Genomic DNA, 72,089 nt, shown 5'->3' with positions numbered 1-72,089 from the left:
TGAAGGGGCTCACTTGAAACAGGTACACATAAATCCATCAATATGGGCCAGAACTTTGAAACAGATTTACATGAGCACATAATCAATATAACACAGGCTAGTAGTAATGTAACAAATAACATGAATCAACATGAAAATTTAAGTACTGCAATAGTCTCATCAACAATTTTTCATTTCATGAAATGCAATGATTCTTGCAATTACATAAAATACATAAGCACATAGCAATATAACACAGGCTAGTAGTAATGTAACAGATAACATGAATCAACCTGAAAATTTATACATGTCCACAAGTCCTAGAAATAGTCCAAAAGGATTCCATTGTCCATTAGTTCATGTGCCAGGAATCCAATAGTTCCTGTAAGCTCTGATGTACTGCAAAAGTCTCATCAACAATTTTTCATCTCAGGGAATCCAATGATTCTTGCTGGTTTTTCAAGAACCAAAACAGTTTCATCTTGTGTTAGGAAATCCAATGATTCCTGAAGATTTTAAAAGTCTTTTTAACAGTCTCATTGTCAGCCATGCTCTTTCAATGGTGAGCACAATCAGCAACAGAACCACCCAATATTTCTTGGGTCTTCTCCTTTGTTTCAAGGGTCTGCTCCATCTCTCTGTGATGGACAAGGCAAATACGGCTTGTTGGCACCCATCTGATTCCTTCTCCACCTGTAGAGATGCAAGCAAACCCTCTCTCCCAAGCAGTTAGCCTATCTGGTCTCTTCCATTCACCACTTTCTGGATTTCTCCACATCACCTGGTGATTATCTAAAGATAGTGGAGCTGCTCGCACTGGACACTGCTCTTCTGATGGGTTATAAAACCTGTCTGCCGGAGCCAGTGCATCTTTATCAAAGATTAAAAAATTAATGGTATAGAGAACTAAATTTAGAAATTCTCTAGGGTTACCTGTGGCTCCCCCTTTCTTTTGTTTTTGGAGGAGTGTCTTAATGTCCCTGTTTCTTCTTTCTACAATTGCCTGACCTTGAGGATTAAAGGGTATGCCAGTGGGGTATAAAATCTTATACTACGCACAAAAGTGTTCAAAATGTTTGGAGGTATATGTAAATTATATGTAATACCTCCCATATTGATGGATTTATGTATACCATGTATATCTGTTTCAAGTTCTGACCCAAAACATCTTCTTGTAAGAGCAGATCAATAATCTATCAACTCTAATGAGTAAGCAGTTTGTAAAGATTCCAACAGTGCACAATATTTTCCTGATTCTGCTCACTTCACTCAGTTCATGTAAGTCTTTCTAGGCTTTTCTGAAATCAGTCTGCTCATTTCTTTTGACTGTGATATTTAGTATTTTTATATTCCCAGTTACATTTAAAACTTTGAGTACTGGGGCAGCTAGATGGCAGTGGATAGAACACCAGCCCTGAAGTCAGGAGGACCTGAATTCAAATATCATCTCAGACACTTAACACTTCCTAGCCGTGTGACCCTGAGCAAGTCACTTAACCCCACTTGCCTCAGCAAAAGACCAAACCAAAACAAAAAATAACAATCAGTTCTTTCTGTGGGTATAGATAGTATTTTTTAAATCATAAATCCTTTAGAGTAGTCTTGAATCATTTTATTGCTGAGAATAACAAAGTCATCCGGAGCTGATCCATCCCATAACATTGATATCACTTGCAAACTGTACATTTCACTTTGCTTAAGTTTATGGAGGACTTTCCAGGTTTTTCTGAAACCATTCTGTTCATCATTTCCCATAGAACAATAATATTCCATTATTTTCATATGTCATAACTTATTTAACCATTTTCCAATTGATGAACAACAACTCAATTTCCAATTCTTTGCTTCTACAAAAAGTTGCTACCAACATTTTTGCATATGTAGCTCTTTTTCCCTCTTTTAAGATTTGTAGAGTCAAATCTTTAGTTTGTTTAAATATGTATGTATATATATTTATATTCCATTTTTATTATAGCTTTTTATATACAAACCATATACATGGGTAATTTTTCAACACTGACCCTTGCAAATGTATGTATATTTAATATATAAAAATTTACCTTCCTCTCCTCTCTCTCCCTCCAATGAGAATGAAAGAATGTAATCCTGATTACAAATATGTATAATGAAGCAAATACATTCTAAAAAATATATATGTTTCACTCTGCATTCTGAATTCTTTATCAATCAGCAGATGTTTCTGAATTCTTAATCCAACAGCAGCATGTTTCATGATGGCATAATAGATAGAGTGTTGGGACTAAAGTCATCTTGAATTCAAATCTGGCCTCAGATACTTAGTAGATGTGTGATCCTGGATAATTTACTTCCCTGTTTGCCTCAGTTTCCTCATCTATAAAATGAGCTGGAGAAGAAAATGACAAACTACTCCAGTGTCTTTGAAAAGAAAACCTCAAGTGGGCTCACGAAGAGTTTAATATGACTGAAATAAGTGAACAACAAAATCTCATATGAACCTTCACTGCTACTCTGGGTGGCAGTAAAGTAGTGTCCCTGAATAGCAACAATGCATGTTTCACTAATTATCCTCTGGAATTGTGATGGATGATTATATTGATCAGAGTTCCTAATTCTTTGAAAGTTTGTCTTTACCCTATTATTGTTAGTGTACAAATTGTTTCCCTAATTCTGTTTATTTTACTCTTTAGAATCAAATTCTAATTTGATTAAAATGCTGACAGACTGGGATTTGGGGGACTCTGGTTAATTTAACATTCTGGCTACCTAGGAAGCATTTGAACCCTCATTTAGTCTCTCTCCTTCTTTGTGAAAATCTTCCCACAATTCCTGAGATCACTTCCCTGATTTTATAAGTATGCTCTGATGACCAGGACTGATTTTTTTGGTCTGGCAATGGAAATGGAAACCATAGCAGCCTGGTACTGGTGGATGAAACTAGAAAAGCTTTGGAGAAAAGAAGACTGAAAGAAGAACTATGAACATTATTTACATTTGAAAATCTGTCAGAGGAAAGAGAGGCTGGATGTGTTTTTTTGACTAAGATGCAACCCCCCCAAAAAAAAAACTACTGGGAGGCAGATTTTAACCCAATATAATCATATAATATTTAGGTTTCGAGTGCTAAAATAGATCTGTCCAACAATGATATGAGTTTCCTTAGGAAGTAGCAAATTTCCTGTAGAGAACTCCCAGGAAGCTAGAAACTTTGGTAACTGGCATGTTTCTCTCCTCCTAACATTAATCAAGAGTGCATTTAAGCTTGAAATCATGGGAAAACATAAGATCCTGGCACAATTACCAGAGTATTGTGAATTTTACATAAGATTGAGTTCCTAGAAACATGCTTCACAGTTAGATCACAGAAAACAGAAACCAGAGTTGGTTACAGAACAATGCCTTTCATAATATATGATTTCAAGATATATAAGTAACATGATTTCTCTCAGTAAACGGCTCTGTTGAATTATCAGCAACCCCATCTCCTTATTTTCAACTGCCACTAGCTCATTTGTGTTGTGCTGGTCACAACAATTTCCCAATATTGGAGATTTTTTTTTTGAGATTTTTAATTAGAGGTTGGATGAAAACTTTAAGTAGGTGTGGGACAGGATCAGGTTATGCATTGATCTAGATGCCTTCAGAGGTCACTTTCCATGAAGAGATGATCCTTCAGGAACCTTCAAGATGACTTGCCTAGTGTGGGAAATAGAGATGGAGAAAATTACAGGAGTTTGGTTGGCTAGGGACTGAGTTTAGGAGGTTCCCTTGAATTTGGAATTTTGAACAGGATGTAAGTGAGGGAGGGCTTGCAAAGTCCCCAGCTTCACTTTCTCCTCCAGATCTATCTGGGTCTAGTGGCCAGGTATGACATCATTTTCCTGATACCATGTTATTCTTTGTGAATAAAAGACAATCAACAATACCAATTTTAAATAAACAAATGACATGAATAAGTTCCCCCCAATCTCTGCTATAAATCTTTTCCATCCCTTCCTTTCCATTCCTCTCCTCTCATTTCTTTCCCTTCACCCTCCTTTTCTCCTCCTTTTCTCTCTTCTCTCTTTTATCCTTCCTTCTTTCTATCTTTCCTTCTTCTTTCATTATTTCTTTTTCATAATTTGTCTCCTCTTCATATTCCTCAAAGAAATAGAGCTGAGATAAAAACTCTTTAAATTAGTTACAAGTTTGGACTGACTTTAAATAGAAGACCAACATGCCTCAGAATAGTATTGGTGACCCATTATATGTATAAGTTGGGGCCATCTCCAATCGTCCTGCCTTGTAGTTTAGGACTGGATCCAGATGCCTCAGAGAAGAAAATAAGAACCAAGGACAAATTACAACAACGTGTCTTCACTTTACAGTGTACAAAGCACTCAATAGCCACTACCTTATATATATATATACACACACACATATATACGGATATATATGTGTATATATATATATACATATATACATACATATACACACACACATATATGTCTTATATCTGATACTCCATGGGACAAGGGTAATGTAGATTACTGTCACCATTATGCCCATGAGGAACTGACATTTAGAGGCTTGCCCAAAGTCTTATCTTTGTAAGAGAAAAAGCTCAAATTCAAACCTAAATTTCCTGACACCTCATTCAATACTCTTGATTACTCCATGCTGCCGCATGGGATGCTAGAGTATGAAGGGACCTTAGATCCTATTCAGTCTGACTCTTTACAAATGGAGACTCTGAAGACTAGAGAGGGAAAGTGTTTGGAGAAGGAATGAGCTATGAAATAGAGGTATCCTCATCAAAGTACGTGTTCAAACACAGGCTAAATGACTTCTTTTCAGAGATGTTGTAAAGGAGAGCATTATGTTAGTTTGGATGAGATTGACAGTTGTTGGGGGTCCCTCCCAGTTCCAAGATTCTGCCATTCCATTACCTAATGATAAGTCCCTTGGGACTTTCTCAAGGTTATGCAACAAGTTAGTGGCAAAGTTTGGACCCTGATTCTGCTGATTTATGACCTAGGACCCCTTCTATTATTCTATTGCCTCTCACCATCATTATTATTAGTCTCAGATCTATGTAGTTTAAATGCATTAGAGAATATAAGCATTTGCCAAGAGTATTATAATCACCTATTGTTGAGATTAAAATCTCCTGACAAGTGTCCAGAAGTGGTTGCTGAATTGATGCCAGCCCATAATGAATCCTCATTTCCTTAAGACATTAGGCCTCAGGGAGGGGAAGGCAGACAGAGGTGGAGGAAAAGAATTTGCTGTGTCTGACCAGGGGACAGTAACAACCGGGAAGTGGTGTATCAAGGGGTTCAGGCAGAGGGCCTGGCAATGTGGGACGTGGAACATCATATGTGGATCCTGCTTTAAGAAAACCTGACACAGGGAAATTCAGATGAATAAAATAAATATATTATAGAGGGAGATTACATATTAAAGAGATAGGGCCTGGACCTGAAATTTAATCACATAACATTTCCTGGGCAAGGAAATCTCTTTTAACAATGTAAATTAGCACTTGGAGCTCTTAGAGCTTAATAACTTGCCCAGGATTACACAGCCAGTATGTGTTAGAAATAGCACTTGAATCAAGGTGTTCTTAAGTTCAAAGCCACCCTTTCTAACCATTATACCATACTGAGATTTCATAATTTAACATTACAGTAGAACCAGTTAGCACAGCTCTGTGACTTCCTCTTGGAGTGGTTAGAGTGGGAAAAACACATTGGGGGGGGGGTAACCCAGGAAGGTTTTTGACAAGACATGAACAGCAGTAGGAAAAAAGAGAAGGGATTCAAAGGAAGGGAACAGTGTGTAGTAGACTCAGGTTGAGTGCAAAGGGAAGAAATTAAGAACAGAACAGGGTATTGTTGTTTGTCCTTCGTTCTGGAAGAGGACCAATGACATCATGAGGGTGACGTCTTGGGTTTCTTATGAATAGGACTGAAGTGAGGAAGAGCCACGCAAAGTCTCAATCTCACTCTCTTCTTCAGAGTCATCAGAGTCTAAGGAAAAATAGAAGTCCAGACCCTTGGTGATGACCCAGAAACAAAGTAGAAGTGATAGCCTGAGAGATCAGGGACTTTGTGGGGAATTGGATAGAACCCAGAACTTGGAGGTGAAAGGATCTGTGTTCAAAATCTGTCTTAGCCACTGACTTAGTCTGACTTAAACTCTCTGTGCCTCTGTTTCCCCATCTGTAAAATGAGGTGGTTAGACTCAATAGCTTCTAAGGTTCCTTCCAGTTCTAAATCTATGAATCTATGATACTTGGTAAACTCAGAGAATGGGTGTAGAGGGAGAGATGCAGGGAGCAGAGATTGTGTTGAGAGGGGAAATTCTGTGTCATGGAAAGAGAACATATCTGGTTGATCACTCCTGTGTGTAGCTGAAGGACAGTGTAGGTCATAAGAGTTAAGGAAGTTAATGAATTGAATGACTTGGGTTTTTGAGGGAACATCACTGTATATCAGAATCCCCAAGTATGAGGGTCAGGCTGAGGAGATGAGGAAGGCTATGAACCAGGAACTACATTTCTTGAAAAGGGAAGAAAAGTGTCCTAGAGGTTGGATGATAATGACATGGAAATAAAACAATGCTAGAGATTTAAAATGATTTTGGAATGTGCATGGGGCCTTAGAACGTACAATGTCCAAGCTGGTAGAAATCTTAGAATGTGGATCATAGAGTATCATCTACAGGGCAAGTGGGGGACAATTAAGTCCAAAGTTCCCCTTTTAAAGTGAAAAATGCTATCAGGTCTCATTTTACTATGGGGAAACTGAGGCGCAGAGCCATTAAATGATTTTTTGTAGCCTTTTTATCCTCAGCAATTAGTACAATGTCAAGCACATAGTAGACCCTTAATAAATGAAAGTTAACTGACTAACTGATTTGCTTAGGACCACACAGCTAATTTGAACACAGATCTTCCAACGATACTTTGGATCTATCCATTCCTATGGAGATACTAAATTTGCAGCCCCAGATCTGTTAACTATTAGAATTTGAAACCACTGCATTGAACTATGATATATCTTAAACTCTAGTCACAACATACTACTTTTGTCCTCCCAATCATATCTGCTCCGTTCTTATTTTTACAGATGAGGAAACTGAAATAGAAAAGCTATGTGCTTCCTCACACATCCAGTGAGTGTCCGAGGCAGGATTTTGAACCCATGTCATCCTAAATCCAAATCCTAATTAAGCCAAAGGGTTCTCCTTGCTCAGTTGCTTTTACTCACTTCAGTGCTAAGTGCAAATTAATGAGAGAGTGGAAATTTGAATGATCATTCCCTAATATTGGATCAAATGCTCCTGCTACTACATTCCACTAGTTATATTTATTCAGCTGCCTGCTTAGTCCTTCCATGTGTCATTTTCATTGATTTTTGGGTCATCTATAATTGTCATTCTTTTCAGACTTTGCTTTTTCATGATTCACAGTCAGAAAGCATCACCAGAAAAATGTAGGTGTAAAAGAGATGGGCTTTTGCAACGGCAAAAGCTTGGGATCATTTTGTATGAGAAATAACATGGTTTGATAGACTGGCGTCTATCCTTGTCCTGGATTCAGGAAATCAAATGCTACCTTGGAGACTTTGTAACTGGTGCAGTCATGTCACTTCTCTGTGGTTTGATCTGTTCATCTTTAAGATGAAGGAGCTAGATATGTGATCTCCAGTTCCAAATCTATGATCCCATATGCACTAAATATTAAAAATAACCAGGAACAGCCTCTGACAACTTCATTGTATTCCTTATGGAAGCATCTGAACAAGGATTGCACAATACAAGAAGTGTGTGGGTTGGGATAGAGGGCGTCCACATGGATAAAGTCCCATCATTCTCCATATTGCTCTGAATTTAGGCCACAGCACTAAAGTAAGATATCTTGGGGGAAAAAATTGTATATATTGAAAATGACTGTTTATCATAGATTATACCCTGCCTTTACATATTCTGGGGCTAATTGAGACCTATATTGGAATAATTTGGAACTTAAAAAAAATCCAGACTGGTGACTTCATTAGTGTAGAGAAATATTGGAAAAGAAACTACATTTACCATTATAATTGCCATTCAATTTGTCATCTTAGATTGCGATTTTTTAAAATAACTTTTAAAATAACTGTTTATTGACAGAACCCATGCCAGGGCAATTTTTTTATCACATTATCCCTTGCACTCACTTTTGTTCTGATTTTTTTCCCCTCCCTCCCTCCACCTCCTCCCCCAGATGGCAAGCAGTCTTTTACATGTTGAATAGGTTACAGTATATCCTAGATACAATATATGTGTACAGAATCGAACAGTTCTCTTGTTGCACAGGGAGAATTGAATTCAGAAGATAAAAATAACCCGGGAAGAAAAACAAAAATGCAAGCAGTTTATATTCATTTCCCAGTGTTCTTTCTCTGGGTGTAGCTGCTTCTGTCCATTCTTGATCCTTGATCAATTGAAACTGAGTTAAATCTCTTTGTAGAAGAAATCCACTTCCATCAGAATACATCCTCAAACAGTTAGATTGCGATTGTTAAGAGTTAAGTGACTTATCCAAGATCACAGGCCAATGATGAGACTTGAACTCAGGGCTTTCTGAACCTGAGGTCAGATCTCTATCCACTGGACCTCACTGCTTTTTGATATGAAATTATATTATTAGCATTTCCTTCATGAAATCCTACTTGGATACCTTATTTTGGTGTACAGCTGAATCTGGGTTCTTCCAGGGTTCTTAAATGTTGAGCACAAATTCTGACTGGTTCTATCAGGCTTCACATATGGGGTTGGCCACAACCTGCGTGCACTTTCCAAAGACTAGCCCAGCTAAATGCAGGAAGGCTCATTTAACACCATGAGATAATAGATTGACCACTTGGTGATAACATTATCTTTTTTTTTAAAAGTAATTTATTTACTTATTTATTTTAATAATAGCTTTTTATTTTTAAAATACACGCAAAGATAGTTTTCAACATTCATCCTTGCAAACTGATGATAACTTCTTGGAACATGGCAACCCATGAAGAGAGGAAAACTAATAAGGGGCCTCACACTAACTGTGTGATGCTGGGCAAGTCATTTAATCTTAATTACCTCTGAAAAAAGTGATTAGTTAATTATTATGCAGATAGTAGAAATGCTGAGATGAACATCCCTTTCTTTCGTTTTCAAAGAGGACATGACATCAGTGGGGGGGGGTGATAACATGGCATGCAGATGAATTGGATTTCAGTGAGGGAGGATTGTACACTTTCATCTGCCTCAGTTTCTCCTCCAGAGTCACCTAGGTTCAGTGGCCAAATATAGATCAGGACGATTAGAAATGGCCATGGATGAAATTGGGCTTTCTAGGCTAAAGTCTTCAACAGGTCTGGTGTAAATCCAGACTGGTCATAGTGTATGATCTTTGTGATCTATTGCGATAATCTCCTTGTTTTTGTAGTGATATTTGTTAGGGAAATTGGGCTACAATTTTCTTTCTCTTGTGTAGACTCTCTCTGATTTAAGTATCAAAATTCTTAGAAAAAATTTAGTACAATCTTTTCTTTGTCTAATTTTTTCCCCCCAAACAGTTTACAAAGTATGGGAATTAATTTTTCTTTAAATGTTTAATAGAATTCAACCAGAAAAACATCTAGTCCTGAGTTTTTTTTCCTTTTGGCAGTTTATTTATGATTTGTACAAAAAGAAGATTGTATCCATGCTCTTCCTAAGGCTCTGAGCTTTAGAGATGGAAAAGGACTTAGTGACCATCTAGTGTGATTCCTTCAGTTTACAGATAAAGAAACAGAGTCCCAGTGAAATAAAATGACATGGGAAAAATCAGAGAGGCAAATTTGAACCCTTAGCTTTTCTGACTCCAAATCTATCCTTTCCACTGTCTACTTCCAAGATACTGACTACTCCACTCCACTCAAATATTTGGGATTTTGGCTATACTATAAAGCTAATATATCTTCTGGGTCAAAATTTCCATGGGGAAGCTGTACCATAAAGTAAATATTATATCTGCTGGATCAAAATTTCCAAGGGGAAGTAGCAGGGAGTGGTGATTTCCTCAGAAAAAGAGGAAAGAGAGAGAGGAATGCATATGTGTGGGTAGGTGAGCATGGTTGGGATTTTAATAGATTCAGATTCCGCCACTAACTTGCTATGTGTGTCTTTGGGCAAATTATTTATTTTTGGTGGGTTTCAGTTTTCTATTCTGTAATATTAGTTGGTTGTTCAACTTAATTTGTCATCTCAGAAGGTGAATTAAATAAATTCCTAATTTGAGACTTTTAACAATTTGGATCACTTAGACAATGAACTCTTGTTAAAGTAAATGAAATACCTGTGCCCTTACCAAAGATTTTTGTTGCTCAAAATCATAATCCTAAGTATGGTGCTTTGTACAAGGTGGTTTGTTGGTTTGGCTTCCCAAAATGATGACTTCATATGAGCTTTTTTAATTCTTGGAGTCTTCTGTCATAGTATTTACTATTGGAGTAAATGGAGCCTTCATTTCTCATGCTAATTATTTATTAATGTTTGAACACTGAAACAATAATGGAGCCAAGAACTGTATTAACTGCTGTAGCAGCATTCATTTAAGTCATAACATGTCCATGTATTAGTTTTTGTTTTATTTGTTGCTGCATGTAAGTTGAGTGTATTTTGTTGCTACTGTATGCTTAATTATAACCAATGTTTTTGAGATAAGATAAATTGAACTAAACATTAAAAAAAAATTAGGTGGTTGGCCTAAATGGTCTTTAAGGTTCATTCCAGCCCCTAAAGTCCATATTTTGTTGTTTCTACATGTATGCTTTCTTGTATATGTCTTGGTATCTTGGTTTTTTTTTTTTGTTTTTTTTTAATTTTATTTAATAATTACTTTATATTGACAGAATCCATGCCAGGGTAATTTTAGGTATCTTGTTCATAATCTATATTCAAAGCAGAAAGTGATTAATCTGCTGATATTCTCTCCTTCCACTCCCACACCTACACACCCATTCCATCCAAATTTCTTTTTTTAAAAAATTCAATTTTTTATTTATTTAATATTCATTTTGTAAAATTTTGAGTTCCAAATTCTTTCCCTCTTTCTAGCTAATCTCATACCCACTGAGAAGGCAAGCAATATATTAATTTTACATGTTAAATCATATAAAATGTATTTCTAAAGCCTGGAAAGATTTACATGAACTGATGCTAAGTGAAGCCAACAGAACCAGGAAAACATTGTACACAGCAAACAACAAGATGTAATGATCAACTGTTTTAGACTTGGCTCTTCTCAGCAATTCAGTGATCCAAGGCAATTCCAATAAAACGTTGGATGGAAAATGCCATTCACATCCAGAGAGAAAGAACTATGGAGAGTGAATGAGGAGCAAAGCACACTATTTTCACCTTTTTTTCCCCCCCCTCTTCTGTTTTTTTTCTTTCACAGTTTTTCCTTTTTTGTTCTAATTTTTCTCTCCAAACACGACTCATATGGAAATATGTAAAAAAATGAATGTACATATATAACCTAAAAAAAGAAAAAAAATCAAAAATTTCTATATTAGTAATGTTGCAAAAAAACCCCCAAGAAAAATAAAGTGAAAAAAGTATGCTTCAATCTGCATTCAGATATCTTGTCTCCTTTTTCTTTCTCTCTTTCCCTTCTCTCTGTACACAGATACACAGACACATTCTATCTATCTATATAAATATAGATAAATACATATATCTATATCTATAAATACGTTAACATAACTTGTAAGTACCTATTTATATTATGTGGTCTTTCCCATTAAAATGTAAGCTTTTTATGGGCAGAGATTTTTTTTCCCTTTCTTTGTATTTTGTTGCATTGCAGTATATGGTACATAGTAAGTGTTTAATAAATGCATGTTGAATAACAATACTGGGGTCTTTAGATAATCTGTTCTCTTGATTCTTCAAGAGGCAATGTGGCATTTTGGATTTGGCATCAACCAGACCTAGATTAAAATCCTGCCTCATATACTTATTATTATTAACCATAGGAAAGTCAGTTAAATTCTTTGAGTTTTTTGATTTTTTTATCTTTAAAATGGGGATGACATTAACTATCGTGCCTATCTCACAGGATTGTTAGGAAGCTCGAATGAGTTGTTTGTGTGTGTATATATATATGTCATTTATTATTATCACTTTACCACATCAGATTATAAAGGTTTTCACAAATTTGTCTGAAGTTTTCATGTCAATTATTTCTTTTTTTTAATCAAGGAATTTCAAAAATAATATTATATATTACATGTAAAGACAATTTTTTAAAATCATTTTTTGAATTCCAAATTTTCTCCATCCTTCTTTTTGTTCCTTCCTTCCTAAGATGGTAAACAGTTTGATATAGGATATATGTCCACAATCATGTAAGATTCATTTCCATATTAGTGATGTTGTGAAAGAAAAAAGTGTGCAAAAAAATTCACATACATTCCTTTTAGAGGGCAATAATTCCCATTTCCTATTCAAAGATAACAATTTGTTTAGATACACCCCAAATGATAAGTACACATTTCATTTCTAGCTTTTCACTAAGTCTAATTTATTCTCACTATAAATGTTTTTGTACACATAAGACTTTCCCTCTGTATATGATCTCCTTGTAATATATGCTCAGGAGTGATTTTGCTGGGTTAAAGCATATGCATAATTTTATGAGTTTTCCAATGCAAAAAAACTCTAGACTTAATTTGCCTCATCCACTGATAATTAAATGTGAATGTGTCTATCATAAAACAATTGTTTCATGGTAGCATAGATAAATAGCTATCTTATCTGAGATTTGGCCCATCTCATCTCCAAAGGAGACTGTGATTTCCATCTTTATGGAGAGTAGGATGAGGAGGCACCTCTAGTAGACTGGAGGAAGGATAGACACAATCCCAGACTCCCATGGCTAGTGATCTCTCCTTCACTCTCCTCTCTCTAAGAAGGGTCCTGGGCTAGAATTATAACCATCAAATATCTGTAGTCTAAGAATAGAATTCTTCTGGGGTTCAGGACAAAAGCTTCTTTCTCTGGTTGCTTTTAAGAGGAAGGTGACACTCAAGAGATTCTATTAGAATGGGTGAAAAGATATATGCAATCTTTTGGGCTAATGATTTTATTTTTGAAAAAATACTAGAACCCTTTTATGAAAGATACAGCTTGTAATCACTGAGAAAGGAAAGTAGAGATCTCTAAGAGTTGACAGATTTTTATAAAAATGATTCATACCAGACTAACTAATGAGCTCTTTGACGGAGCAAGATAAAATCTTAATGAAGGAGAAAAATGATTTCGTCAGGAAGTTTCCTCTTAACAGTCTCTAGGGTTGTAGGTACTAGTAGTGTGGGGAAATGCTACGGGCTGGCTTCTCCACATTTCTTCAGTTCAAGGAAGATATACTATCTACTATTCAAAAATTCATTTTCTCTCCTGTCCTTATCTATGTCAAACTCCCTCTCTATTTCTCTTACCAAATGTTTAAAATCTGAAGCCTCTTTTCCACTTACAAAGTATTAGTATCAAAGATTCAGCGATTTCTCAGCCAATTAGAAATCATATCACTCCTTCTTTCTCTCATTTCACACTGTACACAGCACATAGAATCACATATAGTTAGAGGCTGTCTAGGTTAGGAAGCTGACCTAGAGAGGATGATGTTATATTTTTATAGTTCCAAATTGTTTTTCTGGACCCGATTCTGATCAGCAGGGAGGAAATGACATGAATGTAAAGAAGTGACTTTCATTTCAGAATTTCTAATAGAAGAAAGGAAGAATACGTCTCTATTAAAAAAAAAAGGAAAAGAAAAGATAATTGGAAGTTTTTAGACCAATGACTATGACTTTGATTCCTAAAAAAAATTCTAGGCTATATTATAAAAGAATTAACTTGTGAACCTTTAGGGAAAAAAAGTGTAAATTTAAGAACCAAACTATCATCATAAAGAATGGCTCATACAAAACTATCCCCAGTTACTGAATTGAAGAATCTGAATCATAAAGGACATAAAATGCCACCATCCCCAATGCATCTTTAAACACATATAGTTGAAATTCTGGATGGTTTGACTTCTGGAATATCATATTTCAAGTTCTCCATTTCCTTATAGTGATGGCTGCTAAATCTTGTGTGATTCTGATGATGTCTCTGAAGTATTTAAATTCTGTCTTTCTAATGGCTTGCAGTATTTTTTTCTTGAACTAGGAGTTTTTACTGTTGGAGTTTTTTTCAGAAAGGCACCAGAGGATTCTTTCAGTTTATACTTTGCCTTCCGATTTTAAGGTATTTATCTGTACAGTTTTCTTGTATCATTTCTTGAAACATGATGTTTCGTCTTTCTTCTCCTTCCCAGCTTTCAGGTTGTCTAATGATTTTTAAGTAAACTTTTAAATCAATTTTCTAGATCAGTTGTTTTTCATATATTTCACATATTCTTCTATTTTAAAAAATCTTTTGACTTTGTTTTATTATTTCTTAAATGAACTGAGCTGAGTTCAGTCAGGAGAAATCAGTTGGAAAAGATTAAAAGCCAGAAGTCAGTCAGTTCGGAAGATTGCCAGGAGTCAGAGTTGAGCTAGAGGCAAAAGACTAGCAACGAGAGCTTTCAGAACCAAAGAAAGCTAACTGGGCTATTTTGGAAGAGACAATAAAAGATTGAATTTTAACTCCTGGCTGTATTTGAGATGATTATTGATCTGAACTGAAACTAAGACTGCCTCCAGAAACCTCCTCGAGAAACCTGCTCCACAGAGAACCATCATATATTATACAAAAGAAGAGAACACTACAGGTTATTAGCTTTTTTTGGGGTTTAATTTTAATTTTTAAAGCAATTGTCTTCTTCAATAAGGTTTTGAGTCTTTTACCAGAGAATTCTCTTTTCATTTTTTTCTTATATAACTCATTTCTTTTCCCATTTTCCCCTCTACCACACTAGTTTAATTTTTATATTCATTTTTTGCTCATCTTAAACTCCTTTTAAAAACTCTTTCAGGAATTTTTGTGGGCTTATTACAATCTGTGTTTTTCTTTGAGGCTTTGCTTATAGATGTTTTCAAGTAATTGTCTTCTGTATTTATGTCATGCGTTTCCCTATCACAATAATAGCTCTCTTTTTGTGTTTTCTCCTTCTTCCAGTCTATTTCTTGACTTTGGGCTTTATGCTAATGTTGGATTATGCATTTTTGGGGGAGATGTCTGATCTGAGCTTCTATCATTTTAAAACTTTCTGTCCCTTTTAGAATTCAGTCTATATCTTTGGGATCCTCCAAATTTTCAGTTTTCCCAAATTGGTGTGATCTGGGGAAAAGTTTGTTCACTTCCATCTTTGTCTGACATCTTCACATTCCTGATCCAGGTTTGCCTCTGTTGCCTTGTATGTAGTTGAGTTTCAGTATACTGCTACTGGACTCAGTCACTGTTAGCCCACTGGGAGGTCAGAACAACTGTACTGCTAGCTCCTCTTTGGTCTATGATACTCTTGCCCTGATTATTTCACTGCAGGCTTATTTGCTGGACTCAAGTTAGAATTGAATTATAGTTCTGTTCCTGAGATCAGAGCCACTACATTTCCAGAACTTGCTCCTTGTTCAGTTCTCAGCTAAGACCCATTTATCTTATCTTAGATCTGAGACACTTGACACAGCTTCTAGATGGCACTTGTTCCTACACCCAATGCTAGGATGGGTATTCCCTGGTATCTCTTTTTACCCTGGTGTTTTCTTCCCAGATAATCTATTTCATCTATTTTTTTGTCTCTTTGTGCTAGAATGCCCCTTATTACTCTCTGTGTACCTACTTCTGGCTAGCCCCCAATATTCAAAGACCTTTTATCTCTCTCCCTAAGCTGCCCTGGATTGGAAAAATGATGCAACTTGAGCTTTTCTTGGCTTTCCTGCCCAAAATTTAGTCTGGCATGTTTTTTTTTAAAGCTTGTTTTGAAGAGAGCATGCTGCATGATCTAGGCAAAAAATTACTCTTCTCTGGTCCTGAAGGTCAGTGAGAAAGTGAGAGGGAGTGGTGTCTGTCAGTAAATCAATCAATAAACATTTATTAAAAGCCTACTGTGTTCCAGGCACTGTGTTAAATGCTCTTTTTTTACATTTAATTTTTATTTTATTTTTTTCTTAAGTACACATAAATAAAAAATTTTAGCATTTATTTCTTAAAATTTTGAGTTCTACATCCTCTCCTTCCTTCCTTCCCTGTCCCCTCCTTGAGAGATTATACATGTATAGTCATACAAAACATTTCCATATTGACCATGTTGCCAAGAAAACACAGACCAAAAGACCCCCTTCAATCCACATTCAGACTTCTTCAGTTCTTTCTCTGGAGGTGGATAGCATTTTTTATCATGAGTCCTTTGGACTTGTCTTGGATCGTTGTATTGTTGAGAATAGCTAAGTCATTTCACAGTTGATCATTGCACTATGTTACCGTTACTGTGTATGCTGTTCTAGTGCCAAGTGCTCTTAAGGCAGTCCCTTCCACTTTTAAATAGCTTGTTTTGAGGGCATTCCTTTACATAAAACCTAAAATTTCCTCTTTCATCATTTACCTATAACACATGATTCTGCCCTCTAGGCCAAGGAGAATAATTCTTCAAATTCTTGGAAAACAGTTATTACTCCCCCTCTTAAATTAAATAAATATTCCTAATTCTTTCAAACAGTCCTCATATGGTATGTTCTCCAGGCTTGTCGTCATCCTGTTTGCCCTTCTATGGTTATTCTTCAATTTATCAGCTTCTTTTTTAAAGTATAGCAGCCAGAACTGAACAGAGCGTTCCAGTTATAGTCTGGCTAGAGCAAGGTACTGAGGGATCCAAGGGGAAGGGAAAGAGAATATGAATTTATTAAGTGTCTACCATGTGCCAGACATTGTGCTTAAGTGCTTTACAAATAATATCTCATTTAATTTTCACAACAACTTTACAAGATAGGTGCTGTTACTATCTCCATTTTATAGTTCAAGAAACGAGGCAAATAGAAGTTAATAACTTGCCCAGAGTCACACAAGTTGTAATTATCTAAATTAGATTTGAACTCAGATTCCAGGTTCTGTGCTTTATCCACTATGCCAGTTAGCTGCCTCAAAGTTGTAACTAGGCTATGGCAACTCAATTTTTGACTAAGGAAGCAACATTTAGAGGACACTGACAGAACTTGCAGTACTTCAGCAGTATAGAAACAACAGAGCTTAGCACCTTAGTACTGGGTCACTAGACCTGGGAACAATTATAGATATAACATATCTAATTTCAGCAAAGTATGAGATAAAACCTTTCATATTATCTTTGTGAATAAGATAGAGAGAGGTAAACCAGTTGAATGTTAGAATTCCTAGACCCAAAGAATAGTTATTGAAATGTCACATTGAATAGCCGGTATAGTAAGATGCCAAAGTGATTGATCCTTGCTTCTGTGCTATTGAACATTTGTATTTCTGACTTAGTTTAAGGCATAGAGGGCATGCCGAGATAATTTGCCATTGACATAAAGCTGAGAAGGAGAACTAATCCATTGACTGAAAGAGTCAAGATACAAACTTATTTTAATGGGTGAGAATGATAGATAAAATCTAATAAGATTAAATCTAGTATAACAAATGTAAAGTCCTACACTTTGGTCTAAACAATCAACTGCAGAAATTGAATATGCAGAAGTGTAACTAGAGAATAGCTTGTGTGAAATAGATCTGGAGGCTTTACTGGACTATAAACTCAATATGAGTAAATATAGCAAATATAAACATAAGTAGCAGAGAGAGTGGACTTTTGAGTCTGGGATCTTAGATACAAGGCCCATCTCTGACACATACTATTGCGTAATTCTGAGCAAAACACTTCACCCCTCAGTGCTCTAGAGGCAACTAACATGACTTGAATAGGAAGTTCTCATTTTAAAGGAAGTTAAGGATGCTAAGCTGAAGAGAGAAGGAAGCAGTGCATTACAGGGCATCCCAGAGATGAAGGGAGCCTCTGAAAATGCAAGGAGGCAGGAGAGGAATGGTGAATTTGGGGTTCAACAAGCAAATCAGTTAGGATGGAACCCAGTGGTGAGGTGCCTAAGGGAGATGTGTCTTGGACTGCTGGAAAATGAGTTAGAACAGAATAAGAGCTCACTGTTATTCGAACTCTGAGTTGTATAATAATTTTGGCTTAAGAAATCTAGTGAAACAAGCAATCCAAGAATTACCTCCTTTACAGAGGTGACTAGGATGTTAAATGGCTGGTCTACAGTCACACAGCTCTTCATTTTTCACCAGGCTGCAATCTAACTTTTCCATAAGCTTCTTCTTCTTCTTTTTTTTTTTAAATTTTCAAAACACATACATAGGTAGTTTTCAACATCCACCCTTGCAAAACCTTATATTCCAAATTTTTTCCCTCCCTTCTCCCCATCCCCTCTCCTAGACAGCAAGTAATACAATATATGTTAAAGTGTGCAATCTTTCTATATATATTTCCACAATCTTTATGCTACACAAGAAAAATCAGATCAAAAAAGAAAAAAACGAGTAAAAAAAGAAAAAAATGAGGAAGGAAACAAAAAAGCAAGCAAACACCAAAAAAGGTGAAAATGCTATGTTGTGACGCACACTGAGTTCCCAGAGAACTCAGATTTTACTACACCCACTCTCCGGGTGTAGATGGCTTTTTCCATCACAAGACCACTGGAATTGGCCTGAATCACCTGGCTGTTGAAAACAGCCATATCCATCAGAATTGATCATCATACTATAAGCTTCTTTTTTATATATTGTCTTTCAGCATTAGAATGTAAGCTCCTTGAGGACAGGAACTGTCTGTCTTTTTGCTTATATTTGTATTCCCAGGGCTTAACACAGTACCTGGCACACAAGGAGCAATTAAAAATATTTGTAGACCGACTATCTAACCCACTTAGTAAGTTTTGATGCAAACACTATCTCTCGATCTTAATCTATTACTTCTTCCAGTTTTGTGCTGACGACAACGGGTGGGTGTAGGAGGGGGCAGTTAAAAGCTCATATAACTATAATAAATGCACTTTTTTGGGGGCGGGGAGGGAGAGCAGCTGGATCCTAACTTCTACTCGGGAATGGAAGACCATCACAGAACAGGAAATTACTGCGACTCGGGTGGGAGTGGAGCTGTTTTAAAGCGCAAAGGGGTTTCTTGGGTCTAAGGAAATGAGAATGGAAGTCTCCTAAAAGTCCCACCCCCAGATCCTACCCTTTTCTCCGAGGACCCTCTCAAAAATCTATTTTGAAAATGAGGAAATCGAGGCAGAAGTCACTTCACCGTTATTAGTAAGTGCTTTGAAGACAGGGACTGTGGTATGTCTTGGAGTGGTATCAGCGCCGAACCGGCACACCGCAGGTGCTTAATTAATGCTTGCGGAATCGAGCCGGACGGTCCAGCCCCGCCTAGTGGGCTAGGGGCTGAGAGGCCGCGTTCAGGCAGGAAACCCTGAGTGCCGGGCCCCTCGAATGCACGCACCTCCTCGGGGCGGGGAGGGGGCGGGTACGTGGCGCGGGGCCGACCTGCTCTGCTTCGGGCTAGAGGGGAGGGTCCGGGAGAAGCGGGCATAAGAGGCTCGGGGCTGCAGTAGCCCAACTTCTCACCTGCAGCCAGGCGCTCGGTCTTCGTCCCGTCCCAGTCATGCCCTGGTTCTTTCTGGCGGCGTTGCTGGCCGCGCTGCTGCTGCTCCTGTTCCTGTCCCGCCGGCGAATGCGGTGAGTGGGGCGCCCCAAAGACGTGTAGAACCCCGTTCCCTGAACCCCAACCCAATCGCTTCCTCCCCCTCCTCCTCTCATCCCTACTTCCTCCACTAGGTTCCTGCTCCGCACCACGGAGCCCGGGACCCCGGGAAACCAAGTCTGAATTCCAAGTGGAATTCCCAGGTACTAAAGCCAAAATTGTCCCCTAGAGGAAGATGCGAATGCGATATTCAGCATTTTTAGTCCTGGGAGGGGGATACTGACTAGGATTGTGACCCTGGGGACCCCTGTGTCCTTAGAAAAGGGGACCTATGTGCCCTAGGAAAAGAGAGCAAGGCTGAAGACCCCCCATTTTTATGCCAGAAGCCTTTAGGGAGACTTCTGGTCTTAAGTTTGCGAGAAGCCTAGTAGCTGGGATGGGGTGCCTCAAATTCTATTTTCTTACTTATTGTCTGTGTGACTTTGGTTAGGGAGAGAACTTTGTAGGAAGGACTCAAGTTTCCACCTCTGTAATATGAAGATGGGAAGGGGGTACGGTGCGGGTGCGGGGGAGGGGGGAGGGGAAGAAGGGGAGAGGGCATGAGCTAAATTGTCTCCTAGCTTCCCTGCTGTTCTGTCAGTCAAAGATTTCTTAGGAGTTACAAGTGCTGCTTGGAGAGCTCCAAGTAGAAAAAAAAATCAATTTCTTGGTATATCAGGTAGATCAAAACGCCTTCAGATAAGTCAGAAATGAGAAGGCCGAGCAGGCATTTGCTGGGGTTGTAGAACCAGGCCTCTGAAAATCATAACGCTGAGAACAACTGACCAGGAGTCAGGACAGATTCTAGACCTGGCTCTGTTACTTAGATTGGTCTGAGCAGGTCCCTTACCTTCTCTAGAGCTCAATTTCTTCATTTATAGAACGAGAGGGTTGACCTAAATGCTCTCAAAGGCTCTCAAATGGCTCCTCCATATCTGACCATTTGTGTCCCTTGCAGCTTTCACCTCCTCTGTGTTCCACTTTCTTCTGGTTCCTCCAACTATGACAATCTATATTCCCATCTATTTAAAAAAAAAAAAAAGAGGTTGGACTAAATGACTTCTACAGTTCCTTCCAGCTCTAAATGTACTTTCTTATGATCCCTGAAAGAGATTAAGTTGAACCTGTAACTTTCCTACATATTCTTTTATCCTACTTGGGTCCAGCAATTCCACAAACTTTTTAATTCAAATTTTCAAAAGTGTTCGCTGGGTTGGCCAAAATCTGTCCAGGGACGTCTTCAAGACTCAGATCTCTTTTAAATGATGCAACAGGGAACACCTTCTTTACTCTCCTGAGTGCTGTCGTTCCCTGTGAGCCAGTCACACCCTGTTGTTGAGAATATTCCCATTAACAAATCAGTTAATCCTTGTTATTTGTTGATGGATTGTCCAATAGTAAACACTTGCAACCCAACTCATTCCCAGGGAGCTATTTCCATTGTTTGGGAGAACATAATAAATGCATCGACATTAGCCTATGGGAAATTGTGAAGGGATACTAGTGACAAATTTTACTTCCATTTGGTTTGAAACTTATTTTTGCATATTTTCCTATTTTGAGTTATGTACATTTCTAGTGCCCTTAGTATGGGAAATTGAGAGCTAATTGTGTATGTCCTTGTCTTTTCCCCTAAAATTCCTGTTCTGATAACAATTACTCACATTTCAATGATATGGTAAATATATGGTCACAAAGCTCTCTTCTCCTAGTAAGATACACATCCTTTTGCAGATGAGGAATCTGAGGCCCAAGTTATTTGTTCCAGGTAGGGTGGCAGGGCTGAGGTCTTCAGACTCCAAGTCCACTATGTTTTAGCTGAAGTGATTCAGATTATCAATGAGTCTTAACACCGAACAGTTCATCAGGTTTTGGTAGTTTTGTTGTTGTTGTTGTTTCTTTGTTTCCTACCCTACAATACAGGAGGCAAGGTGTCATAGTGGATAGAACATGGATGTAAACTCTGGGTTTAAATCACACACAGGCATTTACTAGCTGTATGACTCAAGTCACTGAACTTTGCTGATCCTCAGTTTTTGTCTTTTAAAAGTAATATTAGGGCTATTCATAAGGTTGCTTCTCTGGGTTCCAGTAAGATTATGTACATAAAGTACTCTTCAAACTTTAGTTGTAAATGTGAGTTATTGCTCTAATTCACAGAGCCTTTATTCCATCCAACTTTATATTCTCTCTTGGAAAGATGGGAGATATGCAAAGAAGAATGTGACAGAAAAATCTGTCTTTACTTAGTTCATAGTCAAGGAGGGCATTCAAGCATTCAAGATAAAAAGACATGATATTCTAGATCAAATTGTATGACACTGATATTAAGTGAAGCAATCAGAGCTGGCAATAATCCTAATGTTGAAGGGAATCTGAGAAGGCTTCCTAATGGTGGTGGGACTGAACTGGGCCTTGTGTCAAGATGAATAGGCAAAGATTTTTAAAAATGGGCTACTCTAAGTCGGAGAGTGCAACAAATAGTGTTACTGGAATCACAAGAATGATACATTGAGAGAACTATATCTTAAAAGCCACTAAAAGTAGGGGGTTCACATCAGGGAATCTTGTGGAAAGCAATTTTTAAAAAATAGTTCAAAGGCTGTATTCTAATAGCTTTAATTACAAAGCACTTGTTTGTTGATATGAAAACTGAAAACAAGTATACAAAACAGTCAATTACTGACTTTATTGAAAGCAGTAAGAGTTTCCACAACACCAAACCACTTCTAAGTTTTTCCCACTGCAGTTTCTTCAGTGTTTATCAAAATATAAATTTTAAAAAGTAAAGATCTTTTCCCTTTCAGATGGCAAATTTGTCCCTTGTAATAATGAGGAGCAGTAAAGAACATTTTATATGTACTCAGATGGGGAATTGTTCCAAAAACAGGAATGAGTATTTCTAGAATGGGAAGTTCTCATGCTCAATTAATTTTTTTTTCAAAACTTAGACACCATAGAGAAATGTATGTGTTTTTGAAATAATCTCCAGCCAAGCTTTGGGACTAATGTAGGCTGTGTTTACTTCGGAAAACTTTCAAGCAGAAACACCACACAATTGATCAAAATTAAGTCTGATTTTTGTTGTCCAAATATATGTGAAAGCTCTTCTCAATGTTTGTGATCGGCCACCATTGTTACCATTCTAAGAATTATTCAGGTGTGATGGAGAACTAATGAACTCTGGGCTGGGGGGAAGGGGGGAGGGCGGGGAATATTTGGTGAGGGGAGAGTCTAGTTATAAATGGTTTATGATGGAAGATCTAATGCTTTCAATGTGCAACCTACTCTGAACCATAATCTTGAAGCGTTTTTCCCCCCAATAAGTGTCCCCCAATAAGCACAAATACAAGCATAACTTCTTTTGCCAACTACACAAATGAGTCCTTATTTGTTCTGGAAATAATGGTGCCATAGGGGTTTGGTTCTTGTCCTGGCCATCTACATTCCATACCGTAATGTTAATATTTTTGTATTCTACTATTTCTACATTGAAACCTATAGGGTGAATAATAATGACTATTTCACTTTCAGCTTCAGTTTGTACAAAAGGTTATCTTTCTTTCCTCATACAAACCAACCATTAAAATCCATTTTTTTTTTTTTTGCCAAAGAGTCCCTTGAACAAGTTAACAAATATATTCCCCATGTTCCAAGTGTAATGTGTTGAATGTTGGTAAAAGAAATTTCCCTTCTCCTGAACCTGGAGTTTCCTATCTCCTCACAGACCAGAGTTGGGAGACCTGATTTTGAATCCTGATTCTGCCTCACAATTTGTAAATTGAGAGAAGACCCTTTTAAGTCTAATAGATGGGAGAGGGAGATAAATGAGGCCAAATTAGGGACAATTCTCTTTTTTTTTTTTTTTTTTTTTTTTTTTTTTACTTTCTTTCCCCCCTGCTCGGGAGTAGAGATTTTCTTCCTTGGTCTGGGGATTTGTTTCTTAAACTTCAATACAAGTAAGGGAAAGTGACTGGCTAGCCAAAGACCACAAGCCCTAAAATAGATTTGGCTTTCACCACTGACCACACCCAAGCCTGGAAACTGAGTTTACTGCCCAGATGTGTCAGAGGCTTGGGCTGGGATTCTCAAGATGGCAAGGGGTGGAGGCCCCTTCCTCCTATTTAGGCTGAAGCTTGGATTGACCCACTGTTGGCAATACTTCCTGCTTTTGTCAATAAGTTAGCCCTGCTGTTTGGGTTGCATTTTTCCACTTTAAAAAAAAAAAAGAAATAGGAAATAGTCTCAGTCAGAAATAATACCTTGTCTCCACTGGAGGCCTCCGGCTTTCCTAAGGGCCAATTTATGCCAAGGAAGAAGTTAACTCTTTAAGTACCAACCAGATGAGATGATGTTTCTCCCCTTTCTGGAGCTTTAGTGAGTACACTTTCACCTTCTATTGGATCAGTTCTCAGGTAAATATTAAGGGAGCTATTGTCTTCCAGTCCTGGCTCTGCCTCTAGCTTATTGAGTAGAAAATTATTTTCCTTCCCTGTGCCTCAGTTTCCTCATTTATAAAATTAAGAATTTGGACTTTTTGTTGTATTGTTCATTTGTTATATCTAACTCTCTGGACCCTATTTGGGGTTTTCTTGGCAAAGATACTGGAGTGGTTTGCCATTTCTTTCTCTAACTAATTTTGTAGAAGAAGAAACTCAAGCAGAGTTAAGTGACTTGCCCAGTTCACACAGCTAATAAGTGTCTGGGGCCAGATTTTAACTTGTGTAGATGAGTCTTCTTGACTCCAGGCCCATTGTTCTATCCACTGTGCCATTTAGCAGCTGGTTTGGATAGGTGGTCTCTAAGGCATCTTCTCTGTTCTAAGATCAATGACATTTTATGTTTTAAGTTTCCTTTCAGCACAGATATATTATCCTAAAGTACCCCCAGTTTATAGTTCAATGAAAACATGGTTTTCAGAAGCCAGATAGAACTGAACATCCCAGCAGTTCAGAGTAGCGTGCCCTTTTTCTCTCTGGGCCTCAATTTTCCCATTTTTAAACAGGACTGGGGATCTTTCAGTTCTGTTTTAGCCCTAATATTATGTATTCTAATTTTCTAAGCTCCTTTCCTGTTTAGATATTCTGTGTTCCACGTTCTTAAGACATTTCTAGGTCTAATATTTAAGGTATTTTTCCTCCTGTCTTTAAAGATGTTTCATTGATTTTTTTTTTTTTTTGGTACCAAAGAGAAGCCTCTTTTATAAGAAGTAAACAATAAAGTAAAACCAACAGACCCAATTGTATCTACACAACATCCTGCACTCATTGCCTATCACATCTCTACAAAGAAGAGAGAAAAGTAGTTCATCTTTAGGCCTCTGGATGCAACATTAGTCATAGGATCATTGCAGCTAATAGATTTCTGATGTATTTAATTCTACATCTTCATCTATATTATTGTAGTCATTATGTATATTACTCTATTATTTCCCTCTCTTTGCTTTGTATTTATTAATTCCTACTAATACATCTGTATCCCTTATTCTCATCCTTTCTTTTGGATGTGATCACTTCAGTAACACAGATCACCATGTGTCCATCCTGTGTAATTCTCATCTGTATCTTCCTGTAAATCCTCCCTCCACAAGAGGTCTACTTTATTTAGTAGGAGCTTTCTTTCATTCTTTTGACATTGTGTAGATCCCAGGAGAATACATGGAATATCCATTGAGTTATTCTTTATTCTTGCCAATTGTCTAGCCCATCTCTTTTTCCAGGCACATACCTCTTTAATGACATTCTTTACGATTGTCTCTTTGTTCACTTTTCTCCTATGCAATCCTTCATTGGTTATATGTTGCAGTCAGCTTACTTACACCCACCATACATTTCTCCATTGCCCTTTGGTTGATCTTCAGCTTAAATTCTTCACAGACTGTGGTATTTCATGACTAGCATCAATATAACAAATTGGCAGAATTTATTTTTTAAAGTATGGGCCTTTGTTTCAGGGAAAAGCTTGGAAGGGAAAGATGATCATTAAAAGCATTACTTAATTTCTCAAATGTGCTCCAACAGGGGACAAAGGAAAAAGATCTGACTGTGATATCATAGGGCCTGAGTTGAAATTCTACCTCTGATACTTATTAATTGGGCAACCTAGATTACATTGAGCGATTCAATTCATATCCTTGGGTCTCAATTCCAATGGATAATGGGAGGGTTGGGATTGATGGCTTTTGAGGTTTCTTCTAATTCTCAGATCTTAAGATCAAATCCACTCTTCTCTTTCTGTTCAACCCCAGGACCTGCAATGGCTGCCTGTGGATGTCCTAGCACATTTAATACCATTTTGATCTGGACCACAGATATTTTCTGTCCACTTGAGTTTTTTCCCATGTAGAAGACACATAGACGGACATGTTTCCATTTATTCCTACACCACAATTTGTTCCACCATTACACAATTGATGTACATTATTTTGTTTCCATTTTTAACATTTATTATATTTAATGTTTTAAAATCCCTTCCAACTCTGTTTTAGACTTTATGGGCCTCCTCAGGGGTAATAGTTCTCTATTTTTAGATCTTTCTCAGCCTTAACATTTTGTGTTCTATGTTTTAAAGTGTCTGCTTGTGTCATTCCATTTCACTAATGTTCTATGATTCCCAGAGATAAATGGAGTTGACTGTTCACATTCTGGTCTTGGCTAAATCAGTCATAGTCTGTTAGTCTTGCCCCAAAGCATTTTTATAATTTCCTATTGAAACATCATGGAGAAGCTGTATCCATCTTAAACAACTGGAAGCTTGCAGATGAAGGCAGAACTCGCTTCATTCTCTTCCTGCTTGGAGCCTGCCAATATCCATACCAACTCCTGGCACAGCCGTCCATGGAGACTCAAACTTGGGCTTTAATCCTGTCTTTGTAGTTTTGGGCTGGGCCAGGCTGTGAGAAACAGGGAGTGGAAGGATGATTGCTGCTTCACCATGTCCACACCTCCCCCGCTGGCACAGCACTACTTTGGGGTTCATTCTGCTGTGATGTATATTGTTCATGGTATCTACCTTCTCCTCTCTCCTCATTAATGGAATTTATTGAAGTTCTATCCATCCTTCAAGGCTAATATGTGTGTGTGTGTGTGTGTGTGTGTGTGTGTGTGTGTGTGTATTTTTTTTTTTTCTACTTGGATCTCTTGGAGCTCTTAGTAGTAAGGATGACAACTGGAATAATGATTTCATTGGTATCCTAGGTGATAAAACTCCCTCAACCAATGCAAGCTGTGACATCTCTGTAGAAATATCTTACATAAGTGCCTAAAGAATGGACAGGTTAAATGATTTGTGTTACACAATCATAATTGTTAGAAGTGGGACTTCAATCTAGCTCTTGTTGGCTTTGAGGCTAGCTCTCCATCCACTACTCCATGCTGCCTCTATCACATGGATCTTAAAGTCATAGAGTCATAGATTCATAGAAAGGTGAATTGAAAGTAGGTATACGTTAGGGTCAGCTTGCACAGGTTTTCAAGAGCTGATGGTTAAATTTTCGGAGTGAGCACTTTTGGGAATTGGCAAATGCTATCAATCAAAGATTGATTTATTTTATTGTTGATTATCTAGACTTTAAAAAGTGATGGAGAAAATATTAATTATGTAGATTAAAGTTAAAAATGTGTGTTGTTGTTTTTTTTCCTGAAGAGCTGGTTGTTAAATATTTATTAGTGCCCTCTAACTCTATCAGCTGATTTCATGATCTTGGAGATATATAATATAGTATATAGTATAGTAAGTTTTTCTTGCTTCCAGTTCACTCTCTTCAATCCATCTTTCACATTGATATCTAAACAAATTTTCTAGTGCATACCCATGACTATGCTACTCCTATCTCAAAAATCTTCATTGATTCCCGTCACTAATGAATATAGTATAAACTGATTTTGGAATTCAAAGCCCTTCACGATCTGCTTCTAATCTACTTATCCAATATTATTTTGGACTTCACTCACTCTGTGTCTCTTGTTTATGTCTGGTTGGTGTCTGACCTATTGCAAACACCATCTTCCATGCTTGGAATACATTCCCCTCCTTTCATTTCTGTCTGTTGAAGCTCCTTCTTTTTATTCCAAAACAGTTAGTATGCCATGTCCTTTATGAAGCCCTCTCTGCTCCCTACTCCCTTCCAGTTGAAAATCATTTTTTTCTTTCATTTCTCCTGGTATTTTGTCTCATTTGCCTTCCTCACATTCAACTTCATATCATACTTATTTGTGTGTATGTCATACAGAGCCATAACTAAGATAGAATGACTTATGACTTTGTCCTAGGGCATACCAAATTCAGGGGACACTGAAAGCATTTCTAAGCTTTCATCATTGTAAAAACAGTAGAGATTAACCTCTGATTCACAAGAAGAATTAATTAAAATAGGAAACTACTAAATGGTCCATTTCCTTGCCCCATCAATCATATACTAGATAAACTTCACCTGTCTGCCTACACAGCAAACCCTGTCTCCACAATTACCCATTGAAAGTGATTTCTTTATTGGTGTCTCAGGATCCTTTCTCTCTGCTAAATTTAGGGCATTGTTTTGATTGACTTGTTCTGTTTGCATTATGGCTGTAATGTCTTGTTCCCTTCCCCTTCTCAGGATTCTATTAGGCTCATGGGATTCAGACCTTAAAATCCCTACTGTAATCTTGTGATTTTACAGTTGAGGAAACTAAGACTGGGACAGATAAAGTGACTTGTTTTAGATCTTACAGGTAGCAAGTTGTGTAGTTGGGATTTGAAAATACTATCATACCATGGAGCCTCTTTTAGGTTGTAAGCAAGAACTATATCATTTATCACTTTTTATGTCTATAGGGCCTTGTTCTAGTAGACCCTTTAATGTTTGTGGAGCTGTTTCACTGTCAGTCCCCTCTCACTGGATGCTTATTACTTTCTGGGTTTTCTAGGAAACCTGGTGAACCCCCTCTTGATCAAGGCCTCATTCCCTGGCTGGGTCATGCCTCAGAGTTTGGCAAAGATGCAGCTGGATTCCTCTCCAGAATGGAAAAGAAGCATGGGGACATCTTTACTGTGAGTGGGCCTTTGGGAAAGGAGGGAAGGTCTCAGACTGGGTTTTTTCTTCCTCTATGCTTCTGGGCCCTCCTGCCTCAGTCTTCAGGTCTCTTCATACATTAGTGTTTCTTTTCAAGCATGGTGAATCCAAAGATGTGGTGTTATCAACTTTTGCCATAGACTTAGAGTGACAGGGGAATAAATCTCTTATTTGGTTCTCAGTTTACTCATTTGTTAGATGGAAATAGTCATGGTCCTGTCCCTGTTGTGAAGGCTGGGTGCTTCACAAATCAAGGGCAGTATTAGTATAATTAACCAAGGGCCCAGCAGGTACAAACCAATTTAGTTTAGAAGGACCTTTTCATGTGGCCACTATGAACGTTAATTATTCTGTAACTGGAGAGTCCTTAATCACGGCCTTTCCATCAGTATTTTCAAGTGGATATCTTATTTCTACCATAGGGTTTTTATCTGTTCCTTTTTGCAACCCCTCTTTGCCACAAAACAAACCTGCCCAAGAAGAAGTTGCAGATTTTTTTTTCTTCTTAGCATCATGAAAGCCAAGAAGGGAAGAGAACAAGAAATCTAGGAGGCTAAAATTGGATTGGACTGTGGAGGAGAATGAGATTTTTTGTTATAGGAGTTATTCAGGTGAAGACTGGATTCTGTAAAGAGGATTCTTGCCCCAGGTGGCAGTTTGAACTAAATGAGTTTTCCAAATCTATTTTCTGTGAGATGTGGAAGAGGTCATTTCATCCCACTCATGCTGCCAGCAGCTTGCTATCATCAACACCAAACAGCTGTTCTGAACACTGCTGTTTTGCTCTGTTGGCTCACAAGATCATGGCTTTAATTATTTACTTATTTTTCTTTTTAAAAGCTTTTTATTTTTAAAACATATGCATAGATGGTTTTCAACATTCTAAAACCTTGTATTTCAAATTGTTTTTCTTCTTCCCTTCCTCTATCTCTTCCCCTAGAGAGCAAGTAATCTAATATATGGTAAACATTTGCAATACTTCTATACATATTTCCACAATTATGTACACAAGAAAAAAAATCAGATCAAAAAGGAAAAAAATGAGAAAACAAAAAGTAAGCAAATAACAACCAAAAAGGTTTTGTGAACCACACTCAGTTCCCACAGTCCTCTGTCTGGGTGCAGATGGCTCTCTCCATCACAAGACCATCGGAACTGGCCTGAATCATCTCATTGTTGAAGAGAGTCATGTCTGTCAGAATTGATGATCGTGGTTCTAGAGCTGGAAGAGACCTTTGAGGTCAAGTCCAACATCTCCAATTTTACAGATGAGGAAAATGAGACTCAAAGCTATTAGATAACCAAACTAGCCTTCTTCTCAATGCTTGTGATATCCCCTTTCCAGGAATTCCTCAGTGACTTTCACTCAACTTCCAGAGGTCATAGTTTAAGCCTTTCCTTCATAGAATCACAGAATGTCAAAGCTGGAAGGGACCTCAGGAGCTCACATTGTTTCCTCTCTGTTTTATAATGAGGAAACTGAAGCTAGAGAGGAAGAATGGGTTAGCTAAGATATCACTAGGAGAGAAAGCAATTAACAAGCATTTATTAAATGTTTCCCATAGTACCAGCCATTGTGTTACATGCTGGTTACAAAGACCAAAATGAAACAAGACAATGCTCTCATGGAGCTTGCATTCTATCAGGAAAAGTAACGTGTCAAAATAAGCATATACAAAATAAGTACAATGTAATGTTTTGGAGGAAACTAGTAGCTACAGGAACCAAGAAAAATCTCATGTAGAATGGGGAGGCTGAACTGAATTTCGGTGAAAATTAGGTTTCTAAGACATGGGCATGAGGAAGGCGTGCATTCGAGGCATGGGGGACAGCTGGTGCGAAGGCACTGAGGTGGGAGACACAGAATACATGACCAAAATAATGTGGAATAAGGCTATAAAAGTAGGTTAGGGCCGCTAGGTGGTGCCATAGTGTACAGTGCTGGGACTCATCTTCCTGAGTTCAAATCCAGCCTCAGACACTGACCCTGAGGCAAGGCACTTAACTTTTTGCTTCAATTTCCTCACCTGTAAAATGAGCTGATGAAGGAAATGACAAACCACTTCAGTATATTTGCCAAGAAAACCCCAAGTGGGGTTATGAAAAGTAGGACATGAATAAAAACTACAACAACTCACCAACAAAAAGTAGGTGAGTATCAGGTTATAAAAATGTTTAAATGCTAAACAGACAAGTTTTGTGTTTCATCCTAGAATTAATAGGTAGTCACTGGCATTTAGGGGAATAACATCACCAGATCTGTGCTTTAGGAAAATCAACATGGAGGTTGTATGGAAAATGGATGGGAGAGAGGAAGAAACTTGAGTCAGGAAGACTAAGAGGCTTTTGAAATAATCCAGAAGTGATGATAATGACCTGAATCAAGGTGGTTGTGAGGTGTGAGTAGAGATAAGGTGACAAATATGAGAAATGTTGTAGAGGTAAAAATAGCAAGATTTGGCAACTGATCTGGAGAGATGGATGTGGGTGAGGGAGAAGGAGAGGTCAAGAATGACTGGAAGGACATCACTCTCCCATCTTTGACAGAAATAGAAACATTGGGAATTGGAGTGTGTTCGGAGAGAAAGATAATGAGATCTATTTGGGATATATTGAGTTTGAGATGCCTATCAGACATCTATTTCAAAATATGAGGCAGGCCTGAATATGTGGTAAATGGATTCTCATTTGAGAGTGATCTGCATTGAAGTAGTAAAATTAAATCCATGGGAGCTGAAGAAGTTACCAAGATGCTAGAGAAAAAAGAAAAGAACCTAGTAGAGAGTCTTGGAGAATACCTATAGTAAAGGGCTGTGATATGAATGGTGAGTCAGAAAAGGTGTCAAGACAGGATGCAATCCAGAGAGAACAGTGTCACAGAAACCCAGAAAGGAGATTTGTCTAGGAGCAGTGAACAGGTAGTCAGCAGTGTTAAAAGGATGCAAAGGAGGGATTAAGAAAGATGAGGACTCAGATGTTGGAGCTGGCAATTAAAAGATCATTGGTCACTTTGAAGAGAATTTCAATTGAGTGCTGAGGTCAAAATTTAAATTGCAAAGGGTTGGAAAGTGAGAGAAAAGAAAGAGGTCACAAGAGGGAACATTCTGCTCCTTCCATTGGCACCCCGTGCAATCATAGGCAGGTCATTCCCCATCTCTAAATCTTGGCTTCCTCATCTGTAAGATGAATAGGTTGGGCTAGATGGTCTCCAACTATAACTAACTATAAGTCTCTCACTGCACTGACTTCCCAGGTGCTTGTGGCAGGGAGGTTTATCACAGTACTCCTGGACCCTCACTCATATGACACAGTTGTCTGGGAATCGAGCTCCAAACTGGACTTTCACAAATACGCCATCTTCCTCATGGAGAAGATTTTCGATATCCAGCTGACCAACTATGATCCTGGTTTGGAGAAAGCCAAGGTGAAACCGTGAGTGTCTGAGGAATGATCATTTAGGTTTAGGAAAGGGAGAGAATCCTTTTTTCAGCTACTCCCCATTCATTATCCTTTGTGTGTTTTTGTATTCTTGGCAACAAGCACATTAGATAGTAGCTGAATGATTGATTACTGTCCCCTCCTCCCAAAAGAGCATTGGACTTCGGGCCAGGTGATCTGGGTGTGAATCCCAATCTGTCACTTACTGTCAGGAAGTCATTTCCCTTTTTTGAACTACAATTTCTTCATCTGTAAAATGGGGAGAATAATCTCTATTCAGCTTCCTTCTCAGGACTATTATAGTTTATAAATGAGATAATGGATATAAAAGTTCTTTTAAATTAGAAAGCAGCACAAACTAGGCCATGACATTTTAAAGACTATCATTAGGGGACTCCTGGAGCCAAGTTCAGCCCTCTGATTTCTCTCTCTTCCCCACTTCCCCAGGACCCTGCTTCACAAGAACCTGCAAGCTCTCACTGATGCCATGTTTAACAACCTTTGCAATATCCTGAAGGATTCAGGGGACATGAGCACAGATTGGCAGGAAACGGGGCTGTTCCAGTTCTCTTACAATGTGATGCTCAGGTGAGTGTCTTCATGATGTATCTCCATCCTTCTTATGGTAGACAAGAGTAACCTGACAGCCTGGACAGATGAAAATGAGGTTTCTGTTCAAATAAGAGGGTAGATGTAGAAATTTTTTGAAAAGTTGAAGTCCTTCATCTATGTAAGGGATGTGCTACCATTTCATGGAATCTTAGAGCTAAAAGAGGCTTTAATATATCACTTCCTTACCCTCAACTTCAGTTTTTTATAAAATGAGAGAGCTGAGCTAAAGAGATCTTCACAACCCCTTTCAGCTATAAATTCTGTGATTCTCTGTAAAATGTTAGTGCTAGAAGGAACCTTAGAACATAGAATTCCAGAGTTGGAAATAGACCTTAAGACATAGAATACAGAATATTAGAACTGAAAAGGACCTTAAAAACAAAAATATAGAATGTCAGGTTTGCAATGGACCCTAGAAAAAAAAGAAGATAATGTGTTAAACCTAGAAAAGAATCTAGCACAGAAAACATAGACTTTTAGAGGTAGAAGGGATGTTAGAACATTTAAAGTAGAATATCAGAACTGGAAAGGATCTGAGAACATAGTGAAATGTTTGATTCTGATTTGCCAAAAGACTTTAGAGGTGAATGTTGACCCAGAGTAAGGCCGAAGTTTAGTTCATACTTTTATGTTGTCTTGCCAACCAGAGCCGGCTACCTGACACTGTTTGGCACTGAAGGTGATGATCCAGTTAGCCAAGCTCGAGATCGGGCCCACTCTGCAAAAGTTTTCCAGAGTTTCTATCAGCTAGACCAGCTTCTGATGAAACTTGCCCGTAACTCTCTGTCAGGAGGTGAGTACTGGAATACCTACGGTAGGAGAGAGAACTGAACCCCAAGATGATGAGGAAACAGAGGGGAAAATATTCTTGTACCCAACTGCTGTTCCCTGAGCAGCCTGGGAAAATCTAGAACTCTGACTACAATTGCCTCTTCCCCTGAGGCTCCAGCCCTCAGGGCAGAATCCCCTTAACTTTCTCTTCATCCATCCCCATGACTGTGTCAGTCTGTTTTTCACTGTCCATGAAAACTTTACATGAGATTCCATGTAGATGGAAGTGAAAGGCACTTGATGAGGCATTGTATCATGGCGTTGTTGAGCTGTGAATTTGGAAGGGGACTTCCCTCTTTCCCTCCCTCCTTCTCTGAAGACTTTGCCTCTCTGGCAGTGCTCCCCACTATTGGGTATTCCTCTCAGACATATTCCTTGCTCTCTGCTACCTCTTCCAGACCCTTCTTCTGCTGTCATCACTTAACAATCCATCTTCCTTTGAGATTGCCCAGTCCAGATCTTTATCAGAGTCATTTGCTGATCTCCATGTAATGTTTTCCTCTGGACCTTAACATACTTACAAGTCTGGATTGAACATACATGAAGATGGATCCTGGATCACCTAAGCTTTTCAGTTCATCCATCTCTAACTTCTGTGAATTTCAACTTTACTCTGTGGACTCGGCCATCTCTAAGGTCATGCCCTTTATCTTACCATCTCCTAATCCATAATTGAATTTTCTCGAATAACAAACTCCTACCTTTTCATGTCTTTCTCATTTGTCCTACATCCATTCTACATCTTCACCACTTCACCTCCATTTCTCTGATTCCCCTTATTCCCAGTTCTTCATCATGACTCTGGCTTACTCCCTTTACAGTCTATGGTGAGACAATCCAATTAAACACTCTTCTCTATCCTTGGAACATCTATCCCCCGATCCTGTAAGCCTTACCAATCCCTAGCTCTGAGTGTTACCCCTGTCATCTTCCTCCATTCCCACTTATATGCTGCTTTGGGGGCAAAGTCATAACACTGTGCCAACAGGATTCCTTCCATATTTATGTTACTTAATCTCAATGGCTTTCCCAGTTCCATGGCAATCCTTTCTGATCTGTGATTTATCCTCTCATGTGCTTTACACAGTGGCTATTCTAAACCTTCTCTCTTCAAGCTCACTTTGCCATTCTTTAACCCTGCTACAACATTTCCTATATCTATCCCTTTCTTTCTACTCTCACAGACACTACTGTGATTCAAGTCTTTATCCCTCTATGCCTGAACTATTGCCGTAGCTTCCTAATAGGTATTCCAACATCCAGTCCTTCCTCCCTGAAGTCCACTTCCATGCAGCTTCTGAATTAAAATTCCTAAGGCATAGATTTCACCATATTGCTTCCCTGCTCAAGATACAGACTCTTGGTCTGGCATTTAAAAATCCTCTGTGATCTATCTCCCACCTTCCTCCCAAGTCTATTTTGTGCTAGTTCCCTGTATACTCCCTGTTTTATAGATTGTCCCTCATGCTACTCTTAAATTTGGCTTCTCTTCATTTCTATCTTATAAGCAATGTGACTCCATGCAGAGAGTGTAAGACGTACAGTCAGAAAGATCTGAATTCAAATAGAACCTCGGATACATTTTACCTATGTGATTTTAAGCAAGTAATTTACCCACTCTCAGCCTCAGTTTTCTCATGTGTAAAATGGGGACAATAATAGCACTCACCTCTCAGGATTGCTGTCAAGAAATATTTGTAATATGCTTTATTAACCTTAAAATCCTACTTATTATCCTCTGTGCATATGCTTAGGCCATCTCTCATGCTTCTCTCATATTTACTACTCAGAATCCATATCTTTTCTCATGGCTTACCTCAGATATTATTTCTTACAGAAATTCCTTTTTGATTTTCCTAGGTTTTAATGCTTTTTCCTGTCCTGAAATTTATTTGCATTCTAGCCAGTTGACCTACTTCCTGTATTCAGTACATGACATTCCATCTTGTACCTTTGTACCTTTGTGTAGGCGGTTCTTCATATTTGGAAATATGTACCTTTTCACTTCAGCTTTGTAGATTTCCCAGTTTCCTTCAGAGAAAAAAATGGGTACCACCTCCTATAGGAAGCCTTACTAAATATTCCCAATTATTACTGCTCTCCATTCCTCTCTCCTAATTATTTTGTATTCATTCAGTCTCTATTTCATTTATGCATGTATATACACATATGTATATATGTATAAACATATTTCCCCCTGTAAAACATAAGTTTCTTGCAGGCAAGCACTGTATCCTTTATTATTATTATTATTAATTTGTGTCTCCATTACCTGACACACAAGTCTGTTGTCAATTAGTGTACGTTGAATTGAATTGAATTATTTATGCATGTGTTATAAACCCTTTTGAACATGAACTCCTTGAAAGAAGGGACTGTTTCATTTTTGTCCTTATTTCCTAAGTACCTACCTAAGTACCTGCCTACATATAATAGACACTTTTATAGTTTCTTAAAATAAATTCAATCTGGCTTCCATTTGGAATAAGGAGGGAATTCCAACAATGGTCAGCAGGTGGCAATGTTGGGAAAGGTTTTTCTGGTCATTGAGCTATTCGTAGATCAGGTTATGAGCAGGAAAAAGATGGTTGCAGGAATATGATCCTAAGAGTTAATTGCTAAATTTTTAATGTGAGAAATCTATGCTTCAGAAATTGATAAAGGCTATAGAATTGAACTTGATTTATTGTTTGTTGATTATCTAGATTTAAGAAAACGAAGGAGAAAATGTTATATATAGAATAAAAGATTTGACATTGTGGGTATATGATGGAATAAGGCAGGAAATGACCTGGCTCTCCTAAATTACCCTCAAAAATCCCCTTAAAACAGTGCTTCAAGTTGAATCTTAAAGTGGCAGAAATAATAAAGTGGCAGAAGTTGGGCTAAAGCAGTCATTCAGCCTAAGAATACTTAGGGGAGTAGTAGAAGGAAAGACTTAAGTTACTGGGTGGGAGTTTGACCAAGAGTGAAGTTGAATTGTTGCTGCATCAGAAAACAGCAAGCCTTAGAGGTAGCTTTGGTGGTTTGAGAACTTTCACTCCATAGACAGAGTAGAATCAAGTGACTGACAGTGGAATGCAGGGGCCTTCTTCTGGCACTGGTTGAGGAGCCTGGCATGTTAACCCAACCCAGTCCCAGTCTGTGGCTCTGGGAAAAGAGAAGCAGCTATGATTGATGAGTGCAGTTGCAGAGAGTTGGAGTTCCTGCTGTGGGTCCTGGGAGGCAGGGGCCTGGTTCTGATCATTTGCAGGAGACTGCAGTCCCTGGTTTTGGTGCCAAGGCAGACTAATGCTTGCAAGTGCATGGAGGCCAATGGTGTGTTTTCAGGACCTCAGGAAATGAAAGCATTTGTAGAGGCAGTGTGGGAGAACTGGTTGTGGCTCAGGAGAGGAGAGAAGTACTTGGGGATCACATAAAACCAAAAAATAAGCCAGAAGAACAGTGAGCACACTTCTCTTGAATCACAGCACTTTGGAAGACTCAAAAAGTTAAAGAACCCCAGATAGAGCTCTGAAAATAGTGCAAAAAGTCTGAAGCCTGAAACATTATCCCCCATTCCCCAGGAGTAGAACCAAAACCTAAGATGAAGTTAACAACCAAGAAATAGGCCAGTAAAATAAACAACAGAAAAAGAACATATAGTTACTATGGCGATAAAGATTAGAGCTCAAACATAGAAAAAAACAATAAAGCCAGAACAACCACTTATAAAGTTTCAAAGAAAAATGTAAAAAGGTCACATATCCAAAAAGAATTCATGGGAGAGCTTAAAAAAAAACTTTAAAAGTCAATTAAAAGAGGTAGAGGAAAAATTGGAAAAAGAAATAAGAAATTATGAAAAAAAATCAACCAATTGGAAAAAAGATCCAAAAAATTTACTGAAGAAAATAATTTCTTAAAAATTAGAATTAGGCAAAAGAAGCTAATGATTTCATACACCATCAAAAAATAACAAAACAATATCAGAAGAATAGAAAAAAAAAGAGAGCATGAAATACCTCATTGGAAAAATAACTGACTTGAAAAACAAATAAAAAAGAGATAACATAAGAACTATTAAACCATTTGAAAGTCATGATCATAAATAGAATCAAGACATTATACTTCAAAAAAATGAGTAAAATTGCCATGAAGTTTTAAAACTAAAGGATAAAAAATAGCTATTGAAAAAAATCCACATATCACTACCTGAAAGACATACCAAAAAGAAAACTCACATGAAGATTATAGCTAAGTTTCAAAGATCCCAGGCCAAGCAGAAAGAATTCTAATATTGTGGAGCTACAATTAGAATAATGCAAGATTTAGTAGCTTTTAAATTAAAAGACTGAAAGACATGCAATATAAAATATATCAAAGAGCAAAGGAGCAGGATTTGTAACCAAGAATCACCTACTAAGCAAAATTGAGTGTAATCCTGCAAGAAAAAAAAGGTTATTTAGTGAATTAAAAGACTTTTAGACACTCTTGAGAAAAAGACCAGAACTGAACAGAAAATCTGACATTCAAATACAAAAATCAAGAGAAACACAAGAACATAAATATGAAATGCTACATCCATTAATAAGTTTAAACTATTTACTGTCTTACATGGAAAATAATATCTGTACTTCTTAAGAATGTTATTATTATTAGGGTAATTACAAAAATTATACATATTTAAATGGCTTGGATTTGAGTTGATTATGATAGAACAATCCTAAAAAAATAAAATTGGATTGGGAGAGTTAAAATGGACCAAATTATTTTGTACCAAAAAAATGTGAATGGAAAAGTTTTTACATTGGAGGAGAGGATGGGGTAGAGAGCAGGAAGCATAGGAACCTTATTCTCATTGGAACTGGGTTGAAGAGGAAGTAACATATACATGTAGTTGTATTACACATCTTAACTTATAGAGAAATAGGAGAGCATGGGGATAGGATAAGAAAAAGATTCTTAGAAAAATGTGCAAATAAGAGAGAAAGTGATCAGGAGTAAGCTAGATTTCTGAGGAGGGATGCGATAGGGAGGAGAGAGAAAGGGAGGGAGAGAAGGGGGATAAACAACAATGGGGAAAATAGAATAGAAGGAAACAACAACACATAATTAAATTTTTTAATGTAAATGGGATGGATTCACCCATAAAAATAAAAACAGATAGTAGAATGTATCAAAATCCAGAACAATATATTGTTTACAAGAAACATACCATAAAATGAGAGATTCACAGAATAAAAATAAAAGGCTGAAGTAAATTTTATTATGTTTCAGCTGGTATAGAAAAAAATCAGGTGTAGCTTTCATAAACTCAGGCAAAATTAAAGCCAAAATAGATTCAACTAAATGAGATAAGCAGGGAAACTATAAAAGGTATAGCTAAATGAATTGATATCAATAGCAATCATATATTCATCATATATTATATTTTTAACATTTGATGAATGTTATAAATCAAATGTTATAAATTTATAGCACCTAAATTTATAAAGGAAAAGATAAATGGATTACAGATAGAAATAGATAGCAAAACCAGAAAGTGGAAGACTTCAACTTTTGCCTTCAAAACCAGGTAACTAAAATATAAGAAATCAAGGAGATAAAAAAAAAAAAGGCTTACATAAGCTAAATATGATAGATTTCAGGAGAGGACTGAATAGGAATAGAAAAGAATATACTTTTTTTTTCAATAGTACATGCCACCCTTACAAAAATTAACCCTATATTAGCGAATAAAAACTCTAAAGTTAAATGCAGAAAAGCAGAAATATTAATTGCATTCTTTCCAGGTCATATTAGAATAAAAATTATATTTACTAAAGGACTATGGAAACAAAGATTAAAAATTAACTGAATCCTAGATAACCTAATCTTAAAGAATGCGTGGATCAAAGAACAAATTACAGAGACAAAAAACTTTATGAAAGAGAATGATAATGAGACAATATACCAAAACTTATAAAATGTAGCAGAAGCGATAGAAAAATTTATCTTTATATGCTTCAGATCAATGAATTGGATAGACAATTTGAAAAGCCAATTAAAAAATAGAAAAAGAACAAATCAAAAATCCCCAATTAAGCACCAAATTGGAAATCCTGAAAATTAAAGGTGAGATGAATACAATTGAATGTAAGAAAAACATTTACTTAATAAATAAAACTAGGAGCTAGTTTTATGGAGGGGGGAATCACTAAAATAGATAAATCAATAGTTAATATGATTTTTAAAAGAGAGAAGAAAATCAGATCATTAGTATCAAGAATGAAGAGGGTGAATACATCACTATTGAAGATGAAATTAAAGTATTTATTAGTTATTTTGCCGAATTATGTACCGATAAAATTAACAATCTAAGTGAAATGGAAGGATACAAAAATACAAGCTTTCTAGGTTAACAGAAGAAGAAATAGAATATCTAAATAAACTTATTTTAGAAAAAAAGAAATTGAACAGGCTATAAACTTCCTAAGAAAAAAGCATCAAGGTGAGATGGATCTATAACTGAACTGACCAAACATTTAAAAATCAGCTAATTCCAATATTAAATAAGTTATTTGTATATTCTCACCAAATTCCTATTGTGAAACAAGTATGGTGCTGATACCTACCACGAAGAGCAAAATCAGAGAAAAATAATTATAGACCACTTTCACTAATGAATATTGATGCAAAAGTTCTATACAAAATACTAGCTGAAAGATTATGTTTTTAATTAGTTTTAGTAGATAATTAATAATAATTAAAATTAGTTTGATTAGAAAGATTATATATTTTTAATATATCACAAGATTATACTTTATGATCAAGTGAGATTTATACCAAGAATATAAGGCTAATTCAATAAGAAAAAAACTGTTAACATAATTGGTTATGTCAATAACAAAATCAACAGAAAATCATATTATTATTTCAATAGATGCAGAAAAAGCTTTTAACAGAAATACAATACTCATTCTTATTAGAAAACACTTGAAAGCATAGATAGGAATAGATTTTTCTTTAAAATAAGAAGCACCTACCTAGAATCATCATTAAGCTTTATCTGTAATGGGAATAAGCTGGAAGCCTTTCTAGTAAAATCAAAAGTGAAGGAAGAATACCCATTACCATTACTGTTATCCAATACTATACTATAAATGCTAACAATAGTAATGAGAAAAACATAGAATAAAAGTAATCAGAATGGGTAATAATGAATGACATAATACTATCTTTTTTGCTTATAATATGATGGAATACTTGGAAAATCCTAGATACTAATAAAAAAATTAATTTAAACATTTGAGAATTTTAGCAAGATAACAGTATAAAAAATAAACCCACATAAATAAATTATCAGCATTTCTATATATTAAAGCCTGAAAAAAATTAGTCAAAGATATTTCATTTAAAATAACCATAGACAATATAAAGTACCTGGGAGTACTCTACCAAGATAAACCCAGAAATTACATAAATAAAATTATAAAACACTTTTTAAATAAAGTCAGATATAAATAATTGAAGAAATATTAATTCTTCATTAAACTAATTTACTTATTAAGTGCCACCCTAATTAAACTATCAAAATTTGTTTTATTGAGCTACAAAAAGTAATAGCAAAATTAAATTTGGAAAAACAAAAAAAGTCAAGAATATCAAAGAAATTAATTTTTAAAATGCAAAATGAGGTCAAACAGTACCAGATCATAAACTATATTATAAACGAGTACTGACTCAAATACTGACTAAGAAATTGAATGGATAAAGTGGTGGTTTAGTGGAACAGAGTAGGTATATAATACACAGTAGTAAATGATTATAATAACCTTGAGTTTGATAAATGTAAAGGTCTAAGCTTTGGGGATAAGTATTCACTATCTGGAAAAAAATTTTCAGGGACAACTGGAAAGCAGTTTGTTAATAGCTAGGCATAGATCAATATTTTACTTCATTTACCAAGATAACATCAAAATGGATCTATGACTTTGATATAAGAGAAGCTATAGTAAGTTACTTAGAGAAGCATGGAACAAATTACCTATCAGATTTGTAGATAAGAGAAGAATTTATGAATAAACAAGAAATAGAGAATGTTATAGAGTGTAAAGTGGATAATTTTCATTACATTAAATTAAAAAGATTTTATACAAATGAAATTAATACAACCAAAGATTGGAAAGAAAGAAGAAAATTGCAGGGTTTGGGTGGAATTCTTATAGATAAGTTTCTTGGATAAAAGCCTTACATCCCAAATATATAGAGAACTGAGTCAAATTTATAAGAACATAAGCAATTCCCCAATTGATAAGTGGTTAAAGGATATAAATAAAGCACAGTTTTCAAAGGAAATCAAAGCTAAATGTAATTATATGAAAAAGTGCTCTAAATTATTATTTATTAGAAAAATGCAAATTAACCGAGATACCATTTCATACTTACTAGATTGGCTAAAATGTTAGAAAAGAAAAAAAAAATGACAAATACTAGAGGAACTATGGAGAAATTGGGATATTAATACACTGTCAATGGAATTGTGTGATCTGATCCAACCATTTTGGAGATCAATTTGGAATTATGCCCAAAGAGTTTATAAACTGTCTATGCTTTTTACCCCAGAAATACGGCTTTTAGGTCTGTTTTCTAAGGTGATCAGGGAAAAATGAAAAAAAAAAACTTTTGTGTTCCAAAATATTGCCAGAAGCTTTCTTTGTGGTGCAGAGAATTGAAAATATAGGGGATACCCATCAATTGGGGTTGCACAAGTTGTGATATATGATTATGATGGAATTTTGCTGTGCTGTAAGAAATGACCAATAGGTTGGTTTTAGAAAAATAAGCAAAGACTTTTATGAAATATTGCAGAATGAAATAAATAGAACCAAGAAAGTATATATATATATATACATATATATATATACATATATATAAATTATAAAACACTTTTAAAATAAATAAAGTCAGATTTAAGTCATTGAAGAAACATTAATTGTTCATGGGTAGGTTGAACCAACATATAATAAGAATGATAATTCTACCTAAACTAATTTACTTATTGAGTGCCACCCCAATTAAACTATAAAAATTTATTTCATTGAGCTACAAAAAGTAATAGCAGAATTAAATTTGGAAAAACAACAAGTTAAGAATATCAAAGAAATTAATTTTAAAAATTTTTTAAAAATAACTTTTTATTGACAGAACCCATGCCAGGGTAATTTTTTACAACATTATCCCTTGCACTCACTTCTGTTCTGATTTTTCCCCTCCCTCCCTTCACCCCCTCCCCCAGATGGCAAGCAGTCCTATATATGTTAAATATGTCACAGTATATCCTAGATACAATATATGTGTGTAGAACCAAACAGTTCTCTTGTTGCACAGGGAGAATTGGATTCAGAAGTTATAAATAACCCGGGAAGAAAAACAAAAATGCAAACAGTTTACATTCAAGAAATTAATTTTTAAAATGCAAAATAACATCTAGCAGTACCAGATCGCATATGTATAATATACATATATTATATGATAACATATTATTATTATAATTTATGATGTATTACAGTAGTATTGTTGGAAGAGTGTGAATGATTAGGCTATTTTGAATAACATGATCATTCATATCAATTGTGAAGGACTGATGAAGGAAAATGCTATCCATCTCCAGAAAAAGACTGTTGTATGGAAGTATTTATTGTATGGTTCCTCCCCACCCACCCTCCTATGTGTGTGTGTGTGTGTGTGTGTGTGTAATGTTTGTGTGTATGCATATGCACATGTGCATGTGTGCATATAATTCTCTGTGTATATACATATATGTGTTGCATACGCACATGTGTGCATCTGTGTGTATGTATATATACATATATACACACATACATACATACACTCATGCATACATGTTATAAAATGTTGGCCTCTAATGTGGGTTTGAGAAGGAGGGAGGCAGAGAGAAAACTCAGAATTCAAAATGTAACCAATAAGTTAATTTTTAAAATTTCAAAATAATGCTGATTAAACTTAAAATATTTTGTGTATTTTTTTTAAAGGAGAGTCAGTTGTTAAACATTTACCAGTTTACTGATAAATGTTTGAGACCATCTTATCCAACCATCTTATTTGACAGATAAGGAAACTGAGGCTTGGAGAAGTAAAATAATTTGCTTGAATTCAAACAGTTAATTACTGTCAGAGTTAGGGCATGAAACCAAGTCTCTTGGTTTCTTTTCTTTTTTTTTTCTTTTTTTTATTCCCATCATGCAGCAAAAACTTTTATTATCATTTGGCTCAGCTGTTACTAAACCTGTTAATTTCAAAATATAATATTAGGATTTTTAAAAGCTATAATTGAAAACACTGCTGTTATTGGCAAGTTATGCTTTTATAATCCAATTAACAATTAACAGCCACCTCTAAAAGGCAGGATCAGATGGAGGATGGATTCTTTCTGGATGTTGTGGTCAGTTAGGGTGTGGCCATCTTCCAGCCAGTTGCCTGCAAATCTGAGCCTCTCTCTGCTGGCCAGGAGGGATGCCCTCTTTGTCTGGATTTTGGTCTTTACATTCCCGAATGTCTCTAGGCTCCCACCCTTGTGATGGTCCTGCCTATCGGGGGCTTCACAAAGCTCTGTAGACCACCTCCAAGATGCACGACCACATGGAGGAGAAATTCTTTCTGGATGCTGTTGCTAGATGGGATGCAGCCATCCTTTAGCTGTTTGCTTGCAAACATGAGCCTCTGCTGGTCAGGAGGCAAGAGATGAGCTGTTGTGTCTGGGAAGTAGCAAGTAAGCTGGTTTGTCTGGAATACTAAGTGTGTGAGAATAAATAATGGGAAATCATCTGGAGAGATAGATGATTCCAAATTGGGAACGGGTTTAAATGCCAGAGGAGTTTATATTTTATCCAGAACAACAAAAAGGTATTCAGGTCTCTTGAACAGGGCAGCAACATGGTCAGTTTATTGTTGTTTGTACTTTGTTCTCAAAGAGACCCATGACATCAGGGAGGAGATGCCATGACCTGCAAGTGAGTTGGATTTAAGTGAGGGAGGGCTGGACAAAGTCACCTGCTTCCCTTTTCCCTCCAGAGCCATGTGAGCTTAGTGGAAAGATACAGCTCAGGATGGCCCTGGATGCAATGGGAAACCATGGCCTTTTTAAGCTAAGTTCTTCAACAAGTCTCAGTTTGACTGAGGTATGTGCTCTAGCACTCTCAATTTGGCAGCAACAAAAAGAGTGGATTGGAGAAGGGAGAGGTTGTGGTCAGGGTCCCCGATCCAGGCCACTGAACTAGTCTTTTCTCTCCATGAGCTCTGGTCTGACCCTCATGTCCCTCCTGAAGCCAGACCCCAGGCCTCAGAGCCAGGTACCATAAAGGCAGTCTTCCTAACATGGGGAACTGCTTTGACCAGGGAAGTGGAAGTCCTGGGCCAGGAGACCCCTTTAACAACCTTACAAGTATCTCCTTCCTGCCGTGTGCCAGGAAAGGCTGGGTACAGGTCCTGACTTTGTGACATGTTCCTTGCAGAGGAGAAGAAAAAAGCATCCCTGATAAAAGCCCATCTTTGGAAGCTTCTTTCCCCACAAAGCCTGGTCGGCAGGGCCCACAGAAGTGCCTGGCTGGACAGCTACCAGCAGTATCTGGAGGAACTGGGAGCTGGGGAGGAGATGCAGGCTAGGGCCATGTTGCTTCAACTCTGGGCCACTCAGGTGAGTTTGTACACACGTATAAACACTCCAACAACAGATCATTGAGTATTTGTTAGACATCTCCTACATGCCTGATAATGTGCTAATCTGGGGTACAAGTACAAAGGATGAAATTTTTAAAAAATTAAAACTTTTTATTTTCAAAACATATGCATGGATAATTTTCAACCTTGCAAAACCTTGTGTTCCAAATTTTTTCCCTCTCTTCCCCCACCCCTTCCCCTATATAGCAAGTAAGCCAAAATATGTTAAACATGTACAATAATGAATTACATTCTAATGGGGAAGGTAAGTCAGAAATATAGACAAAATCTACATGAACTATGTGTGAAATAGCTAAATTTAGGATAATTTGGGAGGGAGGGCATTACTGTTGGTGGGATTAGAAATGATTTCATACAGGAGTTGGTGGTTGGGCTGTATCTCTATGAGGGGGAGATGAGATGGTCTGGGGGACCACCAATGCAAAGACAGAGATGAAAGACAATCATGATTGAGGAACAAGAAGACCTCTTTGACTGCATTTCACAGTCAAGAAAGAGAGTAATAAATGTCCAGTAAGATTTGAAACCTACATTGTATTGGGTAAGGCTCTAAAAGCTAAGAAGAATATGCATTTTATTCTAAAGCAATAGAAAATCGCTGGAATTAATAATGACTATTTGCTTTGCTTTCCTCTTAATGACTCAGTGAGATAAATGGGGGGCAAAAATGTTGCTATCTCTCATACAGATGTGTAGTTTGAAAAGGTAGATGGATTTTTAATAGACAAACAATTTTAGTATTATTATAAAAATAGTTTTGAGCTCAAGGATATCTTAAAGGGGTCTCAGGTGTCTGCAGAGCACACTTTGAGAATTGCTCACAGAGTCTTTAAGTACTCATCCATCTATAAATCCTGTCATTCTAAGAACTAGAGAAGTGGCCCCTCAGCAAACCAGGATACAGAGAGAATTGCTACTAACACTGCCCCACTCTTCTAATCCTGTATCTGGAAAGCCTCTAAGAATGGGTAAGGGGATTTGCAGCTGGCAGTAGTTCAGTCCCAGAGGGGAAATAGAAGCCCAGAACTGATTCCTCCTACAGAATGCTTCACGCTTTTGTTTCTAGATCCAGCCCCGTCCCACACTATTTCCTCTTTCCTCTTCCCTTCCCTTTCCTCTCCTCTTCCTCTTCTCTCTCTCCTTTTCCTTCCCATCCCCTTCCTTTTTTCCTTCCCTCTCTACTCAGAAGAGACAGAGAGTTCAATTGCATCTCTGGATAGATTATTCCTTGATAGGGTAAAATATTTTAGTTTCTTCTGTGATGATTAACAGATAGGGGGTGACAAAGGAGCAAGGTTTTGTTATAAGTGAAGGGGAGTGAGAGAGTAAGAGACAATGTTCGATTAGATCCCTGGTGGATGCAATCAGATCTCCCATTAATGTATAATTACTTTTTCCACAAATGGCTCATCATCTCTGGATTCTTTTTTGAAGCTACTATTTCATAGGGATAGCAATGATCAGGCTATTAATGCTACCACAGAAATCTCTAATACAATGTTCTTTTAGAAATCATTATTGTTCTTTGAAAAGAATTGTAAAGTGACTTCATTCAAAAAAGCCACTCTAGCCACAAGAACTCAGAAAAACTTTTAAGTAACCGTGGTAATATTAAATTCTGAAACCATACCAAGAAGTTAAAATCAAAACATTCTTTCTAAGAGAAATACCTTCAAGATTATCTGCCCATATCCTGGATATAGTTAAGTGCTTTTTGTTTTGTTTTAATAAAAAATTTTTTTTTGTCAAACAATGAAATAAATAAGCAATGGTAGTCCAAGATTAGAATCCCTACCAACTGAGGAGACTGAAAGCTAGGGGGTCGCTTGAATTTAGGAAGCCCTAGCTAGTGACAGTGGGCTAAATTAAGCAGGTGTTAACATTGTTTCTGATCTTAATATGGTGAGCTTCCAGAAATGGAAGCCCACTGGATTGCCTAAGAAAGGCCAAGCCTGCTCAGACCAGGAACTAAACAAGGTAAAGCTTTTTTGATGATTAGAAGGCAGCAGATTTGATACTTCCAACTTGGGTGAGAGAGGGATCAGGAAGGAAGGAAGGAAAGAAGGAAGGAAGAGAGGGAGGGAAGAAGATTAAATATAGTTGGATTATACTTTTTTGGATGGAAAAATTTAAAAAACAATATTGATGGTTTGCTAAAAAAAAAAAAAGGAAGAAAAATAAAAGTGTGCTACATATTAAAGTTCTCAAATGTACAACAGCTCTGTATAGTTGAATTAATGAAATCCTGATGTGATAATCAAATTACCCTTTAAATTGTTCCATTTCAATGTATGACTTTAACACCTTATATCTATTAAAAGACTCCTATGAGAGAAGACTGTGCTAAAGAATGTGAAAATTCAGCCAATTGCTGCCTGTAGTCTGTTGGTCTCATTTATGACAGGGTCCCAGGGAGTGGCAGGCAGATTCATAGGCTCATAGAACTTGGAGTCGGGAGGACTTTAAAGATCATCCAGTCCAATTCTAATTCAACAACATTTATTAAAAAGCTATTATGTATCAGGCACTTTACACTAAGTAATAGAGATACAATTAATAAAAAGAAAGACAGTTCTTGTCCTCAAGGAACTTACAATCTAATGAGGGGAGACAACACAGGAAAGGAGGCAGGAAAGTGGTTGGGGACCCCAGAAGTGTCAAGATATTTTTCCAGAGCTAAAGCCCAACAAGCAAGCTATGCCCTGTGCTTGGTATAACAACAGTCCTTTGAACTCCCCCTCTGAATGAGGTGATGATCCCTGAACTTGGACAAGCACCAACAGACCCAGTTAGGAAGCCCAGCTATGAATGGATTTTTTACCCCTACACACTTTTGCCTCATTGTTGCTGGCTTCACTACCTACACTGTTTGACTCTTTGTCTAGCCACAAATACATTAATCAATGATCAGCCATAGTAAATCAGGTTCCCCCATAAAGGGTGGGGTCCCTGCACTCATTTCCCTCCTTGCTTGCAAGTAGTTTCCTTCACTGTGAAATTAAACTTCTGTTTATTCCTAACTCTTCTGTCTGTGGCCTGCTCTGGCTCTGCCTATCCACAGGGAAGAGGCCAGTTTGGTCCATTTGATGGGAGGTACCCAATTCATTTATTTTATAGAAGAGGAAATTGAAAGGCAGAGGAGGAGAATGTATTAAAGGATCAGAAATGTAGAGCTCAAAGATGTCTTAGAGGTCACTGAACCCATCCTCATTTTACAGGTGAAGACACTGGGGCTTTAGGAAGGTTGAGTGATATTCCCATGGTTTCAGAGTTAGTGACTAGCAGGATTGAGATTTTAACCCAGGTCCTTCAAGTTTAGTGTTCTTGTCACTCTATGACTCAGCCTCCTTTTAAAGGCTAACTGAGCCAAACACAGTCATCACGCTATGAGAATAATTATAACAATTTTTTTCCTTTAGAATTCTCTTTTAATGCCTCATTGTGGCACGGAGGTAACTGAGGGCCCCTAATAACCATGTCCAAAGACCACAAGCTCTGGCAGGTCCTTTGGAGCTGGGGCGCCTTCAAGTCTGGGCTTGGTTACAGCTTGTGAGCCTGTCACCTCAGGACTAGCTCAGCTCAGTGGGGAGAGGCTCATCACCTAAGGGGTGGCCACTAGGGCATCCATTTTTCCTCCTACAGGAATTCATTTATCTGTATCAGCAAAGGGAGTACCCATATCCATGTGAAATTTGCATTTCTATAGAATTCAAAGTTAACAAATAGATAGAGAGGGGAGTCACCACCAGCCATAAAGATCATGCAAATTGAGTTTACTAAGACAAAATTCTGCTTTAACCAAGGGTTTCTTATAGATCCTTTACAAAGACAGGCAATTTTTTCTAGAAAATGAGCAATCCTAAACCTACAGAGAGGGGCTTTGTTCCTGACTTAGGGGGAGTGGGAAATGATGGGGAGGCATTTAATCATAAATAACTCCAGAAATCAAGGTGAAGTTAGGAGAATCTTGGATGGGTGGATGCCACAGAATATTTGGTAAAAATAATAGCTATTATTTATATAATCTTTAAGGTTTACACAGGTTTTTATAAATATTCTCTCATTTAATCTTCACAATAACTCTGGGAGGTAGGTTCTATTATTATCCTCATTTTACAGATGAGGAAATTGAGGCTGAAGGAAGGTAAGTGAAATACCTAGAATCACACTTCTAGTGAGTATCTAAGTCAGGATTTGAACTCAGGTCTCACTGATTCCAACTATAGCTCTCTATCCACTGTATTGTGTCTTTAACCTAAATCTACCCTTCCTAGCTCAGTATCTCCCTCTTCTTCCATGGGTTAAAAAATCAATGATAGGCTTAGGAAATTGGAGGAGTCAAGCAGGATCAGAGCAGTTTGTCCTGCTGTAATGAGGAACACCTGAGAGGGAGGCTGTTTCCATCTCCATCTTTAGAAGATGGGTCCATCTGGGAATGCTTGGGCAGAAATCCACAGATCCAGCACTAAGAACCCTTGGCAGCCGCAATAAGTCTGGATGATCGATATGTTGTAGTTAGTGTCTTTAATGATGAAAACTCAAAAAGAGATACCCAGTTCCCTCTGTCACATCCATCAGCTTTCATTTTTCTCATTCTTTCTCAGATGGTTTTTAGGCTTTAGCCTTAAGTCATTTGCCTCAGAAATCTGATATTCCACAGCTCAAGTCTTTGATAGATATCCCCAGGAGTTTGAGGACATCATAGAGGGAGGGAATAGCCAGCACCTGAACTCATTACTTTTTTTTTTTTTTTGAGGACATAGGTCAGTAAGGCTGGATGGGACCTTAGAAGGTGGTATAGTTTCTGGTCAAAAGACCAGAGTTTGAGTGGAAGGCTGTTATGAGTCTCAGTTTTATTATAAAATGAGGCATTCGGAGTAGGTAGCCATTGAAATACCTTCTTGTCCCTAGATCTAAAGTCTTCTGCTCCTAAGAATATAAAATGTCAGTGCTGGAGGGATTATAGAATATAATCACATAATAATAATAATAAACATTTATATAGCACCTACTATGTGCCAGACAGTAGGGGCTAAGCGCTTTACAATTATTATCTCATTTTTATCCTCACAACAATCCTGAGAGGTAGGTCCTATTATTGTTCCTCACTCTTCACATAAGGAAATTGAGGCAAATCTCAATGTTGGAGAGACTTTGAGATCACCTTGTACAACCTAATGGAAAAGCGACTTGCTGATTCAAAGTGATTTATAATCTAGGTGTCCTGACTTCAAGACCAGGGGTACTTCCAAATGAATGAAAAAAGCATTTACTAAGCTTCTGTTGTATGATAAGCAGTATCCCATTAATTTTTTTCTCTCAACTGAAGACTAAACTGAGAAATGGGCCTAAAGAGTTTAAGATTAGGCTGTAATGTCTGATTTGACAAGGATACCTTTCCCAGGTAAATGTTACCAGGTCATACCCTTCCTTACATGGGCACCCACATATCCCTGGACATCCACAAGCTGAATGTAATGAGATTCCAGACTCTACTCCTTTCTCCCCCCCTCTTCCTCCCATGGCTCATGACTAAAAGTCTTTCCCTGGGGAAAAAAAGTGAGTGACCAGCTTTGCATCATCTCTGACTTTTTAATGAAAAAGCAACCAAGCTGCTTAAAAATTTGGGGCAATCAAATGACATCACAAATAGCTTAACCAGACAGTGAATTATTGATTGCTTGTCCTTATCTGATAAAGAAGGCTCTGTAAGCAAGGAAGCTAGCCAGTGAGTCCAGAGCTGCAGGGAAACACCTTCTCCATCACTTCCATGAGTCCTTGCAGACAGAGGAAGCAGATGTGGGGATGGAGCTTGGGCAGGTGGACAGACCGGGGCTATCCAGGTTGCCTGGTCCAGTTCTCAGGAGAATGGAGTTTCTGAGTCTGGGCTAAGCTTGGCATTCACTAGGCCTTCCTCACTCCTCTTTCTGGTGGTGAGCCCTTGGGAGCATTGTGAAGGTCCCTTCTCTAACCTCTCTAACCCCTCTATCCCTCGTAGCCAGGGAAGATCATTCAATACATTCAATACAGAAGACCTGGATCATGGCCCCCATTCTGATCTTGGACCAGTCATCATGATCCTCAGTTTCTTCTGTGAAATGAGGGAGTTGAAATTGGTCAGGGATTTTTAATCTTTTTTGTTAAAGGGTCATAAAGGGCTTTCTCCATAGCAAATTTTAAAGTTAGCTTTTTTTAAAGGAATTTTGCTAACCCCTATTTTGTTGCTGAGAAAATTCATCTATAGGAAATTATTTGCCATTGGTAGAATAGTAAAGAATCTCCTTCTCAGAAGAAGATTTTAAAGTGCAAATAATAAAACACATAAGTTACAAAAGAAACTAATTATTTTCAAATATGGTGCATTGTTTTAAAATACAAATAAAATTGAAATAGAAAATGCTTTAATGCAACAAGTTCACCTCCCCTAAGTTGAGTTCTCCTAAAAGGGGCAGCTAAGTGGATGGATAAAGCATTAGGCCTGGAGCTAGGAAGACTGAGTTCAAATCCACCCCCAGACTCTTGCCAGCTAACTCTGAACAAGTCACTTAACACAGATTATCTCAGTTAAAGAAAAAAGGACCCCTAATAGATAGTCTTACTTATCTTTAGCATTTTCTATGCCCTTAGTGCTTCTAATTCTAATTCTGTGCTCTGAGTTCACCTCCAATCCTATTTTTAGTATTCCAAGTCCTCTTCTAGTTTTGACATCTTACATCCATAAGGAACATTCAGACCCAGACTCCCAGTGATGGCAAACGCACTCCTTTCTGAGATAGCCCTTTCTAAACTTGAACAACTCTGGTTGTTAGGATTCCCTGTAGCCTCTCACAATCCCCCCAGATCTATAAGGGCCACTTTCATGCCCCACTGAGTTTTTCTTTCTCTCTGCTAAGTGCCAAAAAAAGAAAAAAATGTTAATAATAAATACCTTTCATATTTGTATAGCATTTTATGCTGAGCATTTTCAAACATGTTATAATAATAAAAACTAAAACAGGCTTACAAAACACTTTCCCCACCAAAAAAATCCTGTGAAGTAGAAAGTGAAAATATTATTATCCTCATTTTGCGGATGAAGAAACTGAGGTTCTGAGGGAAGTGACTTGTTCAACATCCTACATAGTTAACTCTGAGGCAAGATTCAGATCTAACTCTCCTGCCTCCAGTCCAGTATATTTTTCTATTATAACATACCCTTTTTTAATACCTAAATTACTCCTTGTAGCACCCCTGTAGGCGTTGGTAACATTTATTATTATGTCCATTATATAGATGACGAAGCTGAGGTCCAGAGAAACGGAATAATTTGCCCACAAATGGTCATATAATCCGGAGTGCTTTTCTCAGATATTATCTTATCTCTCCTTGGATAAAAACAACCAGAGATGCAGGGACAAGAATCTTTCCATCAGCTGCTTGAGAGTTAGGGATCAATGCACCATTTTGGCCAGTGGCTATTCTACCCAATGTAACTTTCCCTGCCCCCCAGTCTTGAGCATGAAAACCCTGTCAATTGTCCTGTTTCTGTTCCTATCACCCATTGCCTCTAATGTCCTTCGAAGCATAGTTCTGGGAAGGCATCAATAATTCAGGGGCTGCAGTGAGAGATGCTGCCTAGCTCTGGAAAGCCAGGCCTCCCAGAAACCTCTTGGGGGGAATTCACCACACTCCCCCTTCCCCAGCAGTGATCTCAGCCTGCTGGCAAGGGACTTTTGGTTGGCTCAGGAAAACTAATCTCTGTGGGAGCTGAGCATCGGTGAATGTCTGTAGAAGGAGATTAGGGAGACCTTTTGCTTCCAGGCAATTCTTGACAATTTTCACTAGTGGAAAGAAAAGCAAGATAGAGCATGACAATCTGGCAATTCTGATTTTTTTTTAAGAGTAAAGAAAATAACATTCATGAAACATTTAATAAATACACAGAAGAGCAGAAGAGCATTCAGAAGGGGATAAAGATGGATACAGCTTCTTGGTTACTAAAGCCATATTAAATTTAATAGGGGATAGTGACTGGACTTGTGATTTCATTGATATAAAGAACTGCCAGAAGAGAAAACTCCTTTTAAGAAAGCAGCTCATCCCATTTTCCAGCTGATAAATGGTCAAAGGATATGAACAGTTTTCAGATGAAGAAATTAAAACCATTTCTTGTCATATAAAAAGGTGCTCTAAATCACTATTGATCAGAGAAATGCAAATTAACACAATTCTGAGATACTACTACACATCTGTCAGATTGATTAAGATGACAGGAAAAGATAATGATGAACATTGGATGGGAAGTGGGAAAACTGGGACACTAATACATTGTTGGTGGAGTTGTGAACGAATTCAACCATTCTGGAGAGCAATTTGCAACTATGCTCAAAGGGTTATCAAACTGTCTATACTCTTTGACCCAGCAGTGTCTCTCCTGGGCTTATATCCCAAAGAGATCTTAAAGGAAAGAAAGGGACCTGAATGTGCAAGAATGTTTGTGGCAGCCCTGTTTGTAGTGGCTAGAAACTGGAAAATGAATGGATGCCCATCAATTGGACAATGGCTGGGTAAATTGTGGTATATGAATGTTATGGAATATTATTGTTCTATAAGGAATGACCAGCGGGATGAATACAGAGAAGCTTGGAGAGACTTACATGAACTGATGCTAAGTGAAGTGAGCGAAACCAGGAAATCATTATTCACAGCAACAGGAAGATTATATGATGATCAATTCTGTTGGATGTGGCTCTTCTCAATAGTGAGATGATTCAGGCCAGTTCCAATGGTCTTGTGATGAAGAGAGAGCCATCATCTGTGATGAAGAAGAAGACCATGGGAACTGAGTGTGGATCACAACATAGCATTCTCACTCTTTTTGCTGTTTTTTGCATTTTCTTTTTTCTTTTTTTCCTTTTTGATCTGATTTTTCTTGTGCAGCATGATAATTGTATAAATATGTATGCATATATTGGATTTAACATGTATTTTTACCATGTTTAACATATATTGGATTACTTGCTATCTGAGGGAGGGGAAGAAAATTGGAACATAAGATTAATATTGAAAAATTATCCATGCATATCTTTTGAAAATTGAAAAGCATTAATTTAAAAAAAAAGAAAGCATTGCTACTTAGACTCAGAGAGTTGACTAGAACACTGAGACAATGAGTTTATGTTACACAGTGTGTGTTCGAAATGGGACATGAAGTCAGTGTTCCAGCCTCCAAAGCTCATGGAACCTGCAACTTCTCACAACACAGAAACAGTCTATTACAATCATATACCACAACTTCTGAAGCCATTCTCCAAATGATGGGCATCTTCTCCATTTTCAATTCTCCATTCAATTCAATTCAATTCCACTACAAAGAGAGCAGTTATAAATATTTTAGAACATATAAATTCTTTTCCTTTTTCCCTGGTCACTTTGGGAACAGATGTAAGAGTGGTATGGCTAGGTCAAAGGGTATACAGAGTTTTATAACTTTTTGGGCAAAATTACAAATTACTCTCCAAAATGGTTGTAAAGCATTTTCCAATTTCACCAACAGTATATTAGTGTTCTAATTTTTCCACAGTCTTTCCAGAATTTGTCATTTTTCCTTTCTCTCATTTTTGCCAATCTGATAAGTATAAGATAGTATCTCAGAATTAATTTAACTTGCATTTCTCTAATCAGTAATGACTTAGAGAACTTTTTTTCCTTATAACCATGTATACCTTTGATTTTTTCTTCCCAAAACTGCCTATTCATATCCTTTGACCATTTATCAATAGGGGAACAGCTCATATTCTCATAAATTTGACTCCATTCTCTATGTATTTGAGATATGAGGCCTTTTTCTGGGAAACTGATGATAAAACTCTTTTCCCTCCATCCCTAACTTTCTACTTTCCTTTTAAACTTGGCTACCTTGGTTTTATTTGCACAAAACCTTTTTTAAATTGATATAATCAAAATTATCCACTTTACATCCCATAATATTCTGTAACTCTTCTTTATTCATGAATTATTCCCATCCATGCTTCTCCAATTTATTTATGCTACCTCCCCTTATCTATCTTATCTATGATACCTCCCCTTATCTAGAAGATCATGTATTCTTTGTGATCCTGGCTTGATAAATGGTTTAAGATAGTGGTCTGTACCTAGTTTCTTCCAGACTGCTTTCCAGTTTTCCCAACAATTCTTACCAAATAATGAGTTTTTATCCCAAAAGCTTATATCTTTATGTTTATTATTTGTGTATACCTACTCTATTCCACTGATTGACCATTCTATTTCTTAGCAGTAGCAGATAGTTTTGATAATTACTTATAATGTAACTATTAGACCTCCTTTCTTTACAATTTTTCATTAATTCTTTTTATATTCTTGACCATTTGTTTTCCCAAATTAATTTTATTATTTTTTCTAGTTCAGTAAACACTTTTTGATAGTTTAATTGCGGTGACACTAAATAAGTACTTTAGCTTAGGTAGAATTGTCGTTTTTACTATATTGGCTCAGCCAACCCATGAACAATTAATATTTCTCCAGTTATTTAAATCTAATTTTATTTCAACAAAAAAGGTGTTTTATAATTATGTTCATGTTATCCCAGGATTTCTCAGCAGGCATATGCCAAGGTACTTTATATTGTTTATTGTTATTTTAAATGAAATATTTCTTTTTACAAGATTTTGTTAATAACATATAGAAATGCTGATAATTTATATAGGTTTATTTTATAGATTGCTATTTTGCTATTTAATTTTTTTATTAGGAGTTTATTAGGAGTATGCCATCATATTGTCTGCAAAAAGTGATAGTTTTATTTCCTCATTACCTACTTTGATTCCTTCCAATTCCTTTTCTTTTCTTATTGCTATTGCTAGCATTTCTAGTTCAATATTGAATAATGGTGATGATAATGGACATCCTTGCTTCACTTCTGATCTTATTGGAAAAGTTTCTAGCTTATCCCCATCCAGATAATGCTTGCTGGTAGTTTTAGGTAGACACTTCTTATTATTTTAAGGAAAAATCCATTTCTACCTCTGCTTTCAAGTGTTTTTTAAAAGTAATGAGTGTTCCATTTTGTCAATAGCTTTTTCTGCATCTATTGATATAATCACATTTTTTTTCCAATTTTGTTATTGATATAATCAATTCTGTTAATAGCTTTCCTTACATTGAACCACTCTTGCATTTCTGGTATAAATTCTATTTGGTCATAACGTATCATCTTTATGATATATTGCTGTATTTTATTTAGCTAATATTTTATTTGAATTTTTGCTTTAATGTTCATTAGTGAAATTGGTTTATAATTTTCTCTGTCTTTGCTCTTTCTGGTTTATGTTTCATGAGAAGAATTTTGTAGGATTCCTTCTTTGCTTATTATTCCAAATTATTTAATATTGGAATTAATTGATCTTGAAAAGTTTACAAGCAAATCTATCTGGTTCTGATGCTTTTTGCTTAGGAAGCTCATTTATAGCCTATTCAATTTCTTTTTTGTGAACATGTTTCTTTTTGTTTAGATATTCTATTTTTATTTCTGTTAACCCAGGCAGTTTATATTTTTGTAAGTATTCTTCCATTTCACTTACATTAAAGTTTATTGGCATGTAATTGGCATAATAGCTGCTTTAATTTCACTTCCATTGGTGTATATTCACCATTTGATGCTAGTTATTTGGATTTCTTTTCTTTTAAAAAATCATATTAACTTATAGTTTATCTATAAGTTCCCCCCATAAAACCAACTTCTAGTTGTATTTATTTTTCTTATATTCAGTTTTATTTGGCTATTAAAATGGAGACTTTAAATTTGTCCCTTTTTTTTAGTTTTTAAAATTGTATGCCCAATTCATTGATCTTTCTCTACTAATTTGAGGTAAACATTTAAGTAAGCATTTAAAATTATAAATGTTCCTCACATAACTGCTTTTCCTACATCCCATAAGTTTTGGTAGGTTTCCCATTATCATTTTCTTTCATAAAATTATTTATTGTTTCTATAATTTGTTCTTTGACTCACTCATTCTTTAAGATTAAGTTACATAATAGATTTGCAGTTTCATATGCAATCATCCTTTTAATTTTACTATGTTATAGAACAGTTTGTTTTATTCCATAAATTTAAAATAAAATAAAATAAAATTTAAAACTTCCTTATGATATTTTAAACTAAAAATAATTATATAGTTTCTATTAATTTTTATTCTGTATTTCCATCAACTTTTGGTAAATATAATTTTTGTTGCATTTGATCAGAAAAGGATGAATTTAATTTTTCTGCTTTTTTGCACTTAATTATAAGGTTTATATTCCCCAACATAATGTAAATTTTTACAGAGTTGCCATGTATCATTGAGAAAAAGATTTCTTTTTTTCTATTCCTATTTAGTTCTCTCAAGATTGCTATAATATCTTGCTTATCTGAGATACTGTTCAGCTCCTTGACTTGTTAGCTACTTATTTTTTGGTTAGGTTCATCTGCTTTTGAGAGGGGAAAATTGAAGTCTTCCATAATTATGGTTTTGCTCTCTATTTCCATCTGTTATTCATATACATGTTCCTTAACAAATTTAGATGCTATAGCATTTGATGTATATATGTATTATGTATATGTATTAATATTTACTTCATTATCTTGGATAACTTTTAAAATAATGTAATTTCCCTGCTTATCTATTTTAATTAATCTATTTCAGTTTTAAATGTGTTTGAGTTTTCTTCTTTATTTTTACTCTGTGTATGTCTCTTATTTTTAACATTACATTATTTCATGTAAACAACATATTGTCAGGTTCTGGTTTTTGATATATTTTGCTATGTGTTTCCGTTTTATGGGTGAATTCATTCCATTCACATTCAAAGTTATTATTACTAGTTGTACATTTCCCTCCATCTTATTGCCTCCCCCCACTGTTCATTCTTATTCTAGCTGTCTTTCTGTTTCTCTCCTATTGCTTCTCAGAACTCTTGTGTACTTCTGAGTACTATCTTCCTTATCTGTACACCTTTCTGTCACTCTCTTATCCTTCCATTTCTCTGTAAATTAATACTTTCATACCCAACTAGACAGATATCTTAGTGTTTCTTCAACCCAATTCTGTTGAGACTAAAATCTCCATGTTGTTCCCTCCCCCATCATCCTCCTTTTTGCTGTAAAAACCTCTTCTATTTATGCCTCTTTATATAAGATAATTTACTTTATTTTGCTTCTCTACCTAATTTTACTTTTTAGAATTATCTTATCATAATCAACTCAAACCCAAGCCCTTTATCTGTGTATATAATTTCTATTAAACAACCACAATAATGATAATATTCTTAAGAATTGCAGGTATTATTTTCTCATACAAGACAGAAACAGTTTAGACTTATTAAGGGATTTAATTTTTTAATGCTTACTTGTTTCTCATGATTCTTGTATTTGAAAGTCAAATTTTTTTATTCAGTTCTGGTCTTTTCCTCAAGAGTGTTCTGAAAGTCCTTTAGTTCATTGAATATCTATTTTTTCCTTTAGGATTTCACTTATTCTGGGTCAGATATAAACTAGCAAACACAGTCTCCTTTGCTCTTTAGAATATCTTATATTGCATGTCCTTTAGTCTCTTAATATAGGAGCTGCTAAATCCTGTGTTATCCTGACTGTAGCTCCACAATATTTAAATTGTTTCTTTCTAACTACTGTAATATTTTCTCCTTGACCTAGGAGCTTTGAAACAACTATAATGCTCCTGTGATACCTCTTTCATGTGATGATCAATGGATTTTTTTTTTTCATTTCCATTTACCATCTTATTCTAAATCATCAGGGCAATTTTCCTTGATAATTTCTTGTAATATAAAGTGTAGGGTTTTTTTTTTTTTGATAATGACTTTTAGGTAGTCCAATAATTCTTATTATATCTCTCCTCAATTGTTCTTTAAGTTAGCTGCTTTTCCAATAATACATTTCATGTTCTCTTTTATTTTTCCTTTCTTCTGATTTTGTTTTGTTATTTTTTGGTGCAAGCTTCCCCTTTCCCAATTCTAATTTTTAAGGACCTATTTTCAGTGAATTTTTGGACCTCTTTTTTCTAATTGATTGACTTTTTTTATAATTTTCTTGCATTACTCTTGGTTTTCCCCCCAAATATTTCCTCTATTTCTCTTATTTGATTTCAAAAGTTCTATTGAAACTCTTCCAAAAATTCTTTTGGGGCTTGTGACCATTTTACAATTCTCTTCGAAGCTTTATAAGTAGCTATTATGACTTCATTGTTTTCTTCTGAGTTTGAACCCTGATCTCTCTGTTACCATAGTAATTATCATGATTAGTGTCTTTCTTATTTATTCATATTTTAATAGTCTGTTTCTTGATTATTAACTTTATATTATGGTCAGGTTCTGCTTCTGGGCTGTAAGGGACAATATCTCATGCTTGTTTTTTTTGGTTGTTGTTGTTGTTGTTGTTTTTTTTTTTTTAACTGTTGTCTTCAGAGCTCTATTTGTGGTGAGAGATGTGAGTCTTTGGCTTCTTCCAATGTGATCCAAGGCCAGGTGTGGTCACTATTCTCATCGATTATGCCTTGGTTTATGAGTGATCTCAAGTACTCCTTTCCATCCCTGAGCCATGATCAGCCTTTATTTTCATACCCCACCACTGCCATAGCAAAAGATCTTAGCTACTGCTGTTCTGGAAATAAACCATAGTTTTCTTGTGTCCAGGAAGTGTCAGTTCACTTCTCTGCCCTGGAATCCAAATCAAGACTGACACTCTCCTGCAAAGTGATCACAATTGTCCTCTCCATTCCACTCCTCTGCAACCTCACTCCCTGGTCTGTGCTCACTTCTCCTTGCCAGTAGTCACACCTTGGGATTGTGTCTGGTCAATGCCCCTGAGCCTCGCATTCAGTGCTAGTAGAGATGATGAGCCTTCCCCTGATGAGCTACTGGCCCAGGGGCTGAAAGTTCCCAAAGCTGCAGCTGCTTTTGACATAGGTTATTTCCTGCCCTAATTTATTATTTTCTCATAATCTCCCTCCTTTAGGTTTCAATTAAATTTAAATGTTAGGTGCTTCTTTTTTACAAATTTTTGACTTTTTTTTTTTTTTTTACTCTTTGGGGGGATTCTTACTAACCCCTGCTTTGCCTCTGAGAAAACTCAGATATAGAAAATAATTTTCCCATGCCTCAAAGAGTAGACTCTATGTTTTTTCCAAACTTTATATCTTCCTAATACCTAGTGCAATGCTTGACACAATTCTAAATACTTTAAGAAGGGTTTGTTCTTGGGGTAAAAGATATGAAGCCTGCTTCGGATTCCAAATCTAGGGCTTGTTTTCATTATACAAAGAATATTCTAGATGCATCTTGATTTGACTCAGTTTCCTCATTTGTAAAATGAGAATAATAATAATAATAATGCTCTTGACCTCAATGGACTATTAATATATGATATCAGTATAGATATCAAGACATCAAAATGGTTACCATTATTATTGAAAGTGGTATATAATCAGATTTTCTTTGCTGGGTGGGGTGGGGGGATTATCTTTTCTAGGGCAATGCTGGTCCTGCTGCCTTCTGGCTCCTGTTGTTCCTCCTGAAGACTCCTACTGCTCTTGCTGCTGTCATTGGGGAAATAGAAAGCACCCTCCAGAAGGAAGGGCAGTTGCTGACTGAGATGGCCAGTATTCCTCAAGAAGTCCTGGATAGCTTGCCTATTTTTGGTGAGTGATCCTTAATTTTTTTAAGCTCTTAGTTGGGGCTCCCAATCCTAGTTGTGTAGGCTTGTGAAATAATAGCTTTAGGGGAGAGCCAGTCCTAACACCTAGCAAAGCAGGTGAAGTTTGTTTTTTTCTACTTGAGTATCATGGAGAAGATGGACCCCAGAAAGAACATCAATTTTTAAAGCCCTAGCTCAGCTTCTTTCCCTTTTTCCTCACTAGGGAAATGGGGAGGAAGCAAAATTTTAGATTTTTCCATGGGCTTGGCTCCCCATCTGCCAAGTATCCTGTACTTTCACTCTGTGATCTATTTGTTCTCCTTGGAACTTTGTTATCTATATTCTGAGTCTGATTTATGAATATGTGGCTTGATTCTTCTTTTGAGCAATCAAGGTACTTAGGTTCAAGTTCTACACCTTTAGCATTTCTTTGGAGCAAACTTTTGCTCCTCTGAATCTAAGTTTCTATATCTGTGAGATGGGCATAGAAATGTTTGCTCTACTTATCTCACAGATTTATTTTGCTATTCTTTCCATTTATATCACTGTAGTCATTATGTATATTATTTGTTATATAACAGTTAATGGCCAGTTAGTAAGCATTTATTAAGCACCTAATATATTCCAGTCATTGTATGTGAGATTGATGTGAGAGTAGTGTTTTGGAGACTCTAATATGTTACAGAATGGAAGCTGTTATTATCATGATATTTATTTTATTGCTACCACAAGGACAGAGTAATTGATATTGGTCACTGACACCTCTTCTTTTGCAGGTTCACTCAGGAAGTCACTAGATAATAAGGTCACTTGGTGAGCATAGAATCAAAGTAAAGGAAGTTGGACATTCTTAAGGAGCATTTCCCTACAACTGGGGCAGCTTAGTTCATTACTCTTCCTTACTGTATTAAAGTTTCTATCTAATTAGGTATAGGAATGAAGGTGGTATAGAATAAGCATTTATTGCTAAGTACTTGGAACTGTGATAAGTTCTATTAAGATATTATCTCAGTTGATATAGATTGGACCTGACATTTTACGAATATAGGCAATTCCCAGATAAGATTGCTCCTTCTCCCAGTTCAGGATAGCACCTTGTCTGCTATTGATAGTGTAGAGAATAGCCTGGAATAGTGTGACATTAAGTGAATTGCCAGGCTTCTTGCTCTTTATCCACCAGACTACAGCACCTCTCTATCAATAATGATAATAGTTAAGGAGAGGGAAGGAGGGAGAAAATTTGGACTCATTTTTTTAAAATGAATGTTAAAAGTTTTTGTTTACATGTAATTGAGAAAAAAATGAATTAAAAAAAAACCAATCTTAGCTTTCTGTTTTTCTTCAAAGTTTACAGGAGATAGGGCAAGTATTGGTATCTCTATTTTGCAAGTGAAGGATCTAAAGTTCAGAAAAAATGATATGGTTAATTTAAAGTCATACAGCTAATAAATATCAGATTTAAGATTTGAACCTAGGAATCCTAATATCTGATTCAGAAAACCCTGTATCCCAGGAAGCACTGGTACTTTTACAGCTGGTCACTGGGAGAAATAATTTGAGATTCTTGAACCTAAAACTATTTAGATATTTCCTATTCAGCCTAAGGGACAGCTAGGTGGTACAGTGGATAGCGCACTGCACTTTGAATCAGGAATATTTTCCTGAGTTCAAATCTGGCTACAGTCATTTCTGAGCAAGTCACTTAACCCTGTTTACCTCAATTTCCTCATGTGTAAAATGATTTGGAAAAGAAAAAGGCAAGCCACCTCAATATCTTTATCAAGAAAACCACAAATGGGATGGATGAGATGATAAAGTCAAAAATGACTTTAACGACTGAACAACATTCAGCCTAAACCCCAATGTGGCCCTCTTTTGCCACCCAGGCTGCTGTCTCATCTTTCTTATCCTGCTCCTTGCAGATAGTGTATTAAGTGAGAGCCTGAGACTGACAGCTGCCCCCTTCATCACCCGAGAGGTACTGGTGGACCTGGTGCTGCCCCTGGCAGATGGACGAGAGTACAGTCTGCGGCAGGGTGACCGGCTCCTTCTCTTCCCCTTCCTTAGCCCTCAGAGGGACGCAGAAATCTACGAGGACCCAGAGGTAACACACAGAGCTCCCAATGCTTAGATTCAGAAGATCTGGTTTTGAACCTTGATTCCATTATTTTCCAGCATTATGACCTTCTCAAGTCACTTCAATTTCTCTCAGCCTCAGTCTGTTCATTTGTAAAATTAATGTAAAATAGAGACCATCTGCATTACTTGACAAGATTATTCATTCATCTTTGGAAAAGATACTTTATTATTTTTAATTTTTAGCCATATTTTATTTTTTCCAATTACATATAAAGATAGTTTTCAACATTCATTTTTTATAACATTTTTGAGTTCAAAATCTTTTTCCTTGTCTTTTTTTTGCTCTCTTCTTCCCAAGAAAGCAAGCAATATAAGTTTTACATATACAATCATGCTAAACATATTATCTTAGAATAAGAAATAAAAGAAAACAAAAGAATAATGAGAACAAAGTGAAAAAACCATGAGAAATAAAAAACAAAACAAAATTTTTTAAAAGGTGAAAAGGGTATGCTTTAATCTTCATTCAGACTCCATGGTTTTTTCTCTAGGTGTGGATAGCATTTTCCATCACAAGTCTTTTGGATATTAGTCTTAGATTATTGTATTGCTGAGAAAAGCTAAGTGTATCATAGTTATTCATCACACAATGTTGCTATTATATGCAGTATTCTCCCAATTCTGCTCACTTCACTCAGCATCAGTTCATGGAAATCTTTCCAGGTTTTTCTGAAATTTACCTGTTTATCATTTTTTATAGCACAATAGTATTCCATTACATTCAGCATAATACTTCAAAAGGCCTTTTTTCCCTCAGAACTGCAGTCCCACTTTACAGATGCAGCAAACATGAAGTTACTTATCCAAGATCACACAATTAGTAAACATTAAAATGGAAGTTTAAACCCAGATCTGATTCCAATAAAGTTGTTATTCTTTCTGCCCTATCATGATTGCTCTCAATAAGATATGAAACATTTTGTAACCATAAAGTACAATACAAGCTGAAATTGTTGTTTTCCATTAACGATCTCTAAAAACAACTTGGGAAGACAACACTTATCAGTCAAAGTCTGATTTCCTGAGACACACTGATTTCCATTTGCCTCCCTGACCTGTTCATACATTCATTCACTCACTCGTTCATCTGTCCATCAAACAAGCACTTATTGCAGATAGAGCAGAGAGAGAGATTGGAACAATTAGGAGGCTATTGCAGTGTTCTGGGCAAGAAATAGTAAAAGCACTTCTGTTTTCTCTGCTGGGACCTCAGAGTTCTCCCCCTCTCTCCCCCCACTGTTTTGTTCCCAGCTTTGCTTCCTGCTTTTCCCTTTTTGGAGGCTAATGTGCTACTCAGCCTGAGTCCCAGGGTCCTGCTGTAATAGCTGTGCCTTTGCTCACTCAGGAAGTCCCAGTGCACCTGGTGCTGCCTCTGGCAGATGAACAGCAGTAGCAGCCCAGGTGAGTCAGTGCTGGGTCTGGCATCTGGCTGCATGCTTTTACTAGCTTGGGCTGCTAGGTGGCGCCACAGTGCACTGGGTCTGAAATGAGACTCCTCATGAGTTCAATTCTGATCTCAGACTCTTACTTGCTATGTGACTCTGGGCAAGCAGGTTTGCCTCTTCTGCAAAATGAGCTGCAAAAGGAAATGACACTCCTGTATCTTTACCAATAAAACCTGAAGAATTGGATGCAACCGAAACAACACATAGCTATGTAAAATCCTGGAAAATTCACCTAATTTTCGTTCACTTTCAACTGTAAAATTGGGATATTAAGGGCACCAACCTCACAAGATTATGGTGAAGATCCAGGGGGATAATACTCACAAAGTGCATGGCACAGTGTTTGGCACATAGTAAAATGCAATAAATCTTCTTGTCTTTCCTTCCCTTTCCTTTCAAGGCATCTCACTGACTTTCTAGCAGGTTACAAGAGTCAATTCCAAGTAATAATATACTCTTTTGTGAGATTTATTTGACATGGCCAGAACCCAAAACAGATATCCATGTATACTCATGCAAAAAAATTGTTACATGTGCATGAGTTCCCAAACATATATACACACACATGCAACATACAGATGTATGTATCGAGTGGCAGTCTGGTATAAATTATTTTTAAGGCATTGAATTTGGGACCAGAAGACTTGAATATGTACCTTGACTTTCTCATTTATTAGCTATGTGATCAAAACAATTTACCTCTCTGGGGTGCAGTTTCCTTCTCTTTAGGATAAATGCTGAAGTAGATGTTATATCAGGTATGATGATCTACAATAGTGATAGTAAGTTCTAGTCCTAAAATAAACATCCATAAATATGTGCATACATACATACCTACAAAAACACAGGATCATAGATCTAGACATCTAGACCAGAGCCTTTATTTTACAGTGGAAGAAATTGAGATCAAGAAGGGTTAAATGATTGTATAAGGTCTTACTGATATTATATGTACTTACAGATACTAAATGCACTCATCAACTAAATGTACTTAAAAAGTATTAAATGATCTACAAGTACTAAATGTTAGAAAAGGGTTTCAAATCTACTTCTTTAAAGCCAGCACTCCTTCCACTATACCATACTTCAAGATAAGTCAAAAAACTGTTTTTTAAGCCAGGTATTATGCTAAGAACACAAGGAGAGGCAAAAAACAGACTCTGCTCATAAGAAGCTCACAGTCTAATGAATATTAGTTAAATAGATAGATAGATATGAAAACTCAGCCAGGTTTTCACAGCCTATAAAAAGAAGAGAATTGAAACCATATCTCAAGGATCTGAGGCATCTTAGGAACTGAAAATTTTAAATTCTTGTGGCCTCCTTGACCATTTTCCCAGAAATAACAGAAAATGGACTTACTGTATTTCAGGAATTCAAGTATAACCGATTTCTGAACCAGGATGGAAGTGAAAAGCGAGATTTCTACAAGGCTGGAAAGAGGCTCAAGAACTACAGCCTGCCTTGGGGAGCTGGGACTAACATGTGTCTGGGAAGGAGTCATGCAATCAGCAGCATAAAACAGTAAGTATAATAAAGGATCCTCTTCTGGGCCTCAGGTCTCACTCATCTATGATCAGTTGTGTGGGCCACTGGCTATTCCTCTCAGATTTGTCTAGGGGAATTGCTCATACACCAGTGATTTTTCACCTTTTTAATACTATACCTTTTTACTCCTAAACTATACTTGAAGCCTCTGTGCCCCTAAGTTTTCAAGCCCCTGAGTTGGTTGATTTCATTGTAGTCAGAGGCTCAGCGAACCTTTAAGATTCAGAAATGGCAGCTATCTCCAGACCCTTTACAGAAGAGGAAGATGAGACCCATAGGATTTAATACGTCAGCTAATTTCTTCTTTCCCTGACCAAGGAAAAAAGATAGTATCAAATTCTTGGTTACAAACATTCTTTCTCTTGAAATTACCTTGTATATATTTCCTACTCAGTTACATGCATACATGTTGTATTCTCAGTAAAACTGTATGCTCCTCAAGGCAGGAACCAGTTCATTTTTGGCTTTGTGTCCCCTGGGCTCAGCAGAGAAAAACTGATCTAGTAAGCCCTTTATATTTGTTGAATTGAAAACAGGTACAAAATATATTTCTACCACCTCAGAAAAGTCAGAATTTATCTTAACAAATAAATGATTTCTTCCTCCACCACGTTTGTAAAGAATGCTGCTTTCATTACAATGGGCAGAACTTTTCCAATCTAAAAAACGCCCCAACAGTGCCCAGATAACCTCCTTTTTGAACAAAGGATCAAGCTGGAGGTCCAGAAAAGGAGGCATCCATAACATGCCTAAAATCATTTCGGTTAGTGCAGAGTCAGATTGGAATTAGATCTCTGGGTTCTCTTTCCTTTGACCTGATGCGTCAGGGTTAGATGGATATTTGGGAGCTTCTACCCTCTTTCCTCACTAAGAAAGGCTTGGCAGGAGTAATCCCTCATCTGAAACTTTATTGGCTAAGACACTGGACAGACTGTTCAGCCTTCCCTGGGGCAACTATTTTTGTACATTTTGAATGTTTTAACTCAGGTTAATTTATTGCCATGTTTAAACTATTGCAAAGTATGAACTCAGGGATACCTCAAATCTAATAAGCCCTGATTCCTGGTTCCATGTACTTTAGCACCAGATTTCTGAGGCATACAGGCTGGTTGGGGAATAAGGTTGCAGACTTTCAACTTTGCACATCCTATGTGCTCAATCCTGTTTTTGGTACAGGAGTGGACACAGTAGAACAAGACATGATCTCCACTCTTAAAAAGTTTGGAGCTTGCCTAAAGTCACATAGGAAGAAAATGACAGAGGAAATTTGAATCTCTGACTCTAACCCTGTACTCTTGTAATTGCGAGTAGGAAGTCCTTTAGAATAACATCTCCCATTTTTGTAACACCTTGAGGCTCTTTAGGAACCTCAGGTGAGAAAACTGAGATTTGGATTTGCTCAGTCATATCGTAAGAAACTGGGGCAACTAGAAGGTGCGATAGTGCACAGAGTACTTGGCCTGGAATCAGGAGGACTGATCTTTGTGAGATCAAATGCAACTTTACTATGTGATCCTGGACAAGTCACTTCATCTAGCTTGCCTCAATTTCCTCATTTGTAAAATGAACTGGAGAAGGAAATGGCGAACCAATCTAATATCTTTGCCAAGAAAACCCCAAACGGGGTCATGTAGAATCAGACAAAATCGAAAACAACTGAAGAACAAGAAGAATCAAATCTGAGATTTAAATGTGAGTCTCCTGACTCTAGGTCTGTGTATTATATGGGTTATGTATCTCCACAAAATGATACAAGTTAGAAGGGGCCTTCTAACTCAAGCACTTCATTTTATAGGAGAGCAAACCAAGAAGGGGTAGGGCACATAGAATGACATATCACTGGGTAAGAACCTGGTGAATGACATGGACCAGAAGAGAGGAGGTGGAGGAGAGAATGTAATGAACTTCCCTCTTTTTCCCTCTTTTGTTAGTTTTCCTGTCTTCTTCCTTTCTGTTCTTTTGTCTCCTTCCTTCTACATGCCCAAGTGAATGAGAAAGGGAAAATGCAACTCAGATTCCACTAAATCCTTTGGTTCTATGATAATAATTAAAATGCACATTTGTATTATACACTTAAGGTTTATTTATTCCAACCCTATGAAAGAAGTTTATCATTCTCATTTTCCATATGAGGATGTTGAAGCTCAGCGACATTAAGTGATTTACCCATCTATGATCACACAGCTAGTAATTGTTCAAGCCTTTCTAATTCTATTCTTCTTTACTTCAAACCCCAGGATAATCCAGCTGTTTAAACAGTCAAAATAATCAACAAGGTATTTATTAAGATCTACTACATGCCAGGCATTATGCTAGGCACTGGGGTTACAAACATAAAAGCAAAAACAGTCCCTCCCACTAGAGACCTTAGTTTATTATCCTCTCTCTCTCTGTCTCTCTCTCTGTCTCTGTCTCTCTCTCTCTCTCTCTCTCTCTCTCTCTCTCTCTCTCTCTCTCTCTCTTTGTCTCTCTCTGTCTCTCTCTCTCTCTCTCTGTCTCTCTCTGTCTCTCTCTCTATGTGTCTCTCTCTCTCTCTGTCTTTCTCTGTGTGTGTGTGTGTGTGTGTCTCTCTTTTGCAAGTGATTATTATTTTTCCCATTGACTTCCCATTAGTGGAACAAAGAAAACAAAACCAAAAATGTGAAACCCTTCCATGCATAGCCTTCAAATACTAAAATTCAGTTAGCATATCCTTTCCTTGTCCCCATTTCCTCAACTTCTTTATCTGATCTACACACAGCACTGTCAAGGAGGCTACTAGATGGCACCATGGATGGAACTCTAGGCTTGGAGTCGGGAAGAAGCCTGAGTTCAAATATGGCCAGGGTCTTATTTGTTGTGTGACCCACGGGCAGATCACTTAACTAGAGACCTTAGTTTAACTGGGTACCTACATGCAACATGTACCACTCCACAAAAGCACTGTGAAGCAGGTGATAAGGATAATTGTGTCTGTTTCACAGACACTAGGAGCTGCCAATTGTGCCACTCATTATCCATCTCTCCACAGGTTTGTTATTGTTTTGTTGATGCAGTTTGACCTGAAATTGAAAAATCCAGAGGAAAAGATCCCCAGCTTTGACACCAGCAGGTATGGGTTTGGACTGATGCAGCCAGAGCACGACATCACCATTTGCTATAGACCTAAGCCCAGGGGAATGGCAAGCTCCACACGACTCTCCTTCCCAGCACCTGGTGGAACTACAGAAACTTAAAAAGTGAATGACAAGAACAGATTCATTTGAACTGTCATCTCACTTCTCTCTTTTTAAAAGGTTTGGTTTTTCTCTGCCCAAATTCTTCCTTTCTTCCACCAACAATCTTCCTATTGGAAGAAAGATTATATTCTGATGTTTTGAGATTCAGCTGCTCTTCCAGGACACAGAATGATTCCTCTTGTGGTTCATAAGTTTTGCTGAATCATATCAGTTTCCTGGGAGTGCCTTCTTAAAATCAATACAGAGGACTGTGAGCTTCCTTCTTTCATTTTCTGTCTGCTGCTAGCATTCCCTTCTATAGAGGCAGAAGATGGAGTTCAGTCATCAAGAAAAACCTGCAGAAACTTATAAGAACTGATGCATAATGAAGTGAACAGAACCAAGAGAATGTTGTACATAGTAACAGCAATATTGTTGGATGAAGAATTGTAAATGACTTAGCTATTCTCAGCAGTACAATGATCTAAGACAATCCCAAAGTATTAATGATGAAACATACTGTCTGCCTCCAGAGAAAGAACTGATATTGATTGAATACAGGCTGAAAGATGCTATTTTTTGCTTTCTTTGATTTTTTTTCTTTTATTTGAGTCTTCTTGTGCAAAATAACTAATATAGAAATATTTTACATAATTTTACATCTGTAGCCTATATCTGATTGCTTACCATTTTGGGGGGGAGTAGAAAAGGAGGGAAGGAGAGATAGAATTTGAATTAAAATTTTTAAGTAAAAATGTTTAAAAAATAAAAGAAAAGTGATTAGACATTTAAGTGCCACTATTTGCAATATATTCACTCTCCATTCTCACTTCCAGTGTATATACTTCTTCACAAATCCCTAACTATTCAACATAAACACTCTCATTCATGGAAATTCTTTTTTATTATTAAAAGTTTTTATTTTCAAAATATATGCATGGACAATTTTTTTAACACTAACCCTTACAAAACTTTGTGTTCCAAAATTTCCCCTCCCACCTCCTCCCCTAGATGACAAGTAATCCAATATATGTCAAACATGTTAAAATATATGTTAAATCTAATATATGTATACATATTTATACAATTATCTTGCTGCACAAGAAAAGTCAGATCAAAAAGGGAAAAAATGAGGAAGAAAATAAAATGCAAGCAAACAACAACAACAACAAAAAGAGTGAAAATGCTATGTGGTCCATATTCAGTTCCCACAGTGCTCTCTCTCTGGGTGTAGATGGCTCTCTTCACCATAAAAACTCTTAAGTTTATTCTAATCTAATTCTAGCTTTCTATCCATTTTCCTTTTTAAAAAATTGACTGTTAATTGATATATTTTTTACTTTGTCTAGGTTTCATCCACGTTCCTCTCCCTTCTAGAGAGCCATTCCTTATAAAAAAGAATTTTTTAAGAGAAAAAAAGGAAAAAATTCAATAAAACCAACTACTATGTTGAGAAAAATCTGAAATTATGTGCAGTGTTCCATAGTTCTGGACTTCTCCTTCTCTTCAAAGAGAGGGAGGGAGTATTTTCTCATTTCTCCACTTTGAGGCCATGCTTGTTCCTTGTAATTTTGTAACATACATTTTGGATTGTTTCCTGATTCTTGTCATTTCCATCATATTGTTTGTCATATTTATTATTTCTTTTTTCTTATTTCATTTTGCATCAGTTTATGTAAGTTCATATTTTGGGGGGTATACTGTGGTCTTTCTTTTATTATATCCAACATTTTTCAGCTACGTCAGGACCAGTACCAATTCTGGTCCTGAATCTATCTTCTGACGTCCTCAAATAGGCTTGTGGAATAATTGACATCTCCAGATAGCCAGTTGCATCAGCACCCTTAAGGGCACAGTTTTTCATTCTTTGCTGGCAACCTTATATTCTGGCACATTCATCAGCCCATGGCTCCCTGTCACCTCCTGACTGCTCCTAATTCATTCATATTCCTCTATCATCATAAAGTAGTCGCTTTTTTCCTCTTTCCAAGCAGAGATGGAAAAGGGAGAAAAGCCTCAACACAAGATAATATTACCTCTCTCGGGAAAAAAGAATAATTCACCTTGACATTAAGTTCACAAATGACAATTCCTTTCATCATAAAGGACAATGATCCTTGAAGGTCCAAGTGTTCCTAGTAGAACTGACAGGAGATGAATAAGTGACTTGACAAATTAGAGACCCATGCAAGTGAGAAGAAAAAGGTATGGGTGAAAGAGAAGTGTGTATGGTTGAGAATTACGTTATTATTGTAGATAACTCAGTTGCTGACTTAGATGGAGGAGCTAGATAAACTAGCATTAATTCATTAGCATTTATTAAGTGCCTACTGTGTGCCAGGTACTGCTCCATGCTAGAGATATACATGAGAGCAAAAGCAAATTTTAAAAAAAGACAGGTTCTACTTTTAAGGAGTTTACATTCTAAAGGGGAAAGAAAACATGTAAAAGAGACTTGAGGTGGGGGATGAAATTGGGAGAATCAGAAGCCAGAAGTAGGAGGGGAATGATGAATAGGAGGTCGGCTCCTTCCTCAAAATGGAGATTCTGGAGGAACATATCATTGGAAGAAGAGGCAGAGGGATGTTTTAAAGTTAGAAAACTACTGAGACATGGTGGTAAAGGTCAAAGCAGAACTGAGAGGAATATATTATAAAAACCTATGGAATGAATGATTCCCCCAAATTACTATTTTGCCTTGAAATATGGA

The 72,089-nt window shown here is 36.8% G+C and overlaps 1 protein-coding gene across 2 annotated transcripts; it reads left to right on the top strand.

The window, feature by feature from the left end:
- Positions 1 to 19,523: 19,523 nt before the first annotated feature.
- PTGIS (prostaglandin I2 synthase) lies at positions 19,524 to 70,309 on the top strand. 2 transcript variants are annotated; one of them, XM_051976559.1, is made up of 10 exons: positions 19,524 to 19,704; positions 28,615 to 28,738; positions 32,014 to 32,192; positions 32,646 to 32,786; positions 33,458 to 33,603; positions 45,134 to 45,315; positions 60,886 to 61,054; positions 62,973 to 63,154; positions 66,007 to 66,158; positions 69,193 to 70,309. In XM_051976559.1, exons 1-10 carry the CDS (start codon positions 19,631 to 19,633, stop codon positions 69,395 to 69,397), a joined length of 1,554 nt encoding a protein of 517 aa, XP_051832519.1. In that variant the 5' UTR covers positions 19,524 to 19,630; the 3' UTR covers positions 69,398 to 70,309. The 2 variants fall into 2 exon arrangements, with proteins under 2 accessions (XP_051832519.1, XP_051832521.1); XM_051976561.1 differs by lacking the exon at positions 28,615 to 28,738 and having other exon boundaries at positions 19,532 to 19,704.
- The last annotated feature ends 1,780 nt before the right edge of the window (positions 70,310 to 72,089 follow it).

The sequence above is a fragment of the Antechinus flavipes genome, chromosome 2, assembly GCF_016432865.1.
Source record: "Antechinus flavipes isolate AdamAnt ecotype Samford, QLD, Australia chromosome 2, AdamAnt_v2, whole genome shotgun sequence".
NCBI classification, from domain to species: Eukaryota; Metazoa; Chordata; class Mammalia; order Dasyuromorphia; family Dasyuridae; genus Antechinus; species Antechinus flavipes.
The sequence above is the reverse complement of the archived record's forward strand: the minus strand, read 5'-3'. Positions and strand labels throughout refer to the sequence as shown.

Coding starts and splice junctions, on each gene's coding strand:
- PTGIS (XM_051976559.1), top strand. CDS start 19,631: ATGCCCTGGTTCTTTCTGGCGGCGTTGCTGGCCGCGCTGCTGCTGCTC. Junction 28,739..32,013: donor AGCATGGGGACATCTTTACT/GTGAGTGGGCCT, acceptor CTGACTTCCCAG/GTGCTTGTGGCAGGGAGGTT. Junction 32,193..32,645: donor GAGAAAGCCAAGGTGAAACC/GTGAGTGTCTGA, acceptor CCACTTCCCCAG/GACCCTGCTTCACAAGAACC.